At 42.9% G+C, this 72,089-nt stretch overlaps 1 protein-coding gene across 1 annotated transcript; it reads right to left on the reverse strand.

Moving 5' to 3' along the window:
* Window positions 1–17,866: 17,866 nt before the first annotated feature.
* Window positions 17,867–45,077, reverse strand: LOC126157886 (uncharacterized). Its single transcript, XM_049916408.1, has 3 exons — window positions 45,012–45,077; window positions 27,149–27,397; window positions 17,867–18,141 (listed from the first exon to the last, which is right to left on the reverse strand). The coding sequence occupies exons 1-3, from the start codon at window positions 45,067–45,069 to the stop codon at window positions 18,095–18,097; spliced, it is 354 nt and encodes a 117-aa protein (XP_049772365.1). The 5' UTR covers window positions 45,070–45,077; the 3' UTR covers window positions 17,867–18,094.
* Window positions 45,078–72,089: the final 27,012 nt, after the last annotated feature.

Consider the following 72,089-nt stretch of genomic DNA (forward strand, 5'->3'; position numbering starts at 1 on the left):
GTATGTCCTATAACAAGTCCACTGTGCTGAGATGACCCAGAGTGCAGCTCGTCATCATTCATACTCCTTACCCAGCACTGACAGCAAAGACTATAATGCGTGAAACAAAAGCATTACACTGAGTGAGAGCTGTCTGCGGAATGATATGCTTGTCCATCAAAACGAAACAGCTGAGTTGTGCTACGTCTCTGCATTAGCATTTGGTGGGCACATACGGACTGTAGCGTGCGTCGAAAGCTTTGCCCATAGCGCCAAGACTTAGATATCACTGAATGGCACGGCCTGTCCTGTACAGCTACATTTTTAACGTGCTCAGCAATGGTGCACAGGTTTGCCTTTGTAGACACACGTGCATCTATGTCAAATCCCCCTGTGATCAAGCCGAGGGAGAGGGAGAATTGTTTTAAACGGTCCCAAGTAGTTCCACTCCATACACCAGAGCAAAACTTGAGTTCGTGCCACACGCCAGAGGGCGAGATAACAATCAATTATGTTTCAGTCCCACGATGTCCTTTGAGAAAAGTTGAATCGTCCAGGGAATGACAGCATTGTCAAAAAAATGTCAACAAAGTCATCCCGTTGTTCATGACGCTACCAACTGTCGCTTTTCGTCCGTGAAATGTGTGGAATTAATTCCCCAGAGCAAGAGGTGGTTCCATTTACGCGCCTTTTGTTCCACGTTCTGAGGACTTTGTGTGTTCATTATGAGCTGCTGGTGACTGAAATGTTTTCCTTAGCCACTCATAATAAAACCGCGTGATTTAAATCTGGGAGTCGCGTTTCTCACGTTTATTGCAGAGATGTTGAAAGAAGGGATCAAATGTGGGAAAGAGGGGATGTGACGATTTACCCTCGTGTGACATATCTACGGTGGCGTTGAGCAGATTTATGGTGAAATTTGGTGCCAATGTGACATCATTAACACACTTCACATGAAGTTCTGAGCTCAGGCATTTCCTTCGCATGTGTCGACACCTTGCTGTTTGAAGTGTCACCGAGCCCGTGGGTGACGTCACGCCATGCTTTTGCACAGTAACAGAGCAAGGTTGTAGGCACCTTTAAGCAAAATTTCTAACTTATGCGTCAAAGTTAAGGAAATTCGAAAAGTGATCCTTTAACTTTGTTGCGCAGTATTGTTGCATCGAAAACTCGCTATCAGTAGTCCTTTTTAATTCTAAAATTCATGAAAACTATTTTATTAGATAGCGAAAATAGTAATTTCTAATATTTTTTTCATTAATTTCATGCTTCAGTTCCATATTTACCTATTATCTGTCCTATTCTGTACATGACACTACACACATAACTTTTTGTTTTTCGTCAACTAGCGTGTCATCTGCGACAAGAGTGACTGTTCTTAACGAAATTTACGTTCTACCTTAAATAATGCCTATTTTCTGTGATATGACGATTTAGCGAGCATTAATGCAGCGTAATTTACGTTAAATGTTGATCTCGATTTCGTAGATGACTGCTTTGAAGACTATCTTCCTGCATAGAAGCATTGCTAATCAATGCTGTGTAATTTTGTGGCGTCGTTACTGTTAGCCAGGCAATCACCTGTCTGCAAGCTATACCAGTTTGTTATACCAGGGCGATAGGGTTGAAACTGGGTTAGAATGTGCTTGTTTGCCGCATTCCCTTCAGCTGCTCATGTAGTCGACTGTCACTGATAAACACCACTGAATCCCTTGTGTAGGAATATACGAATATCTGAGTATATACACTCCTGGAAATTGAAATAAGAACACCGTGAATTCATTGTCCCAGGAAGGGGAAACTTTATTGACACATTCCTGGGGTCAGATACATCACATGATCACACTGACAGAACCACAGGCACATAGACACAGCCGGCCGCGGTGGTCTAGCGGTTATGGCGCTGCAGTCCGGAACCGCGGGACTGCTGCGGTCGCAGGTTCGAATCCTGCCTCGGGCATGGGTGTGTGTGGTGTCCTTAGGTTAGTTAGGTTTAAGTAGTTCTAAGTTCTAGGGGACTTATGACCTAAGATGTTGAGTCCCATAGTGCTCAGAGCCATTTGAACCATTTTGAACATAGACACAGGCAACAGAGCATGCACAATGTCGGCACTAGTACAGTGTATATCCACCTTTCGCAGCAATGCAGGCTGCTATTCTCCCATGGAGACGATCGTAGAGATGCTGGATGTAGTCCTGTGGAACGGCTTGCCATGCCATTTCCACCTGGCGCCTCAGTTGGACCAGCGTTCGTGCTGGACGTGCAGACCGCGTGAAACGACGCTTCATCGAGTCCCAAACATGCTCAATGGGGGACAGATCCGGAGATCTTGCTGGCCAGGGTAGTTGACTTACACCTTCTAGAGCACGTTGGGTGGCACGGGATACATGCGGACGTGCATTGTCCTGTTGGAACAGCAAGTTCCCTTGGCGGTCTAGGAATGGTAGAACGATGGGTTCGATGACGGTTTGGATGTACCGTGCACTATTCAGTGTCCCCTCGACGATCACCAGTGGTGTACGGCCAGTGTAGGAGATCGCTCCCCACACCATGATGCCGGGTGTTGGCCCTGTGTGCCTCGGTCGTATGCAGTCCTGATTGTGGCGCTCACCTGCACGGCGCCAAACACGCATACGACCATCATTGGCACCAAGGCAGAAGCGACTCTCATCGCTGAAGACGACACGTCTCCATTCGTCCCTCCATTCACGCCTGTCGCGACACCACTGGAGGCGGGCTGCACGATGTTGGGGCGTGAGCGGAAGACGGCCTAACGGTGTGCGGGACCGTAGCCCAGCTTCATGGAGACGGTTGCGAATGGTCCTCGCCGATACCCCAGGAGCAACAGCGTCCCTAATTTGCTGGGAAGTGGCGGTGCGGTCCCCTACGGCACTGCGTAGGATCCTACGGTCTTGGCGTGCATCCGTGCGTCGCTGCGGACCGGTCCCAGGTCGACGGGCACGTGCACCTTCCGCCGACCACTGGCGACAACATCGATGTGCTGTGGAGTCCTCACGCCCCACGTGTTGAGCAATTCGGCGGTACGTCCACCCGGCCTCCCGCATGCCCACTATACGCCCTCGCTCAAAGTCCGTCAACTGCACATACGGTTCACGTCCACGCTGTCGCGGCATGATACCAGTGTTAAAGACTGCGATGGAGCTCCGTATGCCACGGCAAACTGGCTGACACTGACGGTGGCGGTGCACAAATGCTGTGCAGCTAGCGCCATTCGACGGCCAACACCGCGGTTCCTGGTGTGTCCGCTGTGCCGTGCATGTGATCATTGCTTGTACAGCCCTCTCGCAGTGTCCGGAGCAAGTATGGTGGGTCTGACACACCGGTGTCAATGTGTTCTTTTTTCCATTTCCAGGAGTGTATAAACCAAATTATTGTTTCTCCTCAGAACTAGTCTGGGGATAAAAAAAATATAGCGCTTGCGCAAAGTGAATACACAGGTTCCATTCTGTGATCATCCGCTGCTCGCCAAAAGCACGAAATCCATGTTAAGTCTCCGTCTCGCATAAACTTCCAACTGGCAGCAGGACACGTTCAGCATATCTGAATGGTATCTACTTATTTACTATCACTACACCTTCATTGATTTCATCCTCGTCGATTATTTCATTTAATTTCAGCGCATACATTCTGCCTGACGAAAAAGGAAAATCACACGACACTGTCGGACGTCAGTGTAACTCCGTATGTAAAGAGGCCGTTCGCGGATATGTAAATGATTACAGTCGCAGCTTTCTGTGACAGGTACAACAGCTACCAGAGTGTTGAGCGTTGTTACCAGGCCCGGCAGGTGTATGAACAGCGTCAGGCGTTGTGTGATCACTGTGAAGGACACGGAGATAAACAGTAGTCGTCTGAGACTCCGTCATCAGCACCTGACTGACTGAAAAGGGCCTCATTGTGCCTCCATTTGGCAAGTTGGTCGAATCGTGCAGTGAGGCATACGGATGTCACCGTGGTCTGATGTAGGACTGCATAGTAACGTGAGGGATGCACAGTGCCGTCAAGGATGCGATGGACGACGTCTAACCATCACAACAGTGCCTCCCTGTATTGTGCACCAAGCACATCGTAAACCCTGCACGTCTGTGCCCTCTTTCCGAGAACAAGTGACTTCTTCCAATACAATGTGTTATCACTCACCATTGCTCGGAGAGTAGTAGCAGCTGGACTGTGGAAATGCCATCTCAAATGTAGCGTGCCGTTAACACCACAACGCAAACGGCTTCGTTTGAAGTTTTGCCGTGACCGGAAAGCATGGGATGCTGATGAATGCTATTGTGTTACGTTCAGCAAAGAATCTCATTATTATCATCGGGCTCCGCTCATCATAACGCAACCAAAACCATCATGTTCGACAGTGCTGGAGAATGGCAACGATGCAACTGTCGAACATGATCGTTTTGGTGGTCCAGTTGGTGGTGTGTGGGGAGGCATAATGTAGAACGGATGTAATGACCTTCAAATTTTCTAAAACTGTACACTCATCGGTCAACTTTGTGACACTATACTCCTTCCCCGTGTTTTTCAGACCTGCATTCAGTTCTGACTTAATGGATGACAATACGCGACCGCATCCAAGAGCGCAGATGGAGCTCTTGCAATGATGTCATATTCGGCGACTGGACTGGACCGGCCTGCCCGTTTCCTCGACTTAAAATTCCGTCTATTACATGTATGATGCGTTTGGGAGAGGTATCGCAGCACGTCCAAATTCCCCAAAGACGATCCAGCAGTTGGCGGAGAAAAGGAACAACCTCTCTTAAGAATTCCTTACCAACCTTGTGATCGTCATAGGAGCAAGTTGCACAGCATGAATTGCTATCAGTGGTAATCACACGTCCTCTTGACAACAATGTGTCGTCTCTTATAATGTTGAGAGGGCCATCATGAAGCACAGTGACTTCAGTGTAATTATTGCCACCGAGCGAGGTGGCGCAGTGGTAGCACACTAGACTCACATTCGGGAGGACGACGGTTCAATCCCGCGTCCTGCCATCCTGATTTAGGTTTTCCGTGATTTCCCTAAATCGCTCCAGGCAAATGCTGGGATGGTTCCTTTGAAAGGGCACGGCCGACTTCCTTCCCCATCCTTCCCTTATCCGATGAGACCGATTACCCATCCTTCCCCCAAACAACCCAACCCCCCAACCCAATTATTGCCTTTGAATAAAAGTGTCGCTTCTGTTCCTCTCATTGCGTATTTCTTTCAGTTACCTACTGTACTGTAGCAGAGCTGTCTACGTGTGGTCCAAGTTCAAGAGCTGTATTACTTGGCAGTGAATCATCAAGCAAATTTACTTTCGTCCTTAAGTTTCACACACCCGCATGATTGCAAAATAGACACTAATTTACAAAGAACTTGGTCATTATAAGCCCACTTATCAGTATCCTGGATGCATGCAGTATTTCGGTTTGCAAAGCCTTTACATCCTCTACTTACAAGGAAACCTCCCCATCGCACCCCCCTCAGATTTAGTTGTAAGTTGGCACAGTGGATAGGCCCTGAGAAACCGAACACAGATCAATCGAGAAAACAGGAAGAAGTTGTGTGGAACTATGAAAAAAATAAGCAAAATATACAAACTGAGTAGTCCATGCGTAAAATAGGCAACATCAAGGAGAGTGTGAGCTCAACAGCGCCGTGGTCCCCTGGTTAGCATGAGCATCTGCGGAACGAGAGGTCCTTGGTTCAAGTCTTCCCTCGAGTAAAAGTTAAATTTTTTTATTTTCCGACAATTATCAGAGATCAGGCAATCACACATAATTAACTTCGCTCTCCAGAATTCCAGGACATGCTCAGATTTGCTTGGACATATACAGGATTTGACGGTCTACACACGGAAAAATATGAAAACGTTAAAAACATATGTTTTGACAGCACAGGGAAAACTGTGCGACTGTGAAACTGTTGCATTCATTTGTTGCAGTTTGTGAGACAAACTCTTATGTTTTCATCACTTTTTTGGGAGTGATTATCACATCCACAAGAAAACTAAATCGGGCAAGGTAGAACAATCTTTTTACTCATTCGCCAAGTGTACAAGTTAGGTGGGTCGACAACATATTCCTGTCATGTGACGCACATGCCGTCACCAGTGTTGTATATCATATACCAGACGGATTTTAAACCTGTGGAGGAATCGGTTGACCTATGACCTTGCGATCAAATGTTTTCGGTTCCCATTGGAGAGGCACCTCCTTTCGTCTACTAATCGCACGGTTTTGTGGTGCGGTCGCATAAAACAGACACTAAACTTATTACAGTGAACAGAGACGTCAATGAACGAAGGGGCAGATCATAACTTTGCGAAAAGAAAAAAATTAAAATTTTCACTTGAGGGAAGACTTGAACCAAGGACCTCTCGTTCCCCAGCTGCTCACGCAAACCACAGGACCATGGCGCCCCTCAGCACATGTTCTTCTTGATGTTGACTATCTTGCGCATGGACTACTCAGTCTGTATATTTTGCTTATTTTTTTCATAGTTCCACACAACTTCTTCCTGTTTTCTCGATTGATCTGTGTTCAGTTTTTCAGGGCCTATCCACTGTGCTAACTTATAACTAAATCTGAGGGGGGTGCGATGGGGAGGTTCCCTTGTTAGACAACGAGGCAAACAAGTGCTGTAACTGGTCATCAATATCGTGGATACTGGACAGAGTTGACGTTTGAGCTGGTCCCTGTAATATTCTGTTGTGGATTGATCAGGGTATCTTGCAGGCCCTTAGATTACCTCAAAAAATGTAGACATTTCATAGAGACAGGTGCCATGGCTGGCAGGTGAAATGTGAGAGAACACACGTGGAGGGAAGATACCCGTGATGTACCGTTGCGCCACCAGACTTCTTTCTTCTTCTACTCCTCCTCCTCCTCCTTCATCGTCTTCTTCACTATTACTACATTACTATTACTACATTACTATTACTACATTACGTCATATCGATGGTTCCCCGCACAATGACGCCAGGAATACCACCACTGTGCTTCTTTAAAACATTGTAAGAAGGGACCTCTCCCCAGGTCGCCGCCATATTTTCCGACGGTGGTCTTCCAAGATAGTGCGACACTGCGCTTCATCAATGAACAAAGAGCGACGCCAATCATCACAAGTCCACGAACTACTCCAAATGCATCCGCTGGCACTTTATAAAATGCTTGAGACACAAATGCTGACTTACTTTATATTTCATTCCGACGGGTTTCGGTCATAAACCACGTTCATGGTCGTCGGAAAACTCATCTGCAGCCAAAATTTTTTGACTACCGTGAACATGGTTTATAACCGAAACCGGTCGAAATAAAACAAAGTCAGAATGTGTGTGTCATGCACTTCATAAACTGACAGCTGTCTTAAAAAGATATCCGCATCCGTTAGTGTTATGTTAAGGACAGCCGACAAATGGGATGGTAATTTCTTAGGCCAGTTGCTGCTATTCTACGACGAATGGTGCGGGAGACATAGAAAGTTGCAGTGAGTACATTCCTTGTTCTATAACGGCAAGCGCAGATGTGAAGGGCTTAGAATATCATTGGAGCACAATAGGGTGATCCTCCCTTGTGGTAGTCGGATATGGTCGACCACAAAATTGGCAACGAGTACGCTATCCCTAACGCGTTCTTACAATACTGCATTGGGCCATTGTCACATCTGAAAGCTCCAAAAATCTGGATAGTGCACAATTACACCAGCCATCCAAATCGAGACCCTTTCAAATTCAGTCAGTGGAGGACCAGTGGACATACGGTCCCAAAAGGTGCTCTTACATCAGCATTCCTAGAATTCTGACATCATCGCATTCGGTTAATTGCATCAAGGCCATGACGTCAACGCTCGCAGAATTCTGACATCATCGCATCACCAAGGCCATGACATCATCAGTCCTGGAATTGTGACATCATCATGTCACTGTACCATGAAGGCAGTTTCATCTTGGTCCCATTTGATTTTTGTAGGCTTCCAAAATCTGAAGAAAATCTTTGAGAACTACACTTTGCTAATGATGAAGCGGTTCAAGCAAAGGTGAGGTTATGGCTCCATCGACAAAGACATTCTACAGCGGTAGTATCAACCAACTGGTACCTCTTTGGAAGAAATGTGTTCATCACCAGTGTGACTATGTTGAGTAATAAATATGTAGAAGTGAGGAACAAAGACTTAAAATGTTAATAAAGTTTATTTCAAAAAGTTTTAAGAGTAAAGATATCGGTAAGATTCACTAATGAGACTGCTATCCTCAGTGAAAGTGAAGAATTACAGGATTTGCTGAATGGACTGAGCAGTCTAATGAGTCCAGTATATGGACTGAGAGTGAGAAAAACTAAAGTAATGACAAGTGGCACAAATGAGAACAAGAAAGTTATCAGGATTGGTGATCACGAAGTAGAAGTAGTTAAGGGATACTTCTGTTTAGGCAGCCAAATAACCCAGGACAGTCGGGGCAAAAAGGAATAAATAAACGGGCTAGCACTGGCAAAATGTGCATTTATGGCGAAGAGAAGTCTATTAGTATCAAATATAAGAATTTGAGGAAGAAATTTCTGAGAACTGCGTTGTATGGTAGTGAAACATGGACTGTGGGAAAGCAAAAAAAGAAGGAAATCAAAGCATTTGAGAGGCGGCGATACAGAAGACTGTTTAAAATCAGGTGGATTAATAACATAAGGACTGACTAGGTTCTCCAGAGAATGGGCGAAGAAAAGAATATGTGGAAAAAGTTGACAAGAAGAAGGGACAGGATTATAGAATATCTGTTAAGATAACATGGAATAACTTCAAAGGTACTAGGGGGAGCTATCAACGTTAAACTGTAGAGAAAAGCAGAGGTTGGAATACATCTAGGAAATAATTTAGGATGTATATTCCAAGTAATAATCTGAGAAAAAGAGGTTGGCACAAAAGAGGATTCCGTAGCAGAGCACATCAAAGTAGTCAGAAGACTGATGCCTCAAAAAACAGTTTTCGCTTTAAAAATTGGGAGGCATTACTTTTCTGCACGCCCTTCCTATCGTACACATACTCTAATATCAAAGTGTCTTATATCAAATATTTGAAAAGCAGTTGGGAGCCAAAGAACTGTGATGCTGACATGACATCAAGAACTGTGGGTGGAAACTCGTGTAGTTGGAATAACATAATTCATTTATTATTCATAACAAATACCCTCTGAGTATGTAGCACAGAGCCAATTGTTTGAAAGCAGTGGAGTCTGTTCGAACGATTGACCGAGAGTGCAGTGAGACTCGTGAAATCGAATTATAGTAGTTACACTTCAGCGTCGCGTCAGTGCGCAGGTCGTTCGGATACTTTGGAGCACAGCACCCGAATGACACACACACACACACACACACACACACACACACACACACACACACACACACACACACACACACACACACACACATCAATGTGACGTGTGACGTAATCAGGTCGTTCGGATACTTCTGACCACATTTCCATTAACAACAAGAAAAGTCATAACAAGCACGAGTTAAATAGCATCACGTGCAATTCACTTATGAGACAAGCAAGGGTGCAGGAGGCGAGAGTACAGGCGTTGTGGGGCCTTGGGTGGCAGTTGCCTTCACGTGCAGTGACGATGATATCGGAATTCGAGGAGTGATGATACTGGTGCGAGCCGCTTTTGAGCCCGTATGCTCACTGATCCTCTACTTCTCAGGTGCCGATAACACTGATACATACGACTACGTGACATCTCCGCGCCGTTCAGCGTTTCACAGTGATCAGTCAACATCTGACGCTGTTCATGCCCCTTATGCTCGTATATTCTATCAGGCCTGGTACCTGGTAACAACACTGAACGAGTCAGTGGACCGGTCTTCTGGTCACTGAGAACTGCGTCCTTAGTCATTTACACATCCACCGGTGTTGCGTACGAGTAGAAAGTTACTACAGCCGACCATTCCTTCTGGTTTTTTTTTTTTTTTTTTCAGGCAATATATGTTACGCTGAATCAATAGCTGAGTAATACGTGGTAGCTTTAAAGTGCGTAACAAATACAGGACAAATTCGTTGTACAGAGATGTATACCGCGTAAGTTACGGCATATTTCATGTTGTACTTGCAAATAATCATGAATGTTTCTGTGAAGGTAAAAAAGGAAAGATCTCTTCTAAATTTACGGGACTGAACGAAAACTTCGTATGTGACCCAAGCCACGAAAGAGCAGAAAACAAGCTTCCCAGTAGGAAAGAAATTCTTTAAGAGGCATCTAAAGATGGATTCGTAATAAATTCGAAACTGATAATGGTTTGTTTTAAACAAACTCCTTTAAATAAACTTTTTAAGCCATTCTTGTGGTTCGTTGCTGTTTAAATAGAAACTGCATAATTGTACTACGACCAATGTCTTCAGAAAGTCAACTTTTGACGAGAGCATTGACATAACTTACTATAAAAAATGTTTTTAATATAGGATTTAGAAAATTGTCCTGTGTTTTCACACAGTTCGTACATTACTTGCTTGGACAAAAATGAGGAAACACCACGAGAAATGCATGGTCCAAAATGCAGGCGCTGGCCAATCCTATTGGTCGTTCTGTTATATTTGACCGCGAACAGCACCTGTGCAATGTCCTCAATACGTAGCAAATGCCATTTGTGGTCAGAATATGTAGCTTTCAGCGTATTATGTCGGAGCTAAATGAACGTGTTGGTGCCGAAACTTCCCCTTTGTATGTAAAGAATGACAGTGCTGGAAAAACTCTTACGTTATTTCATTTTCAAACAGCTGAGCACAACCAACGTACTCAGACAGTTTTCTCTTTACTTATTCTGATCATCACTAAACTGACAATATTTTAGCGCAAAGCAATCTGACTTTCAATAATCCCTACAAAAGAATGGCCCTGACTCACAATAACTTATACCTTTCATGAATCACTTACCTCATAAAATCATCGTGACTAACTACTGCAAAACAGCGAGCGCCAATACTGCCAGCTAAATAAAAGTTTCTGACTACTGAAGGCACTAACTACTGAGAAGCATAGTTAGCAAATGAAAGATTGATAGAGAACAAACAATATACACTCCTGGAAATTGAAATAAGAACACCGTGAATTCATTGTCCCAGAAAGGGGAAACTTTATTGCCACATTCCTGGGGTCAGATACATCACATGATCACACTGACAGAACCACAGGCACATAGACACAGGCAACAGAGCATGCACAATGTCGGCACTAGTACAGTGTATATCCACCTTTCGCAGCAATGCAGGCTGCTATTCTCCCATGGAGACGATCGTAGAGATGCTGGATGTAGTCCTGTGGAACGGCTTGCCATGCCATTTCCACCTGGCGCCTCAGTTGGACCAGCGTTCGTACTGGACGTGCAGACCGCGTGAGACGACGCTTCATCCAGTCCCAAACATGTTCAATGGGGGACAGATCCGGAGATCTTACTGGCCAGGGTAGTTGACTTACACCTTCTAGAGCACGTTGGGTGGCACGGGATACATGCGGACGTGCATTGTCCTGTTGGAACAGCAAGTTCCCTTGCCGGTCTAGGAATGGTAGAACGATGGGTTCGATGACGGTTTGGATGTACCGTGCACTATTCAGTGTCCCCTCGACGATCACCAGTGGTGTACGGCCAGTGTAGGAGATCGATCCCCACACCATGATGCCGGGTGTTGGCCCTGTGTGCCTCGGTCGTATGCAGTCCTGATTGTGGCGCTCACCTGCACGGCGCCAAACACGCATACGACCATCATTGGCACCAAGGCAGAAGCGACTCTCATCGCTGAAGACGACACGTCTCCATTCGTCCCTCCATTCACGCCTGTCGCGACACCACTGGAGGCGGGCTGCACGATGGGGCGTGAGCGGAAGACGGCCTAACGGTGTGCGGGACCGTAGCCCAGCTTCATGGAGACGGTTGCGAATGGTCCTCGCCGATACCCCGGGAGCAACAGTGTCCCTAATTTGCTGGGAAGTGGCGGTGCGGTCCCCTACGGCACTGCGTAGGATCCTACGGTCTTGGCGTGCATCCGTGCGTCGCTGCGGTCCGGTCCCAGGTCGACGGGCACGTGCACCTTCTGCCGACCACTGGCGACAACATCGATGTACTGTGGAGACCTCACGCCCCACGTGTTGAGCAATTCGGCGGTACGTCCACCCGGCCTCCCGCATGCCCACTATACGCCCTCGCTCAAAGTCCGCCAACTGCACATACGGTTCACGTCCACGCTGTCGCGGCATGCTACCAGTGTTAAAAACTGCGATGGAGCTCCGTATGCCACGGCAAACTGGCTGACACTGACGGCGGCGGTGCACAAATGCTGCTCAGCTAGCGCCATTCGACGGCCAACACCGCGGTTCCTGGTGTGTCCGCTGTGCCGTGCGTGTGATCATTGCTTGTACAGCCTTCTCGCAGTGTCCGGAGCAAGTATGGTGGGTCTGACACACCGGTGTCAATGTGTTCTTTTTTCCATTTCCAGGAGTGTATTTCCCTTAATAGCGTTCAAAAGTCATATAGATATATAATTTGTGACCTCCAATTAAACAAATTTCCTTTTTCTGATGGACACGTCCAGATCGTCCGGTCATAGTAACCTCTCAAAATTCTGACATCTCTCCCCCCACACCCACCACTGCTGGCGGTTCACCTCCAGCTGCCCAACACTACGCGCTGTTCACATCCAACTGCCCGACGCAACACTAACCAGTCCAACCAGTCACTGACTGCACACAGCGCAGTCAGCGGTTTTCATACAGAGCGCTACGTGGCGTTACCAACATAAAAACCTGTTCCAGAGGAAACGTCTCGGCCTCCAAGGTCTGGGCATTTACAGAGGGTAGCTTTGCTGGTAGTTGGGAGCTCCAACGCTAGGCGCGTAATAAGCCCCTTAGGAACATGGCTGCCAAGGAGGGGAAGGAAGCCAGTGTGCACTCCGTGTGCGTTCCGGGGGAGAGTCATTCCGGATATGGAAAGGGTGCTTCCGGCTACCATGAAGAGTACAGGGTGCAGCCAGCTGCAGGTGGTGGCTCGTGTCTGTACCAATGACGTGTGTCGCATTGGATCGGAGCAGGTTCTGTCTGGTTTCGGGCGGTTAGCGGAAATGGTAAAGACTGCCAGTATTGCTTCCGAGATTAAGGCGGAGCTCACCATCTGCAGCACCGTCGATAGAACCGACTGTGGTCCTTTGGTGCAGAGCCGAGTGGAGGGTCGGAATCAGAGGCTCAGTTGGTTCTGTAACCGTGTAGGCTGCAGATTCCTTGATTTGCGCCATCGGGTGGTGGGTTTCCGGGTTCCGTCTCATAGGCCAGGAGTCCACTACACACAGGAGGCGGCTACACGGGTAGCGGGGGCTGTGTGGAAGGGACTGGGCGGTTTTTTTAGGTTACAGGGTCTCAGGGAATCCCAGAAGGGGCGTCCGTCTAAAAGTGGGCAGGTAAAACACAGTAAGGTAGTTTTAGAAACGATTGGTATTGTAGATTGTCATAGCCGTGTTGGGAAAGAACCAGAGCTCCAAGCCCTAATAGAAAGCACTGAAGCTCAAATAGTTGTAGGTACAGAGAGCTGGCTAAAGCCGGAAATAAGTTCAGCCGAAATTTTTTCAAACGTTGCGACAAAATAACAGAACGAGGGCTACAAACGTCGCTGCTGAACTGAACGTCTCATTCGCGAATCCTGTCAGCACCAAAACACGAAAGGAGCTCCACAAGTGGAGAATTGCAGGGCGAGCTAGAATTCCAAAATCACTCATCAGTAATTGCTGTAGCAATAAAACCTAGACTAGAACTTTGGAACAAAGTTGGCCGGACGTGTCTTGTTTCACAGTGTATGCAACTTCTGGCCGACTTTACATCTAAAGAGTGAAACATGGCAACGACTATTTTGGTAGCCCTATCGTGATATTCCATGGGCCCCCAGGCTACTCGGGAAGATCGCGTTAGTGCCAATGGTCGTGTGACCATTTTGGCTGATCATGTCCATCCTATGGTACAATGCTTACTCCTCGTAGGTGATGGTGTGTTCAAGACTAAAGGGGCCCCTGTCCATACATCTCGCGTCGTCCTGGACTGGCTTTGTGAGCACGAGGCTGAATTGTCGCTTCTCCCTTGGCCATCAGCTAGACTTCAGTTATTCAATCGAGAGAAGGGTGTGCGATCATTATTCATCCCCATCATCGTTACTTGAACTTGCGACTATTTTGCAGAACTAATGGAATAAGATTCCCTCTGAAAGCATACAGGGCTTTATCCATTCCGAGACGAAAGGAAGCCGTTTATGACAACGGGTTACCTACATCGTATTAAACAAGGTGACGTGTTGTGTTTTGCTATTTCCATATTTTGTCCAACTCGCACATGGTGGAACGGTTGTAAATACAGCGATTACACATTTTTTGATAGAACGGTCACTTTCTGCGTCAGAGAAGGAGACGTTACGGAATAGTGTTTTCACTGAGAAGTAAACTGAATGGTAGTATTTGTATCTACGTGTAAAACCTATTCCGAGATAAAATTAGAAAAATTATAATTTTCTAATCAATCCATCCAGTGAATTGTCATATTATCCAGGTAGCCCTGTACAAGTGTTGGTGAAAATCTGTATTGGTATTCTTTTAAAAATTGTGTAACTAAGTACTTTTCCACCGACATGTTTTAGTGCCACATTACAAAAACTAACATCTGGTATTCGATCTCAGGTTAGTTCAAGAAATCTCTTCTCACTTCTTTCAACTGTCATTTATATGAAAACGCCATATTTCATTGCAATTTAGCATCCACATTAAAGTGGAAATTTCACTACAATTGGATACAGTCTACGAAGGTCCGAGGAAAATTTGGTTAACGCACCTGCAATACGAACACGTGGTGTTCAAACCAAATGTTGGAAATTAAGACAGCTTTAATTTTTACTAGAAAGTATAGTAAAGTAAAAATTCCATCCAGAACAAAATAAGTGAGCAATAACATGTGCTGTTATGTGTTTGTAGAAACCTTGAGCACAGCTATAATCATCTCAGTCTCTATCTATCGAATATATTATGTTTCGCAGTAAAATAAACCCACTGATTATGGTGCCACCCTTACACGTAGAGGAAATATCGAACAAGAACAAAAATGAACATGACTATCAATGTTCAGAATCCATTCTTACAGCTGAATGCAATACTGTAATCTTCACATGGTTACCTAAGATTAGGCCCTTAGCGTGAATTTTGCACTTTATCTTAGGTACGTATTTACAACACCAAGTCCCGTCATCCATGATGTTTCCCCAAAAGAAACAAAGTCCGCAGTCTGCATTTCAATCAAATTGCTCCAGGTGCCCCGCATCGCTGTTTTTAGTTTGGGACTCAAGCTTTACGTAACGTTTTGGACACTATTCTCTTCCGAACATTCTAAAGAAAGTCTTTAAACGATGTTGCTCCATCGAGATCTGAGAGACAACAACGTTGACACACCTCGGCCGTAGGTCCACTCTAACACTGCTTAATAACCGATTTGTCAAATGCATATCTGTTTACACTTGTTAGGTAAAGCTGCCAACGTAGTTACCGCACTCGAGTAGTTTATACGCCAGGAAGGCGTCTCGCAGCTTTTTCCGACTGTGTGTACATGACTCTTAAGGGCCTAATCAAAAAGCAAAGCTTCAGAATAGGTGGTATCAGAAACCAACGTCCAAGCCCGCTGCGACTTATCGTTGACTACATCGGCATGATAGTGGAAGTCATCTTACTCAAGCAAAGTGTGCCTATTTTCCCCTCGTGCGTATGCCATATATTTTGACATTGCTCAAGAAGAAAGTGCTGAAGCGATCCCGGATTGTGATGCTGCAAAAAATCGAAGGCAGTTCCCTACCATCGAATTTTTGCTTGTGGTATCTACTGCCTCCTTACACCTTAAAGAAACTTGTTACTAAAATAGAAATAAGCAATATTTCTAAGAATGGTCAAACATTTTAAAATCTGCTTCAACTTTTTTCTTGCTGTATGCGCTGTTTTCTGTGATCGTAGCTATATTACTCACTGCACAATACGCGCTGTTAAAACGTCTATCATACAGTAATCTGTTCCGATGTCTTTTCTATATTCGGTGAGTATTTCGGAAAGTATAGTTTTTATACAGTAAGGTTGTGCGTGTGCTTTTAGTTGTGTTCGGTTTTTGTTTGTATCCTGATTCTGCAGTTCTTCATGAAGAAAACTTCTGTAGGCCAATGCTGTGGTCTGTCCGTCTATTTGTTCGGAAAATTTTCGCAATATATTTTAAACTAACTTCCAGATGAACTAATGACTTGATATTTTAAACATAGCTAAGAACTGTATGAGAACGCAATATTAACTCAATTTGTCTTCCGTGTGGTGAAGGATACTTTGTGTAAGACTGCCATCTCGCAGTTTGCAGGAAAACAGATTGCTGTTAAGCCTACTTGAGCTCTAATCTTTCGAATTTCTGGCTTCATGGTCTGGCGAGATATACACAGAAGGGAATGGTATTTTGCTCGAGTAACGCGAAGAGAAACTGAGCATTTCATGTATGAATAGTCACCTGCTTACTATTATATATTCATGCCGTCACGTTTTTCGTCTTAAATATTTCAAGTACATTTATAGCTTTCAAAAATTCAGAATCAAAGTTTACGAGGTATCTCTACGGGGATCGGTATCTTTTTGGGGCTAGGAGAAATATTTTAGTCCAATTTGAAACATTGGAAATTCCACTTTCATTTGAATAGTTATTTTTCCACTACGATCTTTTGTGTGTAACCTTCCTCCTCAATGGTTAATTTCCGAAGGAGGCCACCGTTGCAGTGTTTAACAATTTTTACATCAGTTTCAATGTTTATTGGCGTATGATCAACGCTTTTCTGAAAACAATGAGCGCAGACTATAATTTCTCAGTTGCCTTTAAAGGTTCAAATGGCTCTATGGGACTGAACATCTGAGGTCATCAGTCCCCTAGAACTTAGAACGACTTAAACCTAACTAACCTAGGGACACCACACACATCCATGCTCAAGGCAGGATTCGAACCTGCGACCGTAGCGGTCACGCGGTTCCAGACTGAAGCGCCTAGAACCGCCCCGCCACACCGCCCGGCTGCCTTGAAAGGCACGTAAAGTCTCCGAGAAGTGATTGCATGTACTCACTGTTTTCAAACGTGTGTGGGCATTGACCATACGTAAATAAACACAGAAACTGACGTAAAAATTGTTAAACACAGCAACGGTGGCTCTCTTCGGAAGTTGATCATTGACGAGGACTGTTATATCGAAACAAATTCGTTCATGTACACAAAAATGGGCTATACTACAGCCGTTTTAAAATGCAATGGGACCAAACTGTTGAGGTCATCAGTCCCTAGGCTTACATACTACTTAATCTAACTTGCGCAGAGGCTACACCACGGCGATTTCATTAACAATAATTCTGCATCCAAGTGAAATTGCTTTCTCTGAAGAACTAATTCTTAATTCTAAAATCGATTTGGTTGTGTCCTATCACAATACTATTTATTGTAATCATATTCGTGCCTTATGTAATTAGTAATCCTTAGTTTATTCGATTTATAAATATTACGAAACGTCTCGCTTATATTAGCATAGCGATGTTGCTTAGTACTTAATTTAGCTCCTTTACTACTTAATTTTGTCTGTAAATATGGATTTTACAATCTAGTTACATCACCTATAACATTCTTTGTTGTATGGAGATGCTTTCCGATTAAATTAGTTTCGTTAGGACACTTATTCCACGAAATAAATTCTGTTTCCGAAATCTGTTTGTACAGTTAAAGCTAAAAATAAATTTAAAGCAGGCTAAGAACTATAGAATAAATAAGCAAAATGTATTTCAAAATATTTATTCTCCTTTAGCACAGGAGTGTTGCAATGCCTTAGGTCATCTTTAACACCAATTACATCATAAAAACAAATGCTCTGATGTGATAAATACGTGCGTCAGTTACACCAAAAAACGTAAAATTCCCAGAGAAACAATTTTACAACAAACACATGCTGATTAGACGTAGTAGCGACGGTACTGTTGCACAACTGAAGATTGACGCTGCATGTATTTGTTTACCGGACGCTCCCACCACGTGACTTCTGGTCGGACTGCAGCTAGCCAGCAAGTGGCGAGCACCTTCCTTTGAAGCTCACTTCTACATCTGAAATACAAAAGCCGAAGAAGTTAATTCATGCAGAAGAAAAATAAAATGTTTTTCATATTTTCTCAGCGTTTAATACACGGCAAGAGCTGACAAGTGCGAGAATTATCGCACAATCAGCTTAACAGCTCATGCATCGAAGCTGCTTACAAGAATAATATACAGAAGAATGGAAAAGAAAGTTGAGAATGCGCTAGGTGACGATCAGTTTGGCTTTAGGAAAAGTAAAGGGACGAGAGAGGCAATTCTGACGTTATGGCTAATAATGGAAGCAAGGCTACAGAAAAATCAACACTTTCATAGGATTTGTCGACCTGGAAAAAGCGTTCGACAATATAAAATGGTGCAAGCTGTTCGAGATTCTGAAAAAAGTAGGGGTAAGCTATAGGGAGAGACGGGTCATATACAATATGTACAACAACCAAGAGGGAATTATAAGAGTGGACGATCAAGAACGAAGTGCTCGTATTAAGAAGGATGTAAGACAAGGCTGTAGCCTTTCACCCCTACTCTTCAATCTGTACATCGAGGAAGCAATGATGGAAATAAAAGAAAGGTTCAGGAGTGGAATTAATATACAAGGTGAAAGAATATCAAAGATACGATTCGCTGATGACATTGCTATCCTGAGTGAAAGTGAAGAATTAAATGATCTGCTGAACGGAATGAACAGTCTAATGAGTACACGGTATGGTTTGAGAGTAAATCGGAGAAAGACGAAGGTAATGAGAAGTAGTAGAAATGAGAACAGCGAGAAACTTAACATCAGGATTGATGGTCACGAAGTCAATGAAGTTAAGGAATTCTGCTACCTAGGCAGTAAAATAACCAACGACGGACGGAGCAACGAGGACATCAAAAGCAGACTCGCTATGGCAAAAAAGGCATTTCTGGCCAAGAGAAGTCTACTAATATCAAATACCGGCCTTAATTTGAGGAAGAAATTTCTGAGGATGTACGTCTGGAGTACAGCATTGTATGGTAGTGAAACATGGACTGTGGGAAAACCGGAACAGAAGAGAATCTAAGCATTTGAGATGTGGTGCTATAGACGAATGTTGAAAATTAGGTGGACTGATAAGGTAAGGAATGAGGAGAGGAAAGGAATATGTGGAAAACACTGATAAGGAGAAGGGACAGGATGATAGGACATCTGCTAAGACATGAGGGAATGACTTCCATGGTACTAGAGGGAGCTGTAGAGGGCAAAAACTGTAGAGGAAGACAGAGATTGGAATACGTCAAGCAAATAATTGAGGACGTAGGTTGCAAGTGCTACTCTGAGATGAAGAGGTTAGCACAGGAAAGGAATTCGTGGCGGGCCGCATCAAACCAGTCAGACTGATGACCAAAAAAAATACAGGGCAGTCTTACGTGATTTATGCAGTAGCAGAAATATCTACGTTTACACCTAGTTTAGAAAAACAATTTGAAATATAGGAAACAGTACCTAGATAGTACTACTATAAATGAAAACGAACTTTTTTACATCTTGAAATCGTCATTATGTCCTTAAAAAGGTGGCGACGTTTTCATTCTTTAATATGCTCCATGTAAAATAACATAAAAAGTGACAGGTCAGGTTATTCAAGGGAACAAAGCCATTAAGAGTAAATACTATCCTAAGTTTACGAGGAATGCCGTCAATAATTTTGACCTTCCATGCAATATTGTAAGGTGGCGTTATTTTACAGCTTACAAACAGCGTTTACGTCCAATACGACGTGAGCCCCTTCAATTATAGAAAAGACAGGTTTGTGCTCGTTCATTAAAAACATGCATGTGATTGACATCGTCTAGTACACTTAATTTAGTGTATAATATCTACATGCTGGGTGACTGGGGAACAAGCAGAGCTGTGAAACTCGTGGTAGAACGGAAGGACACAGGAAGCTCACACATTCCTTCGGACAATAGGATGGCACAGATGTTTCCGGCGCTAATCCCGGAACCCGTGCGTGAGCTCTACCACCTGCAAAAAGGTAACACGTGGCCGGAATGCAGGGGTGAAAAAACGGCCTGGTCAGTCAGCAACATGGCAGGAGGTATTCGCTTACTTTCCTACGGACATGGGAAGAACTTCCAGAAACTTCGATCTGGATTCTAAACTGCGATTGGTCAGCGTTCAGAAACGTGCGCCTTCCTGAAAGACGATTCGCCAGCCAAAATTGAAGGGTGGCGGGTGGGGGGGGGGGGGGGGGAAGAAGACTGAGCAGCGAAAAGGGGAGAGAAATAAAAAGGGAGTCGTTGTGAGGTCGAGGAGTAGGACAGTCCTCTGAGGTCCACGGCAGTCGACTGACGTCTTCGGCTGTAATTTTGGTGAAGTTCAATTTTGCTATTATCTCGTTGAGGCGAGAAGTTCTGCGGTTATAGCTTCTGATCATTACGGTGATCTTGCTTATGCACCGGCGTGTAGGAAATTTTATTTGCATTGGTGAATCAAGTGTTCCACTCCGGTCTGCTCTGAGGTTTCACTTTGCTCATTGAGATCTTAATTCCTTCTTGCTACTTAGTACACGGGGATGTCAGATATTCCATTCCTAATCACAGATGGCGAGTACATTATAGGGCAGAGCCAGACAGTCTAAGGGGTCAGTATTAATACAGGGAGAACCTGAGAATTGTAATCATTTAAATTGTTTTTATGATGAATAAATGTGTTAAAATCACGGCATTTATCGTTTATTAGATAGCATTTTCCTGTACCAATAAACCTTGTCTCTCGTGAACATTTGATAACTTATTCGTTAAAAGGGGACTGGATTTTGTCGGCTTATCCTGACATTCTATAGTTTCCACAGGATAAGACTAGGAAACGGGTAGGTTATCGCATGACAGTTTACATAATAAACGAGAATAACTTAATCCTACTGGGGGACGTACAAGTGTCAGGGCGACTTCACTAGCGTTAAAATATCCATTGCGCAAATTATCACTTCTACGTACTGATGGCAAGTCTTGGCCATCAATAGCCAGTAGAAGTAGTGGAGGTACGTTAGAATATTAGCGGAATTATTGAGTACACTACTATTTAACGGCATGATCCTGTTCGAGTATGTTCCCCTGCGCATGCACATACCTGTACGTTTCAAACTATTTTTCTGAAATGCCAATAGCATAGAAATAAATAAAACAGACCGTAGAAATGACACTCAACAAACAAGGAAAGTCTCAGTCATATTTCCAGGAGGAGTCAAAGTAGAATGTTTCCCCATTTCAAACACCTAGGTAGCATGATCTCTAACGAAAACACCATTAAGCAGGAAGTACTCAGCAAGACACAAAAAGCATCCATTTGTTACAGTCAAATCAGGAAACTTCTCCGGGACGATAAAATGCCACGAAAAGCAAAAGCGATCATGTACCACATCTATTTCGTACCAGTGTTTACATGTTGTCGTTGTCGTCGTCGTCGTCTTCAGTCTTTAGACTGGTTTGATGCAGCTCTCCATGCTACTCTATCCTGTGCAAGCTTCATCTCCCAGTACCTACGGCAACCCACATCCTTCTGTATCTGTTAAATGTATTCATCTCTTGGCCTTCCTCTACGATTTTTACCCTCCACGCTGCCCTCCAATATTAAATTTGTGATCCCTTGATGCCTCAGAACATGTTCTACCAACCGATCCCTTCTTCTAATCAAGTTGTGCCACAAACTCCTCCCCAATTCTATTCAATACCTCATTAGTTATATGATCTACCCATCTAATCTTCAGCATTCTTCTGTAGCACCACATTTCGAAAGCTTCTATTCTCTTCTTGTTCAAACTAATTATCGTTCATGTTTCACATTCATACATGGCAACACTCCATACAAATACTTTCAGAAACGGCTTCCTGACTCAAATCTATACTCGATGTTAAATTTCTCTTCTTCAGAAACGTTTTCCTTGCCATTGCCAGTCTAAATTTTATATCCTCCCTACTTCGACCATCATCAGTTATTTTGCTCCCCAAATAGCAAAACTCTTACTACATTCAGTGTCTCATTTCCTAATCTAATTCCCTCAGCATCACCCGACTTAAATCGACTACATTCCATTATCCTCGTTTTGCTTTTGTTGATGTTCATTTTATATCCTCCTTTCAAGACACTGTCCATTCCGTTCAACTGCTCTTCCAGTTTACATAAGGTTTAGAAACATGTACCCTACTAAACAAAGACCTCAGCAGAATTCATGCAACACAAATGAGATTTGTCAGAACCATAACTCAAACAACCAGAAAGGACAAAATCAGGAATGAAGTGAACAAAAAAGTTGCTGGTATTGAGCTTCCTATTTCCAGTGTCAAAGAAACGCTTGCTTCAGTGGTATGGGCAAGCAATGAGAATGAACAGCAAAAGCCCCGCCAAGAAGTATTTCAACCTGAACAGCGTGGTAAGAACCAAGAAAACAGTGGAGAGAGACTAAGAACAGATGTGGAGGAGAAAGGACACAAATGGGAAGATGTCGTGGAACAGAAGATGTATGAAGACAGAAGGAGATGGCGAGCGCTTGTACAACACACCCAACAAACTGGAGTTTGAAAACGATGATTAATACATAGTGTCCTATCTCCTTTCTCCCGGCATAGTGTAGCAAGTCGACGTGGCATACACTTAACACATGGTGACAGTTATTGAACTATATGAAATAAAATCGTCATAGCTCCTGAATGGTTTGCGACAGGACGTTCAAACTGTACTGTTGACTGCAAGGGGTGATAGGAATTACTATGCGCTGTACGCTTTGGTTTTGCGACGAATCCCACTTTCATTTGGATGGGTTCGTCAATAACCAAAATCCGACTGAGGATCTGCATTTCGCGATCGAGAAATCTCTTCACCCTAAACGGGTGACTGGTGTGCAATATCCGCTCACGGAATAATCGGTGCGATATTCCTTGATGGCACAGCGAGCACCGAACGGTAAGTGAAGATTTTGGAAGATGATTTCATCCCCATTATCAAAAGAGACTCCTATTTCGACAAGCTGTGGTTCATGAAAGACAGCAATCAACCCCCATCGAATCAGGAGAGTGTGATGTTCTGGAGAACTTTAGGGACCGCTTCCTGGCTCTGGGGCACCCAGAACCCACTGGCATGAGCCTCAGTTGGCCGCCATATTCTCCGAATCTGAACACATGCAACTGCTTTTTGTGGGGCTATATTAAGAAGGTGTACAACAATAACCTCAAAACCATTGCTGAGCTGAAAACAGCCAATCTGGTGATCATCGACAGCATCGATATTCAGCGAATTCAACGGGTCATGCAGAATTTAGCTATTCGTCTGTGTCACATCATCGCCAATGATGGCAGGCATATCTAACATGTTGTAAGAGGTCCATGGCTAAGGAATTTGTTGCTAGCGCACTCGAGCAGATGTAATTTCGATGGATTGCTCACGCGCTGCCTGCTGTAAGAGAATCTATAAGAGAATCTCAGACCAGCAATGTTGGCTGCAGTAAGAGCAGTGTGTGGCGGTACTAGTAGTAAGTAGTAGTAGAAGTAGAAGAAGTAGCAGCAGCAGCAGCAGCAGCAGCAGCAGCAACGAAGAGTATGGTGTGTCGAGTTGGCTGGGCCGGTCGTGGGGTGCGATGGCAGTGCCTGAGCGATGTTATATAAGGTAAAATCAGACTCGCGCATATGTACTATTGTTATATCAAGCCTCATGTAAAATGTTAAAAATCTCTAAATAATAATAATCTTTCTAATAAAAAATTAACTTTTGACAATCATTCATCTCAATTTTAAAAAATTTACTAATTTCTCCAACCCATGGTCATCCCGATTGTGAAGAAAAATCAGTTGTTTCTTTTTATACATGCTAAATCTATCGGCCAGCATTGCACTGGGCTGAGCCAGAAAAATTTCTTATAGGAGCAGATATATATGCGTTATCCAGAGACCTTATTGAGGTAAGAGTTTTCAATTTAATGAGTGATCTTTCAGAGCCATGACGCAGCACTGCTGACGTCCAAAATTTACCAGTTTAAATTCACAGTCAATTATTGAAAGGTTATAAGTGAGTCTCACTTTTATTGAGAGGTTAGTCACATTTTATTATTTGTAGGTTACGGAATTTATCTGTTGGTAGGTTATACTGAAAGTAAATGATATAACTATTTTTTACTGTTGGGAGGTATTTTTAACTGTGTTACGCTGAATGTGAATGAATGCTATAGTTATTTTTTTTACTGTTGGGAGGTTACAATGTCATTACCTATATCGGAATATCTGTAGTCTTTTATATGTTGAATAAAGGGTAGTAGTTTGTAATTTATTTTTATCCTACACTTCAATAATTGTCACCCCGTATACCATTTGAAGTACCATGCAGAAATACTGAGCAATGCCGCCTCTGTAGCCCTTCATAATTGCTAAAGTGTCGCCGGTGCAGGATTTTGTGCACGGAAGGGCCCCTCTATTATGTCCTATAACTGTTCGATGGGATTCATGTCTATCGATCTGAGTGGCCATGTCATTCGCTCAAACTGTCCACGATGTTCTTCAAACCGACTGGGAACAGTTATGGCTCAGTGATATGACGCATTGTCATCCATAAAATTTCATAGTCGTTTCTGAACTTTACGCCCGAGAACGGCTGCAAATGGTCTCCAAATAGCCGAACATGACCATTTTCAGCCAATGGTCGGTTTACTTTGATCAGAGACCCCAGTCCATTCCATGTAAACACAGCCCACACCATTATGGACCCATCACCAGCTTGCACGGTGCCTTGTTGAACACCTGGGCCCATGGCTTCGTGGGGTCTGCGCCACACACTAGCCTTACCATCAGAGCTCCTACCAGCTGAAATCTGGCTGAGTCCAGGCCACAGTTTTCCAGTCAAGGACCCAACCAATATGGCCACGAGCCCAGGAGAGGCTGTGCAGGCAATGTGCTGTTAGCAAAGGCACTCGCGTCTGTCTCTCGTAATAGCCCATTAACACCAAATTTCGCCGCCCTGTCCCAACGGACACTTTCGTCGTACGTTCAACTTTGATTTCTGCCGTTATTTCACAGTTTTGCTTGTGTGTGTCTGCACGGATAACTGCGCAAACGCCGCTGCCCTCGGTCGTTAAGTGAATGTCGTCAGCCACTTGTTTGTGCTGACAGGTAATGTCTAAAATTTAGTATTCTCAGCACACTTGTCACTGTGGACCTCTGAATATTTAAATTCCTAACGATTCCCCAAATCGAAAGTCCCATAGTTCTAGATCCAATCATTATTCCACATTCAGAGTGTTAATTCCCGTCGCATGGCGACAGTCACGTCGGAAACCTTTGCACACGAATCACCTGAGCACAAATGACAGCTCCTCCAATACACTGCCTTATTATAGCCTGTGTACTTGATACTACCGCCATCTGTGTACATGCAACTCTGTATCCCATGACGTTTGTCACATCAGTATAAATATGTTGGGATTACGTGGGAATAAAAGGCACCGTCTACGAGATTCTATCCAGTGACCTCGGGTTTACTCTAGTCTGTGAACTCTTAATACGAGCGACTCTACAAGGAATATAAACACGCCTTAGTTGTTCAAACTTTATTATCTCGAAAACAAGATCCGCACCTTCCCGTTTACATATGCCGAAGTTCTAGTCGTGCCCTATCCGCCTCACCCCTACCATCACCTACCTTGGCCTCAGCATTGTCCATCACCTCACCTGGATCCCTCATCTCCACTCCATCCGATCCAAAGCCCACAACCATCTCAGACTCCAAACTACTCTCTGGCCGGACATGGGGGCTGCACACCTACAAATCCTTAATCCGTCCCATCCTCTCTTATGCCAGTCCCACCTGGGTATATGCCTTCGCCCCCCCCCCCCCAAATTCTACATGTCCCTCCAGATCCTTGAACGTCATGCACTCCGCCTCGCCTTCCATATACTCCTCCCGTCCCCCACGCAGATCCTCTGACCTCATTCCTTTCCCCCCCCATCTGCTCCTATTCCTCAAACATATCCGATACTCTACACCTCCCGCCGCCTTGATCCCCTCACCTCCTGTTGCTCCTCTCCTCTCCTCTCCCATCCCCGCCCCCTGCCACGTGTTCACTGTTGTGTCCCCCCTACCCTCCATCTCTACACTCTTCATCTCCTTTCCCAAGGTGGCTTCCATCAACTCCCCCTCCCAGATGATGCCATCTCCCTACATTTATCCCTCCTATCAGCCCTGATCCTTACCCTCCCCCTTTCCTCCGTCCTTTCCCCCCTTCCATCCTGTGTTTCTCCCAGCCTAACCTCTCCCTACCTCCCTTCTCTCCTCCTCCCCCCCCCCATGAGTCCTTTTGTCTTCCCGTCCACTGCCTTCCCCACTCCCTGTCATTTCTGCCCAGCACCCCCCACCCCTCTTATGGGCCCTCATCCTCCATTGGCTCCTTGCCCCCCTCCCCCTTTCGCTTTTCCTCACCTTCCCCCCCCCCACCTTTTTTACTTTCCTGTCATCTGACCAGTTTCCCCCTCCTGCTCTCGGCTGTGGTATGTCTTATTTTAGTGCAGTGTTCCAGTGACTGTTCAGCGTTGTTTCGTCTTTTCCCGTGTTGCGAACAGAAACCCTGCTGTCGCTGGGTGTGAATTTTATGTCTTTTGCGAACAGAAACCAGACTGTCGCCGTGTTTTTTACTTGTCTATTTTACCTGTCTGCTTCATATGTATTTTATTAGCATCATCCCTTTGTTCTCTGTTTTAAGTTCCACGATTTTTTCGCCATGTTACCCTTTGCCTCCGATTTTGTCGTCCGTTTCTTTATTATGTATTTTTTAAAACAAAGTCTGTAGGCTCAAGAGCGGCATACTAAGCTGCTGCCAGCCCGCCCCCTTCGGGAGAGAATCTAAATTCAATAAAGAAAAAAAAAAGTCGTGCCCTAGGCTGTCAGGAGGAAAAATTGCTGAGCAAAGTTCGTACAGTCCCTTGTCAGTCCCTGCTACCACGAGAATTTTGAAGATTGTACTTAGTGCCAATTAAGTAAAACTATAGGAGTGAGCAAGGGAAGTGAGGATGAGCTGCTCACCGCGTCCACAGCGCTGCGCGCAGAGCAGCAGCTGGAGGCTGTTGTAGGTCTGGTTGTCTGTGCCGCAGACGGGGTCGTACTGCAACGTGGCAGGACAGCGGCAGCCGCCCACCGCGGCCGCCTCGTCCGTGCTGGGCAGCGGGGGCGGCGGGGGAGGCTGCGACGAGGGCTCCGACGTCGACTCTTGAGGCCGGTTCGCGAACACACCCAGCAGCAGCGGTCGCGCCGCCGCCTCAGCATGCAGGGTGGCTGCGGATAGATTACTCTGCTCACTACCACTATTTACAACCAATACTGAGAATACTCCCTGTCTCTCACTTTTAGAAATTCACCAGCCAGCTGCAGGAGGGGCAGCCGGGCTCTAACGAGCTCAGTTCCATCCTGACGAAACTCCAAATTTGAACTTAATATTCGCCTTCTACAAGCTTTCGGAAGAGTCCGCCGCCACCTGGTAATGGCCGAGGTGCATTCAAAAGTAAACTACGTTATGTAGCTGCAAACTCGAGGAAATTCTTTGCTTACATCAGCGTGAGACACTGTTCCAAAAGGCACCAATTTCAAATTCAGCCTATTGTGCAAAGTGGAGAACAGCATGTTATGAACTAACCACACAGCCATTCCATTCCTCGTTGTCGCCTAGGAATCTTAAATTTCTTAAATATTTGAAATGTTCAGAATGCAACCGTATGGACAACTAAATTTGAAATATGAATGTAAAATGACTCATTTCCATATCATTACGTTTTATCGTGAAAAATGATCTGTGGGCCAGCCAGCCGGCCGACTTTAAAATTTCTTAAAATTTCCTGTCGATCTACTACGTCCATCTCAATCAGAGTTGCTAAAACTGGATATTTCGCGCAATGGGCACCCGTACAGTACGCTGGCAGCGAACATCCTGAGTACCAGGTGCACCGGTATGAAATGAGCGTTAAGATACAAATGTGTCGATAGGGAACATTTGTTGTTAACGAGCCTTATTTTCTTTTGTTTGGTTGGTATGACATCTGTCAAAGATATTTAGTATACATCAAGTCGTGGAACAAACATGTTTTCATCCTGTTAATGTTTAATTTTGTACCAGAAAGTGATGATTTGCGGAAAGCATTAACTTTTGTTTTCATTTGAAAAAAGTGCTGCAGAGTCGCATCGAATGCTTGTCGAGGCATATGGTGATCATGCTCTATCAGTAGCAACATGCAAAAGATGGTTTCAACGGTTCAGAAATAATGATTTTGATCTAAGAAATGAAGAACGTGGAAGACCACCAAAAAAGTTCGATGACGCCGAATTGCAAGCAATATTGGATGAAGATGATACTTTGAGTCGGAAGCAAATGGCAGCAATGCTGAATGTTGCACAATGAACAGTTTCTGACAGTTTGAAAGCTATGTGAAAGAGTGTGGAAAATGGGTGCCACATGAACTGAATGAAAGATGAAAAACCGAAAAACCATTTGTCAAATTTTCCTTCAAAGACATGAAAGAAAATCAACTTTGCATGGAATTGTTACTGGCGATGAAAAATGGATTTATTATAAGAATCCTAAACGGGAAAAACCATGGATTAATCCGGGACAACCATCAACATCGTATGCAAAACCAGATCGATTCGGCAAGAAGACAATGCTCTGTGTTTGGTGCGATCAGAAAAGTGTGGTGTATCATGAGCTTCTAAAACCGGGTGAAACTGAATACTAATCGCTACAGACAACAAATTATGAATTTGAACTATGCATTGACCGAAAAAAGATCAGAATGGGCCAGAAGACATGGCAAAGTAATTTTTTACACAACAATGCACCTGAACGCAAAGCAAAACTGGCTCAGGATACAATCAAAACACTTGGCTGGGAGCTGCTACCCCACCCGCCGTATTCACCAGACTTGGCCCCTTCCGACTACCATTTGTTTTTATCAATGGGACACCCAATGGCTGAGGAACACTTCGATTCCTACGAAGAAGTCTAACATTGCGTGTCTGATTTGTTTGCTTCAAAAGAGGAACATTTCTTTTGGTGTGGTTTCCACAAATTGCCAGAAAGGTGGTCAAAAAGTATAGAAAGCAATGGTCAGTACTTTGAATAAAATGTTTTTACTTTTCAATTCAAAATTAGTGTTTCATTTTCACAAAAAACGCTAATTTCATACCGGTACTCCTGGTACTTGCTTGTCATCAGTCTTGCCGCTGTCACAGCTGGTACTACGAATGCGGAATCAGCTGGAAAGATACGTTCTAGTGCAAATAGCGTCCGCCAAGAATCCCAGGCAAAAAGGGCATACCTGGCCATGAGAAGTATCACACATAGGCCTTTATTTAAGGAAGAAATTTCTGAGGATGTACGTCTGGAGCACAGCATTGTATGTAGTTAAACTGACTGTGTGGAAACCGAAACAGGATAGAATCTAAGCATTTGAGATGTGGTGCTGCAAACTAATGTTTAAAATCAGATGGACTGATAAGGTAAGGAATGAAGAGGTTCTGCGCAGAAGCGGAAATTAAAGGGATGTGTGGAAAACACTGAAGAGGAGATGGTAGAGTATGCTAGGACATCTGTTAAGGCATCAGGGAGTAACCTCCATGGTGCTAGAGGGAACTGTAGAAGGTAAAAACTGTAGAGGAAGAGAGATTGGAGTATTAAAATTTCTGTCCAGCAAATAACTGAGGACGTAGGTTACAAATGCTATTCAGATGAAGAGATCGGCGCAGGAGAAGAATTCGTGGCGGGCCACATCAAACCAGGCAGTCAGAAGACTGATGACAAAAAATAAGGGTTGAAGCGGAAATACTCCACGATGTCCCACAACAAATCTCGCATTTGTTCCCCAGAAACTATTCGAGAAAAAATATATTGCATTACTTATTAATGCCCCTCGTAATGTACATAATTGAAAAGTAACAATGTCTGGTATTTACATGTAACAAATACATTGCTCATAATATAACAGTATTAGTTTTCACCAGTCACCAATGAATCCCCATCGCGTCCTGCTGTGACAACTTTCAAGTCCTGCCCAGTTAATCTGGGAAAGCTCTTTCGCTTCGTCGAGCTAACCTGTGACCTAAGCTTGCTGGCAAGCTGCCAGCGTTTACGTCAGCCCTGCCCGGCTGCATTTGACCACGTCTGCTGTTAACAGATCTCGTCAGAAACTAGAGTATGGTCCGTTTTATCTGAATGAGAAGTCTTAGAAAATTTTCAGTTTCTGTGGCTGTTTATCAAATTCAAATGTCTACACAGGTGAATGTGTAGTATAGTATTCCTTGTATTCAATAAAAATTTTATCTACAGGACTTATTAAGCAACTAGGGCGTTTTGATACAGGAAACAAGATTACTAAACAGCAATACAAGCTCTCAAAAACGGTCACCTTGTTAAACAACTAGTTAACGGTTGGAATAAAGCTACTCGCAGCAATTAGTCGTCTTTTTTTGTATTTGTGATTGAAGTTAGCTGGAGAAGGTATCAAATATTTGGTAAATATCGTGTAGTGGATAAAATGACATATCATACAGACCTTTTAACATAAATACAGAGCCGTACGTACGGCATGAAACTCGTTTCCTTCTTACTTGACGTTGCTTAGAAGTACGCACTAAACTGAATTCTACTTCTCCATATCATCAAAACACTGAAATTTCATCGGGAAGTTCACTTCAAATATTAAGAAATATTTTGTTATTTACTGAATTGCTTTCAAACTCTTTCTATTAAAGTTGAATTTAAATCTTTTTCTTGTTAAGGAACCATCTGCCTTACTAAATGGCTAGATCTCCATTATGACTCTGCAATTCACAGTTAAGTTCTTGGCAACTTTCAGTTACTTTACCGTTTCACTCTCCGACAGTGCGCTGGAGAAACCAACAGCCGCGCGGGATTAGCCGAGTTCTCTTGGGCGCTGCAGTCATGGACGATGCTGCTGGTCCTACCTCGGGCATGGGAGTGTGTGTGTGTCCTTAGGATAATTTAGCGTAAGTAGTGTGTAAGCTTTGGGACTGATGACAAAGTTAAGTCTCAAAAGATTCCACACACATTTGAAGAAACGAACACAAAGCTTTCCGTGCGAGCTCCGATTTCCTCTTATTCTATTATGACGATCATTTCTCCCTATGTTGGGGGCTCCGACAAAATATGTTCACCGTGGGTAGAAAGTTGATTGAAATTTCATGAGAAGATCCTGCCGCAACGAAAACTTTGTTCTAATTATTGGGACCCCAATTCGCGTATCATCCGTGGCACTCACCTGTTTCACGATAATACGGAACGCTTTGCTCTTTTTTGAACTTTTACGATGTACTCCGTCAACCCGATAAGGTCTGGATCTCACACCGCACAGCAATACTACCGAAGATGGCGGAAAGACGTAGTCTAAGCAGTCTTTAGTAGACCTATTGCTTTTTCTACATTTTCTGTCGATCGCAGGCTTTGGTCTGCTTTCTTCACAACATTGTCTATGTGATAGTTCCAGTTTAGCCGGCCAGGTGACCGAGCGGTTCTAGGCGCTACAGTCGAACCGCGCGATCGCAACGGTCGCAGGTTCGAATCCTGCCTCGGACATGGATGTGTGTGATGTCCTTAGGTTAGTTAGGTTTAAGTAGTTCTAAGTTCTAGGGAACTGATGACCACAGCAGTTAAGTTCCATAGTGCTCAGAGCCATTTGAACCAAAGTTCCAGTTTCAATTATTCGTAATTGCAATAGTTAAGTACACATTCAGGCAAAAAACGACGCACCACAATGGAATTATCCAAATGGGATAGAACTCTGTAGATGTGACGTACGAAACAGAAATTGTTACAATTTCAGAAAAATTAGATGAGTTATTTAAGAGAGAACGCTTCACTGAGTCAATAACTCACTGGTCCAACTATGGCCTTTAGGGAAGCAGTTATTCGGCTTGGCATAGATTGATAGAGTCGTTTAATATTCCCCTGGGAGATAGAGCAAAATTCTGTCCAATTAGCGCCTTAGATCGTCAAAAACCTGAGATGGTTGGAGAACTCCGTCGACAATGCTCCAAACGTTTGGAGTTGATAAACATAGTGTTCTTACTGACCAAACTAGGGTTTGAAAACACGAAACAAGTAGAAGAAACTCTCGTCGTTTGCGGGCGGGAGTTCTCTTGCTTACTGTAATGCCAGAAGTCTTGCCATGAAGGGCAGCAGAACGGAATGTAGAATATCACCGATGTAGCGCTGTGCTGTATGAGTACCGCGCATGAGAATCATAGCGGTCCTGCTATGAAAGAAATGGGACGCCGTAACATCTGAAGGTTGTCGGGTCGTATCCCACCACTGTCCAGAACATCGCCTGATACGTCTCCAGCCTGCAATCTCATTGACTGGAGTAGGACCAGCGTAGATGTGTGTGGAGTTGCCTCAGACAGCAGTTGGGTATTAGCTGGACAATCGCCCGCCATAATGATTGTTTAGGGTGCCATTTCATTTCATAGTAGGAACCCTTTGGTTATCTGCGGCACCCTTATAGCACAGTGGTACGTCGATATTCTACGCTCCGTTTTGTTGCCCTTCATGGCAAGTGGACCCTAACAAAAATGTTACCAGCACCTACGTCGGATACTGCATTCACGTGTCTATCGCCCGTGTGAGTCGCTTGTGGTTCCTGGCGAATTGAATTCTCGTTACCTGTCAGGCATAGATCACAACAAATGCCTGCGTCTACAATTCGGTAGGTCCACATTCGTTGCAGTTTGCCAATTTCGATGCAACACTGGACGAAGCTGCGCGGTCCGTTACGGCCATACGAGAAAGATGTAAATAATCCTTCGCCGTAGTGACGTCTCACTAGTATCCGCTAGTCTACCAGTATAACTTTATCCGTTCCATGCATGCATCACTGTACGATCTGAACGATATTACTAAACCGTTTGCCAGATATGATTATTCTTCATTTCAGACTCGGTGCTCCTTTTAAACTCTAATTTAACCGATTTCACTTTTCAACTTCGTCTGCTGGCTTCTCACATTGTGAGTTTGTGGTGACGATCTTTCCAGATACACACAAGAGGGCTCTGGTGGGCCTCGGCAGTCCCTAAATGTCTCCAGTCTGGATTCACTAATGATATTCTTTCTAGATATTTTAGCTTCCACAAATACGAGTCTGACTCTGCCATCTTCCCATATTGCCATTTGGTGACAACCGCATTTCATTTCATAGTCTTTAACCGCTCAATAACATCAACAAAAGCAAAACGAGGATAATGGAATGTAGTCGAATTAAGTCGGGTGATGCTGAGGGAATTAGATTAGGAAATGAGACACTTAAAGTAGTAAAGGAGTTTTGCTATTTGGGGAGCAAAATAACTGATGATGGTCGAAGTAGAGAGGATATAAAATGTAGACTGGCAATGGCAAGGAAAGCGTTTCTGAAGAAGAGAAATTTGTTAACATCGAGTATAGATTTAAGTGTCAGGAAGTCATTTCTGAAAGTATTTGTATGGAGTGTAGCCATGTATGGAAGTGAAACATGGACGATAAATAGTTTGGACAAGAAGAGAATCGAAGCTTCCGAAATGGGTGCTACAGAGTAATGCTAAAGATTAGACGGGTAGATCACCTAACTAATGAGGTATTGAATAGAATCGGGGAGAAGAGTTTGTGGCACAACTTAACTAGAAGAAGGGATCGGTTGATAGGACATGTTCTGAGGCATCAAAGCATCACCAATTTAGTACTGGAGGGCAGCGTGGAGGGTAAAAATCGTAGAGGGACCAAGAGACGAATACACTAAGCAGATTCAGAAGTATGTAGGCTGCAGTAACTACTGGGCGATGATGAAGCTTGCACAAGATAGAGTAGCATGGAGAAATGCATCAAACCAGTCTCAGGACTGAAGAACAAAACAACAACAACAACAACAACAACAACTCAATAATTAATGAAGCCATAGTGCATCACAATATAGTCCTAATTGTTGCTACTAATTTTCCGCTATTATTTTAACGTTAAGCGATGGCAGACTACAGGTACTCTGCATTTCAAAATGTTACGCTCTGGGGAAATACCAGGTGTATCTCTTAACAGCCGTCAGGTGCATTTTGCTCGAAGTTTTGTGGAAAATTTGTAATATCTTGTTATGTGTAGATCAGTTCATACCACTATTGTATCATACGACATCTGACAACGAGGAAAAAAACAGAACGAACAATTTTTTTTTAAAGTGGACTTATGTGCGTATTGGATAAAGCTGTCCACGCGGTGTTCAGTTTATCGATGTGTGTTAACAGAGAAGGCGAAACAAAAAATAGCCAGTGCTGTAGCAGCTACTGACGAGAAGAACACGTCAAGTACTGTACCCCGATTTCCCAGAACCTTCGCACAGTGGAAGAGGAGTTCAAAATATGAAAGATGCCTTTTAATGCGCGTTAAACTCAGTCCAACTGGTGGCACAGTGGCTTGCATCACGCCCCCACTTACGTGTCCCATTTTCGAATCCCTATTATTGTTTTTATTTTTGTTTTGTCTTTTACCTATTCGTTTCCTTAGAAGGCTACAACATCTTATTAAGTTATGGGATACAAGGGCATTATATTAATTTTAGAATTACAAATGGGTTTCTCAATAACTATCAAGCATTTATTATGAGACGTTATTTCCAGGGGTTACAGTCTTTTTAATTTTCCGTTCATTTATGCTCTCATTCATTTAGCACACTATTAGACGAGTAAGGACAACGTTATTTCAATATACGTTAAAAAACATTCGTTCAATATTGACATGGGTAGATAAATGGAAATATGGCTCTGTGCACTATGGGACTTAACTTCTGAGGTCATCAGTCCCCTAGAACTTAGAACTACTTCAACCTAACTAACCTAAGGACATCACACACATCCATGCCCGAGGCAGGATTCGAACCTGCGAACGTAGCGGTCGCGCGGTTCCAGACAAGCGCCTAGAACCGCTCGACCACACCGGCCGGCTAAATGGAAACATAATATGGTTTCTAACATGAGAGCTAAAAGTGTGAAGCTGCAACGCTAGCCACTTTGCTATCACTTCAGTTTAATTACGTACTCGCTAAAAGGGAAGAAGTATCTCAAACATTTGTGAACGTTTTCTCAGAAATGGTCGAGTGTCTACGGATAAGCCGAGAGATGTTCGTTTATTTTGACCTTTCCAGTGAGCGAAGTTTCTGGTATATCGGGCTAGGACACTTGCTGTGTTCTCTTTAATATCGCCACCGCATGACAGTAGGAGACAACACGGTGCCTGTCAGCACAACAGACCCCGTAAGGTCGGTTAACGCTTGTCGGAGCAAAGTCCTTGCCCAACTTTCACTTCTCACTTCTTGCGCCAGCCCACGCCATGCAGTCTGCTACGACCGCGCAGCAGCGCTACTTAGTCGCTGCTGGCTGGAGTATTGGCCGTCCGTGTTTAGTACCGTTAACTTTCTTCTACAATTTAGACGTAGCGTAATGAACAAAAAGAAGTTTATTCCCGATTGCACTCAAGTTTTACGTTTAGTTGGATAATTAATTGAGGGGTTAATAGGTTTTTAGTGGTACATTTTCCTTTCTCTGTTTCTTTTAGTATTAGGTTTTTGTAGTTTTAGGGTCTGTTGCTTTGTAGACTTCGCAGCACAGAACACGGATGAACAAGAGGACCGCACCCACTCCGCCACTAGTTTAGTACAAATTTATGACATACACTGATCAGCCAGAACATTATGACCACCTACCTACTGTCTACATAAGCCCGTTCAGGCGAACTGCTAGTCAAACACACGCATAGTGCAGGTAGCATCTGTGAGCGGGCTGTCTGTCTAGAATGGGGAAGACGCTCGGTCTGAGTTTAACCGAGGGCATATTGTAATTGCCCGGAGGCTAGGCAAGAGCATTTCGGAAACTGCGCGACTCTTCGTGTGTTCGAGGAGTGCTGTGGTGTCTTCAACAGGTGGTGAAACCACGTCCAGACGCCGTGGGGTTGGGCGGCCACCCTTCATTACAGATGTCTGAGGTCGTAGGCTGGCCAGACTGCTGAAACAGGACAGGTGGCATACTATGACATAACTAAGATTAGACTTGAATGCTTGACAGAATACAAGTGTGAACACAGTGCACGAAACACACTTAACGATTGGCCTGCGCAGCCGGTGACCTATGACTCCCGGTAACACCACGACATCGGCAACTATGACTGAAATGGCCACGTGACCATCGGCACCCGACGTTGGCGCACTGGCAGAACCTTGCTTAGTCTGATGAACCCCAATACCTTTTTCAGCAGGCCTATGGGAGGACACGAATCTGTCATCGTCCAGGAGAACCTGCAGTGACGAACGGAGAAACGCTGGTCACGGCTGCATTAGGCTTGGAAACATTCGCTTGGGCATCCATGGTCCAGTAAGGCTGGTGCAAGGTACCACGACAGCCAGGGAGTATCTCGCACTGGTTGCAGACCACGTACGCCCCTCATGACGATCATGTTTCCCGACAGCAGTGGCACTTTTCATCAAGATAATGCGCCAAGGCCAGCAATGAGCAGGAGTGGTTGGAGGAACACAGTGGTGAGTTCCAGTTTATGTGCTGGGGCCCCAACTCGCCAGATCTGAGCCCGATCGAACACATCTGGGATGTGATTGAACGTGGCGTCAGAGCTCATCGCCTCTTCCCCATGTGCGCAAGTGTAGTGCCAATTCCCTCCAGTGACGTACCACAGTCGCTGCCGCACCGGAAAGAACTGGATGGTAATCTGAGACAGTGGGATCGAGTCCCTCAATAGAAACTTAAAATTTAACATTACTTACACTCCAAACTAACCGAAATAATGCTCAATGCCTCTTATATCTTAATATTTTCATAGAAGGGATTAAGAGGGATGACAAAGGAAAGTTTAGGATTGCACATAAATTTCTAAGAAAGATTTGTAACTACAGCGTACACGAGGACTTTCCAAAAGGGGAGGGGGGAGCGTAACTAATGCGTACAGAATTTCGTACACCGTTAGTTTCACTTTGACTTCGAGCAGCCCTTGGCAGTTGCCATAATAAATTTGTCGTTTAAGTACTATACAGAGATAAGTATCTATCTCTATGAATTAGAGTCGATGGATTAATTTCGCCCTTTTATATGGAACAAACTAAATTCCTTAGAAACCTATGCATCTTCCATTCATTTGTCTAGTTTCAAGTGAGAACGCCATGTTTCTCTTTAACCTAATCATGAATAATCTTGATATTGAGTTAAAATGACTTATTCGTCATTGACTATGTACCTTAAATATCAATAATTGTCTGGACAGTTGTATGTTTCAGCAACATAACTCCGCCGGGAAGCGGGAGTTCGGTGAGGTTATGATTATGCGCAATCAGCGTGCATATCATATGCTTTTTTGCATCCTCATATAACTTGCAATCTAAGTTGTCTTATTTGAAGTCTTGGTATTTTTGCTATTCAGTGCGACATATTTCATGGTGTTGTGCTACATTTTATCACGGTCAGTCATCACTTATCGCTTTCCTACAGCTATCTCTGCCCTTGGTTTCATCATAACGGTAAAAACAACAGCAACGCGCGCAGAATCAGCTAAGCCTAGAGTCTGTTTAAATCTTAACCCAGAACTAAAGAAAACCATTTTCACTCACGCTGAAGCCATTATGATTATACCTCACATCAGAACAAATGGTATTCTGAGGTACAATGCAATCTATTATTCCATCTTTATTGTGACTAATTTTTTGGGAAGTATCACACCGCACCCGAACAATAGGTCCCCGATGCAGGTAATACTGGCCCATCAGCCGTTGGGGACGACGCTGGCTAGCTTCGGCTACCGAGCTTATTCACTTGTTAGCTCTCGACTGAGCAACGTGAATTTTTTCGAGAATCTTGTGACAACACAGTGAGACTATTCTTTCTGCAGAGGAAGATCTGAACAGCCCCATAATCGTAAAAATAAGGCGTTTATGAAATTCACAAGACGGCGAAAAATTTATTGACTCCGCTGTTTGTACGGAAAATATCAGCCCGCGGCGTGTAAACCATCAACTGTTAAATAACTCCTGTAATTTTATGTGTAAAGACTGAGTCTTAATCCCTTTTCGGAAATGTGCAATTCCCAAATTTTCCTTTGTCTCTTTCGTGACTTTTCCGAACATATTAATACGTTTTGTTGTGCATTATTTCGGTTTATTTGCAGTATAAAAAAGGTAAAAATTTAAAATGAAAGCTTAGGGTCTCTACTCCACGACCCTCGGATTGTCAGTCTATACTCTTTCCACTGCGCCATCCGCTGTCTGGAACTACGCCAACAATTGGCTCTTATGTCGCCCAAACCTCGCCAAAAACTTAATTTTTCTAAACGCTTGGCGATCAAGAGCTCCTGCTCCTGCCACATTCACTGGCCGAAATCTGTAGGCGAGTCCTCTTGTAAGGACAAACTTTAGATAGAAGAAAGTATATAGGATTACCAGAAATTAGATTAAGGATAAGCTTCAATCGACGCTACCTTGGAAGCAAATTATGATGATCAAAGAAGAGACGACTTTGAAAGGCTAGCACATGCTAATACTGTATTCCTGACCAAGGGAATTGATTGATTGAGAGGGGTTATGGGACCAAACTGCCAGATCATCAGTCCCACGATTCCGAAGTGGGTCACAGAAGAAAGAAGGTATACTAAAAGTGGACGGATCCAGTCAGAGGAGTCAAATTATAAAATAATGATCATTAAACACACACAGTAAAGGCATAAAAGATGAGACCAAATCTAAAAACTGAAAAAGGGGAGAGGGCGTGCATGGGGTCACAGACCGAGAAGGCTGTAAGTAGTCCCAACCACAACCAAATTGCCCCTGCTCCAAGACTAAAGTAGAACCTTATACCTGGAAATAATAACCACTTTCACCGAGGAAACTGAGGACCAGTTCAACCATCCGTAGACAGTCTGCTAATATTAAATTTAAGGAATCGGAAAGACTATACTTATCACGAAGGGCCGAAAGAAGGTGACATTCCACCAATGTGAGAGATATCGTCGGTCTGCTCCACGACCACATTGTGGGGGTGGGTCGTTACGTAGGACCTGACCAAGGGAAGTCTGCTGGTATTAAACAGTGACCATCTGAGAAAAATTCCTGAGAATGTAAGTTAAAGCGTTGTATTGTAGTGAATCATGTGCTCTGGGAACACCGGAAAAGAAATGACTAAGAATTTGAGGTGCCACAGAAAGATGTTCCAAATTAGGTGGACTGACAAGATGATTCAGTTTGTTCTCCACAGAATCGGTGAAGAAAGGAACATATGGAAAACATTGAAATGAAGGGACAGGACACGGGTTTAAGGTATCAGGGGATAACGTTCTTGTTACTACAGATAGCTTTAGAGGGTAAAATTATAAAAGGAGAGAAAATACAGCCAACAAATAATTGAGGACGTAAAGTGCAATCACAACTCAAATTAAGAGCTTAGTGCATGAGAGTGTCCTCTCCTATACTAAGCTACCTGTCTATATGTATGTATGCACAAAAATGAATTGTCTGTGCTAGTTTGTGGCCGAGCGGTTCTAGGCTCTTCAGTCCGGAACTTCTCTGCTGCTACGGTTGCAGGTTCGAATCCTGCCTCGGGCATGGATGTGTGTGATGTCCTTAGGTTTAAGTAGTTCTAACTCTAGGGAACTGATGACCTCAGATGTTAAGTCCCATAGTGCCTAGAGGCATCTGATCTAGTTAAGCTTTACAGAGAGACTAAGTGTGAAAAATGAAAGAAAAAAGAATAAAAATTGCCCTATAAACACATCAAACACATCTGACAGAGGGCTACAGGATCTGTAAAGGAAAACCGGTCACAAAGAATGAACAAAGTATCTGCGTGGAACAGCTTTCATGGTCAAAATCTGACAGAATCCACAACGAATTTCGCGTCCCCATCAGACCGAGTATCTCTCCTCTCTGTTAGATCTGCAAACAAGGACTATACCATCATAAACGCACATGCACCTACCAACAACGACAACAGAAGAAATCTAACAATTTTGGAACACACTAGAAAATAAGACATCAAAAAACACAAAGCACAAAGTAAAACTACTCGGAGACTTCAGTGGACAGATTGGCAGAGAAGAGAAATACTAGGTAATAGTAGGAAATTTTCCTGCACACAAACGCACCAATAAGAATTGAGATGGGCTCAACTTCTGCAGCCAGTTTGACTTAATGTCAACCTTTCTCAAGAAATTGACGAGGAGAGAGAAGACCTGATGGTCTAATAGACATTTAGGCTCTAATCTGGATCATTTGGTAATAACCAAACAAACCCATAGAGAAAACATGAATATAAGTGTCAAGAGATGAATAGCACAACTTTTTAACAGAAATCAAAGCCAGTTTCAATCAAAGGCCAAACGTCAAAATTAAAAAGGCCATACAATTAACAAAATGTCAGTACAGGAACGAATTCGTCAAAAATCTTCACGCATAGAAGATAAGAAACTGGGATAAAACCAGAAGAATGATAGAAATGATGAAAGAACTAGAACGAAGAAGAAAACATGGGTGTTTGAATAATATGTGACGAAGCGATAGAGCGTAGACTAACTGCGTGGAAAAAATGAAACACCGGCAGAAAGAAACTGGAATACATTTACAGAGATCAAAACAGTAGTCAAAAATTATTCGAATAGAAAACGGAAATATGATGAAACGGTTAGAGGAAATAGAGGAGTTTCATACAGGACTAAAACACGAAGAAAGTTTCCAACGAAGAAATAACAGGTTACAAGTCAACGAGCCTACATTTCAAAGATTCAACAGGCAAACTGATTACCAACGACATCGACAACTAGGAGCTACTAGCTAATTAGTTCAAAAATTTTCTAAACTGCGAGGAGCCAACACAAAGACTAATTTTTAGACAACCTCAAGAAGAAAACCCACATTCAGAACATCATCACTGCATCAAACTGAACGATACATCGGCCAGCTAAAAAACAGAGCGTCAGGTGAAGACGGCATATTAGCTAAGATGTCGAAGCTGAGAGGGAAGAGGGCAGCTGAAACTATTTATGAGGCTATTAAAGATTACAGAAAGAGAACTATCGGACGATTCGAAACAAAGCATAATCCATCCGCTACACGAGGAGGGTGACAAGACAGAGACAAACAATTACCGAGGCATATGTCTACTTCCAGTCACCTAAAAAATTATATCCAAAGCTCCACTGAATAATATAGATCAAGCAGAACACACAATTTTCGAGTACCAAGTAGAGTTCGGAAAAGAAAAGATCGTACCCAGAACAAATTTTTAACTTTAAAACTACGTCTGAAATTCTATAGTAAATTGTGGTTTCCATCACTTTCATCACTATGCACTGCTGCATTTCCATTCGCCGAATGCAACTGTCTTAGTCACGTTCTGCGTCACCACTTTCAAATGCAAACAAACAGCATTATAACCTGTTCAACATTTTTGACGTTCTTATGCGTTTTAGCCCAGTCTGTTACAAGTACTTTTAAGCAGCTTCATGAGTGTCCTCCCACAGATTAGGGATATTTCTTGCTGATACTTATATTTAATGGTGTGACAGATCAGTTCCACTGGATTTAAATATGAACAATATGGAGCTAATCTTAGAACAGCAAATCACGTTCAGTAATGAAGCCTGTCTCCATTCTGTTAAGCTCTATTACAGCGCCATCTATCACAAAGCGACGAAAGTGGTCCAACTAAAACATTCATATTTCTTTACGTACTACACGAATGTGTAATAAAAATGGGGGTTCCAATTTAAGAAACGCAGCCGATATCCGTTTGACCTATGGCAGCGCCATCTAGCGGGCCGTCCATAGCGCCATCTGGTTTCCCCCTTCAAGCTAGACGAGTTTCGTTCTTTGTAGTTTTTTCGTTTGATGCTTATGTCTTGAGATATTTGGCCCGGTCACTATCAATGGCCCACCCTGTAGACACTCCAAGGCCCCACAATCCCGTAAGCTTTCTACAGTGAACAGCTGTCAGTTGTAAAGGCGGCCACTGTCTTACTAAACTCATGAGCCTTTGGTTATAACATCTGTGTCAATGTTTCATTTGAGTATGTAACCACGAGACAGCAATTAATTTATGAACAAACGTCAACCAGTCACTGTTTACCGATTCTTTTTTACGTTTGACAAGAAATTTGCCATTCTTCAGCTTCCAACATTATCGTAACTTTTTTCAGAATCAAAATACAGCTTATAACAAAGCGAACGTGGGTTTTAATAAGTCTTTCACTGCTCCAAATTTTTTAAATTTGAATTAATTTATTTTAGAGCCTCATATCCACCAGTACTATGAGACAGCAGCTACTGTCAAAAAATAAAGTTAGTGACGTAACCCTTCTAAAATTTAAGTGCTATGACAGTTCATTATATTAAACATCTGCACACACGCATGTATCTGTGTAAGATACTATTTGTTCCTTTTCCGAATTTATTCGTGCAATTAAACGCTATTTTTCTTCACGTACACTAGGATGTGTAGGCAGTTCAGTTATGACTAATACTGTTTGTATGCATGAAACACACAGGACAACTGCTAGGTCAATCGCATTTTCTTTACTACCATTTTCGGTCTATCAGACAGTTTTGATGAACTAAAGCATCATTTGTATACACATATTCACATTATAATAAATATGTTTATCATTTCAGTCTGTGTCAGAACTTCTTTGGAATCCCATCAGAACAAAAGCCCCGCATTATATATTCTTAATGGGCTATCAGTGTGTATACATTATTTCACAAAAAAGCAAATCTTACCCTCTGCTCAGAAAATAGCAGCACAGAGACCGAGAGGCCGCAATATCGGGGAATAAAATCAGGAAGCTTCGGTTGAAACGTTTAAATATCTAATGGTAATATTATGAAGTGATATGAAATGGAACATACGGAATTAAAGTAGGTAAGGCAAATTGAATCCTTAAGATGTGCTGAGAGGTTTCTGGGAGAGTGAGTATACTTTTAAACTACGTACAACAGTTTGTGAAGACATACTAGCACAGTCCATTGTTTGGAGCCTCGGTATAGCCCGTATCAAATTTAAAAGGAATTCTAACGGAATTTAAATGAGAGTCTTTGGGAGCATAGCTATGTTCTTGCGAAGTCCTGTTGCGTAAATTTAGAGAATCGATATTCAAGCAGGATCGTGTTAAAGTTGTGCTGTCTCCGCCTTGTATCGTGCATAGAGATTATAAGAACAAGAAAAAATTTTCTCCCGTACAGAGGCACTCTATACGCCACTGAAGGATTATTACTGGTTAATAACAGTACGAAATACTCCAGACATGGCATTTTGGCTTACGCAGTACATGAACGTTTAAATATAGAGTTAATGTTACGCCAAGTATGTCCATGCGAAGGAAAGACACCAAAAACAAATATTTCAAAGCTGGTTGAGAGTCAACGTTTGTCATTTTGGCATCTGCGCAAAACCCAGCCAAGAGCTTTACTATGATCTCATTCTAGTGGTCTGTAGTTGCCTTCCTCCGTTGTTGAAATTGACTCAGCCAGTTGCTGAAACCTTTCCATTCGTAATCTGGCAATTTACCACTGAACCACCAACTCAATAGAACTTAATTTAGAAATATTACATCAGTGTACAGTCTCGTCCTCAAGATTCCTACCTCAGTATCGACAATAGGCAACTAAGTCTTAAAAAGGTTTCGCTGATTTTGAAATAGTAGATTTTGTAGTTTCATTATCTTCTGCAAGATGATTCAAGAAAATGCTTGCGTTTCCGAACGCAGATTACGAAAATGACTCCGTTCATTAAGCGCTTTATATCTGTTCCTGAACATGGCCTCTCGATTGCGACACAGACGCATTAAGGGACTGATCCAGACAGCGTCGTGAATGTTGTTAAATTTCAAGATCTCCACTAATTCCCTGCGAGCATTCCAGCTATGGTAAACAAAAATTAAAAATCCTATGTCTTAAAACAATGTCTAGGAGGCATCAGCCAGTTTTTATAACAAGTGCCATTAGATCGCAGTTATCTTAATTTTTATGTTCCAGTGTTTGACATTTCGTATGCCATTGTTACGCTACTTCGTCCCAGGTTTTACTCCGTAAAACGCTTTCCTCTAGTAGCAACATAATATTCCAATCGTCATACCAACATACTTGGCATAAAAGCCATGCCAGATATTTCCGATGAAATAAATTATTTTTATACATTCAAACTTATAACTGATGCAGAAAATGGCCACTCCAACAAAATTATTACTTTTCTGTTCGTTATTTTTTATCCTGCCGATATTACTCAAAAAGTCATTTACATTGCATCACACATCAATTACAATACACGTTACTTAACCTAGCCGTAATTTAACATGCCTTATGCTTTCACATATTTACATAAAGTCATGGCTAACTTGGAAATAATTCACGTTTCTTTGTTTTGCCGAGAGAACAGCAGTTGGTTATCTAAGTAAGTAATGAAAGAAGGGAAAAAGGGACAGAAAAAGTAAATAAAAAGAACAAGGAAGGGAAAGTACTTTAAGCAGAAACGAGGATTTAATTCAATGTTGAACGAAGAGAAATGTCCTTTAATTTTTGGGAAAAATTACTGGGGCTACAAAAGTGAAGTCCTTCAATTTTTTCTTAATGGTACCAGATTTTGCGTGCAATACGGGGTGACTTGTACGAGAAGCGGACAGCAGCAATGGGGAAGCACGACAACATTTTTGTTTTGTGAATAGGTACAGCAAGGGAAGTAAGACGATCTAAACGCGTGTAAGATATTACTGTACACGGAAGTACGGCTTAAGTAAATTTACAGCAAACCACAATCATTGGCTTACTACAAGACGAAATTTAATCAAGAATGAAGGAGACACGTCGCACAGAAATCTTAATGCAGTAATACTTACCTAGTAGTAAAACCATGCTCGTCATCAGACACATCTCCGCGAGTCGGTTCGACTGCATTGTGAGGAGGAAGCTCGAACAGTGCTTCGCAGTGTGAGTCGCCGCGGAATAAATACACATGTGGACAACACGCCGGTTGCGTCCAACGGGAACTGGGAAGAACAGTGACGTCATAGGTCCATTCCGTGGCGTGAGGCACGGCGTTCACCTTCCCTGTGTCTGCTTTCCCTCGTCATCGGTCTTGCGCGGGGAATCAGAGTGCATGCGTCACAGGCAGCATTGCTGTTTCGGTTTCGTTCCTGAGGGAGACCGTTTACAAGGAAGAATTTTTGTTTTCGTTGTGCCAGCCATCTATTGGCAATAAAGAGGATTGTATTTTATTTTATCCAGTAGAAATGCTTGCCGAAAACCTGCGACTGTAAAAAAAAAAGGGTTTGTATATAAAAATAACTTTCGCTGCTACTACGGCACACGATTTACTTTTATGAGTCCCTACAAGATGCGTTTCGGAAAATTATTCCCATTTTCAAGTGCGTTTTTCGGGTATTATGAAATGTATGTGCAATGTTTACGATATTCTCTCTCAGCTGAAAATGGTTCAAATGGCTCTAAGCACTATGGGACTTAACATCTGAGGTCATCAGTCCCCTAGACTTAGAACTACTTAAACCTAACTAACCTAATGACATCACACACATCCATGCCCGAGGCAGGATTCGAACCTGCGACCGTAGCAGCAGCGCGGTTCCGGACTGAAGCGCCTAGAACCGCTCGGTCACAGCAGCCGGCTGTCTCAGCTGAACAAGTTAACTGTTTTAATTATTTAGGAAACCAAATACGTTGTCAGCACAATATAGATATAGACAACAAGCTTCATCAGTTTCATTGTATATGTAGCTCTATGCATAGAATCTTAAAGAACAGAGTTAGAAGGGAAATAAAAATAAAGTTTCATAAAACTATGGCTGTGACGCACTCTGCTGTGTGGAAGTGAAACCTAGATTCTCACAAAGAAGGGTGAGAGTAAAATATAAACAACTGAAATGAGATTTCTATGAACGGTAGAAGGTTGTACACGTCAATACCGGATTAGGAATGAACAAATTAGAGAACTGGCCGTTGAAGGAGTAAACAACACAACAGAGAAATATAGAAACAGGTGGAAAGGGCAAGTGAGCAGAATGAAAGGAGAAAGACTGATGTGACAGCTGCAGAGATACAGTCCGAGAGGGAAAAGAAACCGCGGTAGGCCCCAAATGAGATGGGCCGAACAATAACCTTTGAAAACGGAACAAGCAGATAGCTTACTCCCTGTAAGAGAAGATGATGATGACGTTTTCGATCTGTGAGGTGCTGAATTACTCTGTTGCCTTTGCTGTAATACATAATTAAACACAGTTTTCTGATTAATGATGGATCATAAAATATATGTAATAGCGGATTTGAAAAAAAATACTTCCAGTTTTCTTGTAGGACACTACTTACGCAGAAACCCACACATATTAAACATCGCTGACATGATTTACAATGCACACTGTACATTGAAAACAGCAAACGCACAATAACAAACAGCCGCAAAGATATTTTGTCTTACCTGTATATTACAAGGGAAAACGTTTGAGAGTTCAGTGGAATCTGTTATTGTATAGTATTTTTATAAATCCATGAATTTTATAAGAATTTTACCTAAGACGTTCTTGTTAGCGAATAATTCGTTTCCTGGGAATAAAATTTTTGTTAATGAAACGATGTTGGTCGATCTTAATAATTTTTGCAACAGGTTACGGAACAAGGCCATGTTGTTGTGGTCTTCAGTCCTGAGACTGGTTTGATGCAGCTCTCCATGCTACTCTATCTTGTGCAAGCTTCTTCATCTCCCAGTACCTACTGCAACCTACATCCTTCTAAATCTGCTTAGTGTATTCATCTCTTGGTCTCCCCCAACGATTTTTACCCTCCACGCTGCCCTCCAGTACTAAATTGGTGATCCCTTGATGCCTCAGAACATGTCCTACCAACCGATCCCTTCTTCTGGTCAAGTTGTGCCACAAACTTCTCTTCTCCCCAATCCTATTCAATACTTCCTCATTAGTTATGTGATCTACCCATCTAATCTTCAGCATTCTTCTGTAGCACCACATTTCGAAAGCTTCTATTCTCTTCTTGTCCAAACTATTTACCGTCCATGTTTCACTTCCATACATGGCTACACTCCATACAAACACTTTCAGAAATGACTTCCTGACACTTAAATCTATACTCGATGTTAACAAATTTCTCTTCTTCAGAAAAGCTTTCCTTGCCATTGCCAGTCTACATTTTCTATCCTCTCTACTTCGACCATCATCAGTTATTTTGCTCCCCAAATAGCAAAACTCCTTTACTACTTTAAGTGTCTCATTTCCTAATCTAATACCCTCAACATCACCCGACTTAATTCGACTACATTCCATTATCCTCGTTTTGCCTTTGTTGATGTTCATCTTATATCCTCCCTTCAAGACACCATCCATTCCGTTCAACTGCTCTTCCAAGTCCTTTGCTGTCTCTGACAGAATTACAATGTCATCGACGAACCTCAAAGTTCTTATTTCTTCTCCATGGATTTTAATACCTACTCCGAATTTTTCTTTTGTTTCCTTTACTGCTTGCTCAATATGCAGATTGAATAACATCGGGGAGAGCCTACAACCCTGTCTTACTCCCTTCCCAACCACTGCTTCCCTTTCATGTCCCTGGACTCTTATAACTGCCATCTGGTTTCTGTACAAATTGTATATAGCCTTTCGCTCCCTGTATTTTACCCGTGTCACCTTTAGAATTTGAAAGAGAGTATTCCAATCAACATTGTCAAAAGCTTTCTCTAAGTCTACAAATGCTAGAAACGTAGGTTTGCCTTTCCTTAATCTTTCTTCTAAGGCCATATACAATTAAATAAAACATAGTTTTAGAAGAAGATTGGGTCATTCCAGTATATGATATTCTATTTTGTTGAAAAAACTCGTACGATAGCGGGAATCTTCAGTAACAACTTTTTTTGTCATCAGTCTTCTGGCTGGCTCACTTCAGCCCGTCACGAATTCTTCTTCTGTCTCAAACTATTCTTATCAGAGTATCCCTTGCACCCTACATCCTCAATTATTTGTTGCGTTTATTCCAACCTCTGTCTTCCCTTACAATTCTTATCCTCTGCCCTTCTTCTTGTCAGTGTTTTCCAAGTGTTCGTTCCTTTGCCGATTCTGAACAGAACCTCCTTATCCTATCAACCCACATGTTTTTCAACACTCTTCTGTTGCACCACATATCAAACCATTCGATTCTCTTCCGTTCCAGTTTCCCCACGGTCTATGATTCACTGTCATGCAATGCTGTGCTCCAGACATACATTACCAGAATTTTCCTCTTCAAATTAAGGCCTATGTTTCACACTAACAGACTTCACCTTGCCATGAATGCTCTCTTTGTCTGTGCTCGTCTGTGTTTTATGACCTCCTTGCCTTTTCCGTCATGGGTTATTTTGCTTCCAAGGAAGCAGAATTCCTAAAATTCATCTACTTCGTGATTCCCAGTTTTTATGTTAAGTTTCTCGCTATTCTCATCTCCGCTAAATTTCCTTGCCTTTTTCTTTTTCTGGTTTACTCACACTCCATATACTTTATCCATTAGACCGTCCATTCCATCCAGGAGATCCTGTAGTTCTTCTTCACTTTCACTTGAGAGTGGCAATATTTTCAGCGAATCTTATCATTGATATTCTTTCAGCCTGAATTTTAATCCCGGCCTTCCAATCTCATTGTTCTCTCTTGGTTCTGGTACAAATTTTATATTAACCGTCTTTCTCCAGAGCTTACTCCTATTTTTCTAAGTATTTCGAATATCTAGCACAATTTTACGTAGTCGAACGCTTTTTCTAACTCGATGAATGCTAAGAGCGTGTCTTGGTTTTTGTTCAGTCTTGCATGGACTATCAAGCGCAACGTCAAGAGCACCTCTCTGGTGCCTTTACCTTCCCTAAAGCCAAACTGATCCTCACCTAACAAGTCATTAATTTGTTTTTTTCTGTTCTTCTGTGTATTATCCTTGTCGGCAGCTTGACTGCATGAGCTGTTAAGCCGATTGCGCGACAGTGCTCACACTTCCCTGTCCTTGCTATCTTCGGAATTGTGTGGATCATGCTTTTCCGGTAGTCTGATAGTACGTCGCCAGTCTCGTACATCTTGCTCACCAACTTGAACAGTCGTTCGGTTGTCACTTCACCCAATGATTTTAGCAGTTCCGATGGAATGTTATTTCATTTATTTAATCCCATGTGTTTCGAGTCTCCTTTGTATTCTGACTCTAATACCGGATCCCCTATTTCTTTCATGTCAACTCCTGTTTCTTCTTCTGGCACGTTATCAGAGAAATCCCCATCCTCATAGAGACCTACAAAGTATTCTCTCTACGTGAAGAAAGGTCTCTTCTGTGTTTAACAGTGGAATTTCCATTGCGCTCTTAATGTTACAATCCTTATTTTTAATTTAATCGAAGGATGTTTTGACTTGTCTATACGCTGGATGCATCCTCCTCCCAATCATTTCTTTTTCGATTTCTTCAAGTCCTTCCTGAAATCATTTCGTCTTATTTAATATTAATTATAAAGCGAATAATGATAACTTGAAGGGGCCGACGATTGGGCAAAATGAAAATCGCACGTCTCTATAGTGCTTCGTTCATAAGAACTCGAAGACGTTATTAAAGGTACCTGCGAACGTGTGGTATGACATAAATATCAATATACGACACGGGACTTTTAGAAACAAACATACGAATATTAAATTTAAGTATTCGTATGTTTGCTTCTAAAAGTCCAGTGTCGTATGTTGATATTTATGACATACCCTACACATTATTTAAGTAATGACAAATGTAATGTGGTGGCTTAAACCACTTTAATCCTTATCCGCGAAGATGGTCTAAGACTGAAACCGACTGATATTTGGGTTTAAAATAGAAACAGCTGATGGTCAAACATGCATTTTATACATTACTTGACGGCTGCTGATAGACACCTTCCAAAAACGTTTGTTTTCTGTTTTCCTTGTTGCGTGAGCGACGCAGAGACGTGACGAAAGCTAACTGCTTTCTTCGAACGACACGGGAATTTCATCGGATTTAAACTTACCGGTTCGACGGTCATCCAAAGCAAGAAGAACCATGAATCCGTCCCAAATGTCCTGTGCAATTTATTACTAATAATGAAACAAAAAAATGAATCTGAAAAATTGTAATGTCGCTGTTAATGTTCTTACCAGCTGTGTTCTGTCCGCGATACAGAACACCAATATGCACTTATATTTGTACTTAAAGTTTGTCAGTACGTAGCACTACGATATAGTCTTTGGTGTTAACAAATCAAATTCACTTAATGTTGAAGATAAAAAACAATGCTTAAGTTTTGCATATTTCTTGATCGATACACGAAAAAGTTTGTTTCCATGATAGACCTTTTATGAAAATTTAATCAACTGAATCCATACAACGAATGAAGTACTTATATTGTGAGCAGTACAAAAAAACTGAGTATATCAAGGATATTTTTGGCTTCTAAATAGATCAACGAAACATTTTCGCATTTAAACTGACCAATATTGGAATGTGAATGAAAGCCGTTTAGTTCATTTACTGAAAATAGCTTCGAAGTACGTTAAAGCGGTAAATGTTAAAGTTCATATTTGAATAACAGAGTAAATTCCAGTGGTCCAGTGAATACAAAAATTTTTAAGAAGCAGTCATCATACTTTGTCGCCCCTATTCTACCTCAAGAGTGGCGAACCCGCATACCGAAAAACATCAATAAACGGTGAACATATAGCAAAAATTTGTAACATGTTCTCATTTATAATGAAGTATCATTCGCTTCGTGCAGACGACAGTCAAATCGTCACAGACTTTTACGACCATGTCTGGAGTTAGTGTATTTACTGCTGTTGGACTGCGTGCGGCATTAAAGTTCACTCAAAGTTGTCGGAAGGAACGTCACGTAGATGGAGACCTTCAAAACACTTTGCACCAGTCGCACCTCGTGTACTGTGATTCAGGCAATCTTGAAGGCTAGTGCTACAATGCAAGATCCGTAAGCCAAATACACGGTAAGAGATGCAGTCCCGCGTTCTCGAGAAAAGCTAGTTGTAATTGAATTGCAAGTGTTGAAAAAATGAACCCAAAACGACTTTTTCCTCTGTTATCGACATCTCGCCTCGAAGCACAGCGAACAACGAACGCTCGAACGAGGCAGCCGCACAGGGAAGGCCCCTCCACTAACCTCTTCAATGTGCAACTTTCACCTGGCGTCAAAATGAAATTTTAGTTTCGAAGTAAGTTAAAATTCACCACAAGTTTTTATCTTCAAGCATATAGAAGAAAATTCTTGTGTAATCAGATGAATCTTTTTGAATCACTATGTAGAATTCAGAGCTTTGGTATTAACGCTATCTCAGTCATCATTCCAAATAAATCGATGAGGCGATCTTAAACAAAGACGATAAACTGCTGACGTTTTTGTTGGTGTAACCGATGTAGCAGAAGAAGAATTTAGTTTGGATACTGGTAACAAATATGTAAGTACTCCATATCTGGGAAGAAGTCCGTGAGCCTAGGATTAGTCAACTCCGAGTCTGGAACAGAGCCCAACCAAAGTGCCAGCATATGATGTGAAGCTGTGCATTCGTTCACTGCTCGTGTGGGAGATGCAAGCTGTGTATTCGTTCACTGCTCGTGTGCGAGGTGCAAGCTATGCGTTCATTCACTGCTCAGGTGTGAGGTGCAACTGTGAGTTCGTTCACTGCTCGTGTGCGAGGTGCAAGCTATGCGTTCGTTCACTGCTCATGTGCAAGGTGCAACTGTGCGTTTGTTCACTGCTCACGTGCGAGGTGCAAGCTGTGTGTTCATTCACTGCTCATGTGCGAGGTTCAAGCTGTGCGTTCATTCCCTGCTCGTGTGTGAGGTGCAAGCTGTGCATTTGTTCACTGCTCATGTGTGAGATGCAACTGTGTGTTCGTTCACTACTTGTGTGCGAGGTGGCCGTACCCCGTCTCATATTACATGTTTTACGACTCATGTGGTTCTTCACGGCCTCTCTGCCAAACACGACTCCCTGTGGTAGGAGCACACCTGGCATGAGCTGCTGTTTCACGATACGCCTCAGACATTCACTTCGGCCTTTGGTATCTCTGAGTCTCTAAGGTGTCATTTCTAGCATTTAGTGCTGACGTAACACAGGCACTGAACGCCGTCCAACATCCTCTGAAGACTAGCGTACCCCAGTATTGGAAATTATTTACGTGTCTGACTCTGTGTGAAATGCTACGCTACCTTGAAAACATTTTAATGGAATCTGGTATGGCCCTGTAGGTTTCAGATATGGTGCCGTGTATAATTGGTTCAAATGGTTCAAATGGCTCTGAGCACTATGGGACTCAACTTCTGAGGTCATCAGTCCCCTAGAACTTAGAACTACTTAAACCTAACTAACCTAAGGACATCACACACATCCATGCCTGAGGCAAGATTCGAACCTGCGACCGTAGCGGTCTCGCGGTTCCAGACTGAAGCGCCTAGAACCGCACGGCCACTCCGGCCGGACCCGTATATAATTGAGACTTTTGTAGGAGATCGTTATGATTTCATTTTTGTAATTCGAGAAAGAGCTGATCACTTTATAAAAGAATTTTGTGATGAAATAGACATGCTACTTTTACCTTTGCGTAACTGAAATCTTATGTAAAGCTTTTCTTGAATCTGTAGAAATTACAAAAAAAGGAGAAATATTCACTGACAGATATTTTACATCTTCCAGTTCGAATACAAAAATTTTGTGTCGATTCGAAAATACTACAAATTTTAATTTGCTTCTGGAGAAAGCTTAGATAAATATTTTTATGAATTTCTAGTGATTATACAACCATTGTCTGAAACACCGGTGCAATGTCACGCTAGAATACCGTTCCAGAATGTAGCTTTGATCTTAACAAACGTTTTTAAGAATTTAATATCTCCACAGAATGATTTCATTCTGCGAATTCACTCTCTAACTCTGATATCTTGAATGAATGCGATGTTTTCGTTGTCCTAAGGCTATTTCAAGCTATGCTGCTAACTTAGCAATATTTTCTCAGACTTGTCGGTTTTAGTATAGTCTACGCAATTGATAATTTTCAAAAAATTTTGATGCTTTCAATGTAAACAAAATATTTCATTTTCAACCGTCCTGGTTATCTTATTTCTCCTGGGGATGCTTCTACTTCAGTATCGATGAATCCTTTTCCTTGTGACATCATTACACTACTGAGACATTTAGTTCTCCTATCTTGTAACTCTGCTATAACGGCAGGAGCTTTAAATACGTCAGATGTATCTATATTTTTCCATGGTTTCTCCAGTTTCCACGTACACAGTCCTTCACAGCTCAAACACTTTTCTGTAGCATCACGAGGAATTCTGCATTTTTTGTTTATTCCATTTTTATTTTTCATCTGCGACCAATTTCACATATTTGTGTAACTTATAGATTCGTAATTTAGTTATTCTGCAGACATATTGGCTGTCTGAGATCTTCGACTAACATATTCATTTTACTTGACTTCAAAACTCTAATTTGAATTCAGTCCTTTAGATTTTTTCTGTTCTGAAGACAGCTCACAGATACTTAAATGTCGACTCATTCAAATTTCAGTTTGACTTAAGGTATCTTTATCTTTGCAAGCACTGGTCTGAACAAAATATTTTTCTTTGTAGACCTTTAATTACAGATCTGTTCCTCTGATGTTTCTTTTTACAGTTATTTCATCAAGGAACCTAAGAGCATTTTTTTTTATTTTTATCCTCATTTTTGAAAATTTTCATTAAACGGTGAACATATAGCAATAATTTGTAACGTGCTCGAATGGTTTTTTCTACTACTGCCATTGAGAGAACTAATGATAGATAGACTCTGTCTGAACCAGAGTGGTTACTAGAGCCATCTGTAATGAAGTTTCATTATTTTGATTAATATTTTCCATGTTTGCTTTGGTTAGAGTTATACGGTTTTTGAGATTATGAATTATCTTACAGTCTCCAAAATTAGTACAACATGGTGAAATAGTGTCATCAAAGACCACAAATTCTAACAGTTCTTCTTAAACAGACTTCTTAGTGCAAACATTTGATCCACAGCAGACCTGTTACTTTGGAATTTGGCTTGGGCATCATCGAGTAATCTCAGGTTTAGGTTGAGAGTCTTAATAATAGTATATTATTTGAGATATTGTCTGCTGCATTTGCAAATGTGGATTCTGACAATTTAATGATAAGTTATGAAATGCAGACTACACATGAAGAAATTTCCAAATGATGCGATCTGATTAAGTTCAAACAAGAAGGAGCTGTAGAGTGCTTCAATGATTCGATTACGCAATGACTAACTGAAACAGAGGAAAGGAATACAATAGATGAATAAGCAGCATAAACAGATGAAATATTTTTTATGACTTAATTCTACCAATTTTACTCTCTGACATATCATTTTTAATCAAGACACAAAGAAAGTAATGATCCCTTAGCTGCCAGTGACGTTTGGTTGAAATCAATGGGTAAAGTTGAAAACTTCTGCCTGACCGGGATTCGAATCCAGCTCTCGAGCTTACTAGGCAGATGCGCATACCACTGAGTCATCCGGACTCAGTGGTCATCACAGCTACCAGGATTATCCTAGCGCATCTTCTATCAGACCAAAATTCTCAACTTATCCACACACTACCGACGTAGTGCCCCTTGTCCATTATCCGCATTACTCTCAGCGTTTCGCCAGTTCCCGTAAGAGTTCGAGCATGGTGTGGATTCGCACTGAAATGTCTATAGGCTGTCCTCGTCTTAATTACAGGTGTGGTGTTTGTTCTTTCAGACATGTTGGGAAGAACACCATTGTGATCCTACAGTCACAATGAATCAAGACACAAAGGAATTAATGACGTTAGCTGTCAGTGGGCACTGACTGAAGTCAGTGGGGAAAGTAGAATATTTGTGTTGGACTGGGTTTCAAACCCGTGTCTCCTGCTTAATAATCAGATGGCCTGAGCACTGCATCATTAGGACAAAATGGTTATCACAACTGAAAGGACTATCCCAGCACGCCTCCCACCAGACCAAAATTCTCAACTTATCCAAACTCTACTGATGTAGCACCCCTTGCATGGGGCTGTGGTTAGCGCTTTTGTTTAGTAAACAGGTGACCTGGTTTCGTACCTCGGTCAAATTTTCAGCTTTTCCCATTGATTTAAATCAATGTCCACTGGTAGCTAATGGCATTAATTCCTTTGTGTCTTGATCCATAGCGGCCGCAGGATGACAATGGTGTCTGTTCTTCCAGACATGTCCAAAAGAACAGACACCACATATATAATAGAGCTAAGAATGGCCAATGATCACTTCAGTGCAGATGCACACCATGCTCAAATTCTTACAGGAATTGGCGAAACGCCGCAGGTAATGAGGATAGTGGGCTAAGGGCACTACATCAGTAGTATGTGGATGTTGAGAATTTGGGTCTAACTGGAGGCGTGCTAGTGTAGTCTATGCAGTTACAATGACCACTGAGTCCAGATGGTGCAATGGCCAGAGCATCTCCCAATAAGGAGGAAACCTGGGTTTGAATCCCAGTACGGCACAAATTTTCAACTTTCCCATTGATTTAAATCAATACCAACCGGCAGCTAATGTCACTAATACCTTTGTGCCTTGATGCATTGTGACTGCAGGAATAAAATGGTGTCGGTTCCTTTGGACATTCGGAAGAACAGACATCACATACAGGGTGTTCCCGTAAGAGCGTGCAAAAATTTAACAGGATATAGAGAATGCTCCACTGAACAAGTTGAGGTAGGGAACCTGAGGTCGGAGAAGCCAGCTGAAGGGGATATGGAAGTAAACTTGTGTACCGCTTCGTCTAGCATTACTGTTTTCCAGCTTATTTACAAGTACCATGCCTACAAGTTTACGCGTACTGCGCTGTTTATTTACATGTAAGTTCTTTACTTTCTGCAAGGGAACGAGGAGAACCTCATTTCTAGGATATCATTATCCAGGTTTTGTTTACTTTATTGGTCCATAAGGTGGTTCTGTTGTATCGTGTTTACATTGTCCCATGACAGAACTGAACCGTGAATTTACTGTCAAAACCTTTTCTTAAGAATTTACCTTTTTTACTAGCGATTCATCAAGAACATTGACACATTTAATCACACTATATGAGAGTGGAAGTAGTTGCCAGTGGGTAACTGATGAAAACAAATTAAATTTCTTTCAACAAATGGAAATTTTATTCCTAAAAGCCCTTTTTTTAAAACAGATTTAAAATTATAATCAGAAAGTACCCTCAAAATATCAAGTTACAATTTTATTTAAAGGCAGAAAGAACAATATTGACAGTATGAGCTTTCGGGCTGAGAACCTTCCCGCTCCCTTTTGACACGACCCTAGTCACCACCGCTCACAACAACCTCTGAAAGACTACACTGGTGCAAATCTGCAACACACCAGATTACCTTAAACTAAAAATTTTAACAACTCACACAAGCACCTAAACTATGCACCCCGTAGGTGGGATGGAAATGGTACAAAACACTAACATTAAAAAAATTAACTTGCCACCGAAGGTGCAACTTGATTTTTAAAAAAAACTTACGGTGGCAGGGTGGCAACTTTATATGCTAAAATGACCATTTAAATAAAAATCCATGAAATGCAGTCTTACATAAAATTTATAAACTTGCTCTACATTACACATATACTGCCTCTCAAGTCTAGGCAAGATAAAAACATATTTCGGTAATTCGGCCGTTACACTTCAAGCAATAAATTCGTTAACACCGAATCTGACAAACATGACATAGGCAGCTATTAAGGTACGGCAGATCGACAGACAGACACTAACGGCCTAACAAATGCAGACGGGAGACAGACGAGCAAGCTGGGGACGAGAGACTGACCAAGAAAACAAGTCGAATTTAACAAGTAAATGAAACATCTCACGAATCACCTAATTAACTGAGATGTCTGGCGAATACCTGGCGCAGCATCCCCAAAACGCTCTTCCGAACCGTCCGCTGCCAGCTGCTTCAACGGACGCAGGAAGGCGCGCTGATCTCCCGTCATTCCTGGTCGGCACCAACCGACCGACTGCCCACTGGTCCGTCCACGACTGCTGCTCCGTCGCGACTGCACTTGCTGGTGCGTCTCCCACTCACTTCCAGACCCACGGCGGCGGAAATACTGGCTCTGACCAAACCATGCAGAGGAAACACGCCCACTGGCAAAACGACATCCCTGCACCCGGAAAGGACCGAGCCAAGCTCCACCAGATGGTGACTGAAGTGGCCCAGAAGCGCTCGGAGAACCAGTTACACCACGGCGTCGCAGCTCGCAACGGCCATACTGATGTCGTTGGTTGACTCCTCTTGCTCTCGTGTCGACCGCGAAGTCACTATCCCTTTCTATACGGTGCTGCCCACTGGACTCACGTGGAGACCTCACATGCGCCGACGCTCAAGACGGACAAGTCATCTCGCGTCTCAGTGCGCGACCGACCAACCGATCCATCCAACCGGCTTTAAAGGTTGATCCGAACGACAGGCATACTGGCACTAGGAACGACAGACAGACACTAAGTCCATCACAAATGCGGACGAGAGACAGACCCAGACTGCACCAGACTGCCCGACTGACTCCGACTGAAATAGACTAATTCACGGCGAGCTGATAGCTCCCCTTAAATGCACGTGAACAGGCAACCTTTCCCCTTTCCCACCACTGGAGACACCAAAGCTGCGATTGCCACAGACGCGCCACCGCCAGAAACGGGGGGCGACTGCTTCACACTACGCGCTGCGGCGCGGTCTTCAAAACAGCAATTTTTACCACGGCTCAAGAACGTTCTAAGAATCAACGACAGACCCATTCATTACTCGGTGCTATTCAGAGACGTACCATACGATGGACCAGTACCGGTACAGTTTCGCAGAACTCGCAGACATGCATCTTGTGTATGGGGAAGGTACACTGCAACACTGTCGCTGCTGAAAGGCTGTACAGTGAACAATTTTCTAACAGGCATCATCCGTTACGACGAATGTTTATTTCTCTCGATCGACGAATGCGAGAGACTGATTCACTGGTAAGAAGGAAGAGGGACCTGGCAACACGAGGACCATTTGCAACCCGATTTTGAAGAGGAGGTGCTGGAACGTGTAGCAGTGGACTCCACTACAAGTACTCGTCGGGTTGCTCGTGAAATAGGCGCTGCACATACCAGCGTGTGGCAAATACTCCACAAACAATATTACACCCATATCGCTGTCCATGCAATGCTTGTGACTGACTTCGCACGAAGGATCGCACTGTGTCAGTGGTTGCTCCAACAATGGGTTGTGTAATGGGACGTGAAATTGAAGCGTCCCCCATCCACCAGTGTCAGCCCAGTTTGCAGGTGAATATAAGTTTAATTTACTGTTTTGTTTATGTATTTTTGTAATATTTGTAATAGCTGTGAATTATCTAAAGTTTTGTATTTATTTTTTATGTTTCATGTACGGAGAGGGCGGCGCAACGAACGGAGACAGCATCTTCGCTGCCGGGACCAGAGAGAAAATTGCTGGCCACTATACGTCGCGGGTCAACAGCCAAAGAGCAACAGAAGATCCTGAAACCGAGTTGTTGCGTCGTGCTTCTAAAAATTAAATAATTGAGAATTTGTAATGTTTCTACAACAATGACGTCATAGAAAGTTTAATCATGTTGTAAATGTTCAGTTCTGTCTTGTCAAGGCTCAGGTTCACGTCTATATTGTAGTGGTTAATTAAAAAAAAAATAATGGGAGAAGAGAGACCGTGAAAAAGGGAAAGAATGAAAGAAATGCAAATCGGACTTTGTATAACAGAAAAGGTATCGGACTTCGTTATTCGGAAAGGCTATTGTTGGGGTGGTCCTTGTGGCGTTTTTGAGCAAAAGTTAAACCAATTTCCACTACAAAAAGTATTGAAAAGAAACAGAGAATAACAGAATGTGGCTGACAGGGGGAAATGGCGTAGACGAGAGATCATCCTTTACCAGATTAACTTATCTTCTTTCGGGCGGCGTCCACGTCTTCAAAAATCTCCTTCATTTCAGCGTGAGAAAATATGCTCCGAAATCTTGCAATAGCCCAGGGATCACTAATTTATACCAATGAAAATCATCTTGATACTGTATGCAATTTAATTCACTTTGCTACTTCCATCCACCGACTTTCTTAATAACTTCCACAATGTCTACACATTACAATCAGATCAAGATTAGCCATTAAGTTTTTACATCAGCATCCGATCACGTCTGCCTTAAGCTACGGCTAACAAGAGACAAATGAAAACGGATAGAAAACAAAAAAGGTTACAATTTTGGTATTTTCTCTGCCGTCGAGCGCTCATACCGCTGCGACGGGATATTTTTATCTGAGGGAACGAGTGTAGCGCGGCGAAATTTAAAGCCCCGCTACAATATGTAGGAAGATAATAAACTAGTGGATGCTACAAAAGTTTAAATACGTGTTCCGAGAATTTATTTATGAAGAATTATGTTAAGTAATTCATTTGACAAGATTATTAATTTTTGACGGCGTTCATCGCGAGTTTGAGTCTTGAAAGTTTATTCGATGTGGCTCTAATATCTATTAAAGCAGATAACCTGCATTAATATAATTTCTGAGGAGAAATAAATGACATCTAAATTGAAAAAGTTTACGCAAACCAATTGGACGGAGTGACGTAATTCTGCGCATACGACTCAAATGATGATGTTTTAATTACAGTTTCGTTCAAGAACCATTTAGAGACAATTTAAAAAGAACTTAAATAATTTTGAAGTGTGTTGTAACTGACGTAGGTGACGAAGTCTGCACATGGTCATATATCAAAAGAAAACCATTTATACAAAACTTACGTCGTTACACTACAGTTGATCAATCAGATTGTCTCCAGATCGTTGTGTTTACTGACGAGGCCTCATCTGATAGTGATGGTATTTCGAACAGCAGGAATAGCCTTGCATGTTTGAAGAAAACCCTCACAATGTAGTAGAGTCATACCATAAGTACATTTTGTTGTGAATATCTGGGCCGTCATTCTAGGCGACAGTCTCACTGGGCCATATCTTCTACTTGGCCATCTGAATGGCCACTTCCACTTGAGGTTCGTGCAAAGAGCTCTATCTGAGTTGTTGGAGAACGTATCCTTGGCTGTTCTTGAGAAAATGTGGATACTAAATGACGGTAAACCGCCTCACTTCAGTGTGGATGTCGGCAACCATCTTTCCTGGTCGCTGGGCTGGAAGGGGAGGTCCTATTCCATGACCTGTGAGGCCACCTGATCTGAATCCCCTTGAGTTTATCCTATGGGGATATCAAACGTCATTTGTATAGGAGCCCCCAGTGGATACGGAGATGGAATTAGCTGCCAGAACTGTAGCTGCTTGTGACTTGATTCGAAACACAAATGGAAATGAGTGTTTGGTGTCATTGGCCGGCAGGCCCCTTACGGGGCAGGTCCAGCCGCCTTGGTGCAGGTCTTATTACATTCGACGCCACATTGAGCGACCTGCACGCCGGATGGGGATGAAATGATGACGAAGACAATACCCAGTCCCTGAGCGGAGACAATCCTCAACCCAGCCGGGAATCGAACCGGGGCCCCTTAGGACGGCAGTCCATGATGCTGACCATTCAGCTATCGGGGCGGACATTCGAAACACCCCACGGATATCTGTCAGGATGCGCCAGAATCTAGTTCGCCGATGCATGCTTGCTTTGAGGCCAACGCCCATTAGTTTCAGCACATTTTGTAAAATACTGTACAAATGGTATGTTCATTGTGTCAATGACGGTATTTGCAGTTTACTGTAACCAACGTAAATTAAAAAAAAGTACACAGCAATATGATTTTATTCCTATTATCTCCTTAAGCTGGCTTCTCCAATCCTAGGTTTCCTACGTCAAACTGTTCAGTGGAGCGTTCTCTATGTCCTGTTAAAGTTTTGCACGTTCTTACAGAAACACCCTATATAACACTTCCACTCTCGTTCATCCTCAAGGCGACTGAAAATATACATACACATAATCATTATCTACGCCATAGCTACAGTAGCACAGTTCCCTGTTTTATCTGCTTTAAAATAAGTGTAATCAACTTCCAAATCTCAATAATTCATAGTAAAGGGCGCAGAGTGTCATACAGGGTGTAAGGTATATACATGGTGATTCAAAAAGAATACCACAACTTTAAAAATGTGTATTTAATGAAAGAAACATAATATAACCTTCTGTTATACATCATTACAAAGAGTATTTAAAAAGGTTTTGTTTCACTCAAAAACAAGTTCAGAGATGTTCAATATGGCCCCCTCCAGACACTCGAGCAATATCAACCCGATACTCCAACTCGTTCCACACTCTCTGTAGCATATCAGGCGTAACAGTTTGGATAGCTGCTGTTATTTCTCATTTCAAATCATCAATGGTGGCTGGGAGAGGTGGCCGAAACACCATATCCTTAACATACCCCCATAAGAAAAAATCGCAGGGGGTAAGATCAGGGCTTCTTGGAGGCCAGTGATGAAGTGCTCTGTCACGGGCTGCCTGGCGGCCGATCCATCGCCTCGGGTAGTTGACGTTCAGGTAGTTACGGACAGATAAGTGCCAATGTGGTGGCGCTCCATCCTGCTGAAATATGAATTGTTGTGCTTCTTGTTCGAGCTGAGGGAGCAGCCAATTCTCTAACATCTCCAGATACTGTAGTCCAGTTACAGTAGCACCTTCGAAGAAAAAGGGACCAAAAACTTTATTGGCTGAAATGGCACAGAAAACGTTCACCTTAGGCGAGTCACGTTCATACTGAGTTGTTTCCCGCGGATTCTCAGTGCCCCATATACAGACATTGTGACGGTTGACTTTCCCGTTAGTGTGGAAAGTTGCTTCATCACTAAACACAAGCTTTCTGTTGAGCGGTCGCCATCTTAGCATCAACTGACGCTGACGCCTAGTCAACAGAGTCTCAAGCGAACAAATGTATAACTAAATGAAACTTTATAGCTCCCTTAATTCGCCGACAGATAGTGCTTAGCTCTGCCTTTTGTCGTTGCAGAGTTTTAAATTCCTAAAGTTGTGGTACTCTTTTTGAATCACCCTGTATAATGAGGTGACAAAAGTCATGGGATAGTGATAGGCACATTTACAAATGGCGACAGTATCGCGTACACAAGGTATAAGAGGGCAATGCACTGGCGGAGCTCTCATTTGTATTCAGGTAATTCGTGTGAAACGTTTCTGATGTGATTGTGGCCGCACGAGGGGAATTAACAGAGTCTGAACGCAGAATGGTAGCTGGAGATAGACAGATAGGACATTCCATTTCGGAAATCGTTAGGGAATCCAATATTACGAGATCCACAATGTCACGGGTGCCCCGAGAATGTCAGATTTCAGGCACTTGGTCTCACTATGGAGAATGCAGTGGCCGACGGTCTTCTCTACATGACCGAGAGCAGCGGCGTTTGCATAGAGTTACCAGTGCTAACAGACAAGCAACACCGCGTGGAATAACTGCAGAAATCAATGTGGGACGTAGGACGAACGTATCTGTCAGGACAGTGCGGCGAAATTTGGTGTTAATTGACTATGGCAGCAAACGACCAACACGAGTGCCTTTGCTGATAACATGACGTCGCCTGCAACGACTCTCCTGGGCTCGTGAGCGTAGCGGTTGGACCATAGACGACAGCAAAAACCGTGGCCTGGTCTTACAGTTGGTAAGACCTGATGATAGGGTTGGAGTGTGGCGCAGATTGCACGAAGCCATGGACATAACTTGTCAACAAGACACTGTGCAAGTTGGTGGTCCCTCCATAATGTTATTGGCTGTGTTTACATGGAATAGATTGGGTCCTCTGATCCAACTGAACCAATCATTGACTGGAAATGGTTAGTTTCAGCTGTTTGGGGACCATTTGCAGCCACTCATGGACTCCATGTTCCCAAACAGTGATGGAATTTTTATGGGTGACACCGAGCTAAAATTGTTCGCAATTCGTTTCAAAAATATTCTGGACAGTTCGAGCGAATGATTTGGCCACATACGTCACCCGACAGGAATTCCATCGAACGTTTACTGGAAATAATTGAGCGGTCAGTTCATGTACAAGATCCTACACCAGTAAAACTTTCGCAATTATGGACAGCTGAAGAGGCAATATGCCTCAATATTTCTTCAGGAGACTTCCAGTGACTTGTTGAGTCCATATCACTTGGAGCAGCTGCACTATGCTGGAAAGAAGGAGGTCTGACACGATATTAGGAGGTATTCCACGGCTTTTGTCATTTTTGTAAGTGCAGATATTTTGATTTGTGGTACTTTCGTATGTACAAATGTCAATGTGTTATTTGTTTTCCCTCTGCATCATACAGTATTATTCCAAACATGTCACTAGGACCCGATGTTTTCTGCACAATCATGACTGCATCTCTGCGTGGACTATGCCTGTAAGTGTCCACTCTTCAACAGCTGACCTGCTACCCAGGGGAAAAAGCATTATTTGCTTGCTTGGTCATAATTACTCAACCTAAAAACATACGACTTGTAATATCTATAATTATTATCTCCAAATACTGATGTAACATTGTTCGCTGTGCCGTCCTTAGTCCCCGAAAGAACTGTCTGCACTTACACCCGTCACACCCCGCACGTAAGTCTTTCCTGCGGCTGAAAAAAAAAAATCTCAAGATGTTTGTACGTTCAACAGATTGATCGCAGTTGTCCTGCAACTACTCTCACATGGCCAAGCAATCAGATAAAATATCTTTAAATTATTAAGCCTCTTCTGCAGTTTTCGACATTTTTTCAAAACACTAACCGCCTCTTACTGATTTAGTAACGTGACTATTTTTCCCGAACTGTCCCGTAACTGATGTAATAACCGAAATAAAAAGACAAATCAAATCAGAATAAATTAATCCCCGACGATAAATGAAATATGAATCGTTATCTGTGACTGCCAGTATTTAACTACACTACTGGCCATTAAAATTGTTGCACCACGAAGATGACGTGCTACAGACGCGAAATTTAACCGACAGGAAGAAGATGCTGTGATATGCAAATGATTAGCTTTTCAGAGCATTCACACAAGGTTGCCGCCGGTGGCGACACCTACAACGTGCTGACATGAGGAAAGTTTCCAACCGATTTCTCATACACAAACAGCAGTTAACCGGCGTTGCCTGGTGAAACGCTGTAGTGATGCCTCGTGTATGGAGGAGAAATGCGTACCATCACTTTTCCGACTTTGATAAAGTTCGTATTTTGGCCTATCGCGATTGCGGTTTATCGTATCGCGACATTGCTGCTCACGTTGGTCGAGATTCAATGACTGAGCAGAATATGGAATCGGTGGGTTCAGGAGGGTAATACGGAACGCCGTGCTGGATCCCAATGGCCTCGTATCATTAGCAGTCGAGACGAAAGGCATCTTATCCGCATGGCTGTAACGGATCGTGCAGCTACGTCTCGATCCCTGAGTCAACAGATGGGGACGTTTGTAAGACAACAGACATCTGCACGAACAGTTCGACGACGTTTGCAGCAGCATGGACTATCACCTCGGAGACCATGGCTGCGGTTACCCTTGACGCTGCATCACAGGCAGGAGCGCCTGTGATGGTGTACTCAACGACGAACCTGGGTGCACGAATGGCAAAACGTCATTCTTTCGGATGAATCCAGGTTCTGTTTACAGCATCATGATGGTCGCATCCGTGTTTGGCGACATCGCGGTGAACGCACATTGTAAGCGTGTATTCGTCATCGCCATACTGGCGTATCACCCGGCGTGATGGTATGGGGTGACGTCTCGGTCACCTCTTGTTCGCATTGACAGCACTTTGAACAGTGGACGTTACATTTCAGATGTGTTACGACCCGTGGCTCTACCCTTCATTCGATCCCTGCGAAACCCTATATTTCAGCAGGATAATGCACGACCGCATGTTGCAGGTCCTGTACGGGCCTTTCTGGATACAAAAAATGTTCGACTGCTGCCCTGGCCAGCACATTCTCCAGATCTCTCACCAATTGAAAACGTCTGGTCAATGGTGGCTGAGCAACTGGCTCGTCACAATACGCCAGTCACTACTCTTGATGAACTGTGGTATCGTGTTGAAGCTGCGTGGGTAGCTGTAGCTGTACACGCCATCAAAGTTCTGTCTGACTCAATGCCCAGGCGTATCAAGGCCGTTATTACGGCCAGAGGTGGTTGTTCTGGGTACTGATTTCTCATGATCTATGCATCCAAACTGCGTGAAAACGTAATCGCATGTCATTTCTAGTATAATATCTTTGTCCAATGAATAACCGTTTATCATCTGCATTTCTTCATGGTGTAGCAATTTTAATGGCCAGTAGTGTACATAGAATATTATTACCTGTACTGAAAGGCATGCACACGTAGATAAGAAATCTCTATGAAAGCATTTTGCACTTGGTTGTAGAGGAGATGACACACCTTAGTCGTAAGACGGCAAGGGAAACAGCCCCAACAGGATCCACTGAAGGTCTGCTAGGCCACTAGCATGCATGTGAGGGATCTTTCCGCGTGGTCAGACGAGACAGTGCTTTCAGGAAAGCCGCCTTGACGCAAGACGCACCAAACGTCACAATGCAAGTTGTTTCTCTAGGCTGTATGGGGGCAACACAGATCGTTTTAGCGAGCTTGCTGTGGTCTGGGGATGTGTGCCGTTTTGGCAGAGTCCTGGAAAAACTGATTTTGTAAACAGTCCTGCAGGAATACAGAATTCGCTTAAATGCATAGGCCCTAAAGATAACATCTGAGATAGTTGAAGGGGAATAGCAAAGTTCAGGGGGTTTTGAAGACTGTGAGACACCGCCACTGTGCTCGAGTCCCGCAAGACAAAATGTTTAATAAACTGTAAAATCAGATACCATTGGTTAACCTAAATAATTTAGAAGTGAAAGGAAGAAACAAGGTTGTGCTTACATAGGTCCACACTTATTGGCAAGCACACGAATGTAGACACAGAGAGGGAGAGCTAAACACAGTTTTATGCAACCATCTGAAATGAGAGTAAGGGAGGAAAACCAATGTCTTTTAAGACAGCTTCTCATTGGTCAGCACTTATAATGTTTATCTTTCAGCCAGAAAACCAAGTCTTCCTTGTCGGAAGCAGGCTGCAGAAAGTTACTCTTCAGCCAGACGCCATCTAGTGCAGACGTCTTCAACAAGGTGCCACCTTGGCCAGACTTCACTTCGGCAGCAAGAGGTTCTCACCTGGTGGAGCTGGACTTACACACAAGCTGTTGGTACGGAGCCAATGAATTATTCTCCACCCACTTTCGCCACCAATTACAGGTTATGAATGTAGTGAGTTCCAGCTGCTACAGCGAGTTAAATTATAGGGAAAGTTAAATCAAGTCTTCCCGAGCAGGAAGGCGAGTCGGTCCCTGGCCTGAATCCGCCCGGCGGATTAGTGTCGAGGTCCGGTGTGCCAGCGAGCCTGTGGATGGTTGTTAAGGCGATTTTCCATCTACCTCGGCGAATGCGGCCTGGTTCCCCTTATTCTACCTCAGTTGCACTATATCGGCGATTGCTGTGCAAACACTGTCTCCACGAACCCTCGGTTCGGTGTGGGGCGGCGGTGGAATAGGTGGACTGCTGTGGTCTGTTGTGGGATTGTGAACTACTCAGGGCTACAGCGATGTGCAGCGCCTGTAATTCGTTGATATGTTGACGGACTGCAATTACTCTCTAATGGAGCCACGAAACCTCGGCAGATTCCAGCGTGTGACACTCCTGTTCGCCGGTCATACCATGGACCAATTTGACTCACTTATACGACAGTGGGCACATGGAGATCAAACGTCAAGGCGGTAGACATGAAAAGACCCCTCCGCACAGCGAGCTGTCCAAGATGACTGAGGTGTAAATTGTTAGTACAGTTAAGTCCTCACCACAGGCTCTCCAGTCAAGACTAAGTGACCCAAGTGCAACCCGCTCATAACAAGAGTCAAGACCAGAATCCTCTCCAGACCAGAGTCTGAATCAGAAGGCCCAATTTCTCCTCTCCTCCCTTTTCATGAAACCTCAGTAAACTCCACAAAACCACTCACACAACTGCCTCCAAAAGGGTTTCGTACAACACTCCACGAGCTCCATCTCTCCATTCTAACTGATCTGCTTTACCCGTCGGCCAATCCTAACCAAAGTTAACAATATTTATCTCTTTTCTGGATAAGCAGCCAATCCCTGACTCATAAATTCCCATGCAGAGAGGAGAAGATGTTGTGCTCCCCACTCGATTCTCCCATGGCCACTTTAGGTAGCATGTTTTGAGTCTTCGTTTAGCTCTAAAGCGAATAATACAATTATCACAGAGATCATACATTACAGTGTGTCCAACCAGCGCCCTCTGCCAAAATGAGAGAAGTGCTGTTGCGCCCCAACATAGACCATTTCAGAGCCCCCACAAATGCTGCGTTCCCTTCTAAAATTCTTTTGAAGGCCTGAGACTTCCCAAAAACTCAGCAAGCAGAGGGACAACACCGCCTGATGGCTCCCTCGATAGTGTCCGGTCCACGGTGAACGTGGAAACTCGCGAATTTTTATGACCATCATCTACGTTCACAAAGGACGTTTACAACGCTGTCGAAACTCCTTGGCTGGGAAACGTAAATTTCTCTCTCGCCTCTGCTCCTGCCATGGCTAGAGGCGCCTAACAGGTAGGTCCAGGTAAGCAGTTCTCCGCCTCTTCAGCGGAAAGCATTGTCTGTACATTGGTGCGAGAAATTCTTGGGACCAGCACTCTGTCTCTGATAAGTGCTTCGAGATGTTCCTTTCCCTAACAGCTGCACGTAGCTTCCCAGTCCCAGACGTCCACTGCAAGATTTACTGTTAAATGACCAAACTGCTTGCTCGTTCTCAAATCAAGAAAATAGTATTCGAAAGAGAGCCACTATAAAAAATCCCACATGCATTAACAGCCGGCCGCTGTGGTCGAGCGGTTCTAGGCACTTCAGTCTGGAACCACGCGACTGCTACGGTCGCAGGTTCGAATCCTGTTTCGGGTATGGATGTGTGTGATGTCCTTAGGTTAGTTAGGTTTAAGCAGCTATAAGTTCTAGGGGACTGATGACCTCAGATGTTAAGTCCCATAGCGCTCAGAGCCATTTGAACCATGCATTAACAAAGTACATGCTCCCATCAGTGCCTGCTCGTATTGATAACTTCCTGTTGACTCATAAAAATGATGTCTTGGGTGTAAAATCAACATTAAAGAGTAGCCTTGAATATGAAAAAAAAAGTGAGAGAGTGACTTTTCCTCCTTTCACGAATTTAGATTTGCCTCTATAACAGTAACATTTATTCCACATTGCTGTTACTGCGTAAAAGCAGAGCAAGGGCAAACACTTGTATTATTAAAGCTTCAGGTTCATTTTAAAACGTAAACCAACAGCATTACACGATAGTCTACATCTACATCTACATCTACATACATACTTCGCAATCCACCATACGGCGCGTGGCGGAGGGTACCTCGTACCACAATTAGCATCTTCTCTCCCTGTTCCACTCCCAAACAGAACGAGGGAAAAATGACTGCCTATATGCCTCTGTACGAGCCCTAATCTCTCTTATGTTATCTTTGTGGTCTTTCCGCGAAATGTAAGTTGGCGGCAGTAAAATTGTACTGCAGTCAGCCTCAAATGCTGGTTCTCTAAATTTCCTCAGTAGCGATTCACGGAAAGAACGCCTCATTTCCTCTAGAGACTCCCACCCGAGTTCCTGAAGCATTTCCGTAACACTCGCGTGATGATCAAACCTACCAGTAACAAATTCTGCAGCCCGCCACTGAATTGCTTCTATGTCCTCCCTCAATCCGACATGATAGGGATCTCAATCGCGCGAGCAGTACTCAAGACCAAGCGGTCTCCTTTACAGATGAACCACATCTTCCCAAAATTCTACCAATGAACAGAAGATGACTATCCGCCTTGCCCACAACTGCCATTACATGCTTGTCCCACTTCATATCGCTCTGCAATGTTACGCCCAAATATTTAATCGACGTGACTGTGTCAAGCGCCACACTACTAATGGAGTATTCAAACATTACGGGATTCTTTTTCCTATTCATCTGCATTAATTTACATTTATCTATATTTAGAGTTAGCTGCCATTCTTTACACCAATCACAAATCCTGTCCAAGTCATCTGGTATCCTCCTACAGTCACTCAACGACGACACCTTCCCGTACACCACAGCATCATCAGCAAACAGCAGCATATTGCTATCCACCCTATCCAAAAGATCATTTATGTAGACAGAAAAAACAGCGGACCTACCACACTTCCCTGGGGCACTCCAGATGATACCCTCACCTCCGATGAACACTCACAATCGAGGACAACGTACTGGGTTCTATTACTTAAGAAGTCTTCGAGCCACTCACATACTTGGGAACCAATCCCATATGCTCGTACCTTGGTTAGGAGTCTGCAGTGGGGCACCGAGTCAAACGCTTTCCGGAAGTCAAGGAATATGGCATCCGTCTGATACCCTTCATCCATGGTTTGCAAGATATCATTTGAAAAAAGGGCGAGTTGCGTTTCGCAGGAGCGATGCTTTCTAAAGCCGTGCTGATGCATGACAGCAACTTCTTTGTCTCAAGGAAATTCATTATATTCGAACTGAGAATATGTACGAGAATCCTGCAACAAAGCGATGTTAAGGATATTGGTCTGTAATTTAGAGGATCCGTCCTTCTACCCTTCTAGTCACATAACAATCCCAGTTTGATATTGACATGTGCAGAACACAACATTTTCTCCATAGATATTCATACTCTACAGTTCTGCCTGTGAAACTGCATGGATAAGAACTGGCAGAAAAGTAAACACCATTTCTGTATATATGATCCAAGTATTGGCGAATCCAAAAAAAAAGCATAAACCTTTTTGTAAATCATATAGCTGATACAGCTGTTTTTGTACAAATGCCATTAAGCTATCACCTGGATTTTTCTGTTGCTGCCAATATCCTGAGAACGATTAGTATCTAGTTGTCCACAAGATAAGGTAGTGTTTGTTGGTTTTGAGACATGTTAGATATTTTAAAATTGGCGACTGTCACAGGACATGCCTTTGGAATGTTTACATAGTATTTATAATATGATATTTGAAATTTAAATTACTATTAAGATGGAATTAAATTACGAAAACCGTGTGAATTTACGCTAAAACGTGTGAAATTGCACTTCCATGAAAAATTACAACACCGCATACATTAATTTATGATCATACAAATAGATCTGCAAAGAAAATAACCAAACGAAATAGAACCAAACTCAACCGATGGGGGAAATTCTTAAACGCAAGTGGAATAATTTTACTACGAATCTTTTGAATACAAAGTCATTTTTTGCAAAATTTTCATAGCACGAGGATGACCAGTGGTGAGCGGAATTAGTTTTAGATGCTCCAAGTGTAATATAGTATACGTAGTTAGAACACTTTTCAGCAACAGCTTAATGCAGTCACAAATACGAGCTGCAAAAAAATCACCACAATCTGTAGCAGCAGGAAAATTAATTGCATGAAATTTATTCACAGTTGCGAATATGGACAACCATCAGCTGTGTAATGGAATGAGGACAATCAAAATTTGTGCCGGAGCAGGACTCGAACCAAGATTTCCTGCTTATCGCGAGCAGTCTCCGTTTCCTTTTTTTGAATCGAAACTGGAGCTCGGGACCTTTGCCTTCCGCGGAAAAGTGCTCTACAAATTTTTTTTCAGGCAAGTGCTCTAGCGCCTTTTTTTTAGTTTAAACAGCAACAATACAAAACAAAAAGCATCCTTTTTGTTGGAATTACAAAATGAGATTAACAATTTCCTTATATATATATATTTACAGTTATCGTGTTCAGCTTTTATATATATATATATATATATATATATATATATATATATATATATATATATATATATATATATATATAAGCTGAACACGATAACTGTAAACCACTCTGACGTAAAATTAACATTGTAATAAGTGGTATCTTTGGAAAGTCAAACATACACCAGAAACTGAAAAACACAATAAAATTATGTTAAAAAGAAACATTTCTCAAACTATGCTTCAGATTTCAATGAATATCTTTCACAAAGCAAATCCTGGTTCACATATAACATTTAAGTAAAGTTAAATTTCGGTAACAACAACTCCAATGCCATACCACAAATAATATTTCTGTATTTCTTGAAAGGTGTTAAACTGAACACTATTCTAGCATAAAATAAAGAAACACACAGCGCAATGAAGAACATGCGTTTTATATTCGCTTTTGTACACGTGAGCTAAGAATGAAACGTATGAATACGTAGTTTTGTATGAAGCCTCTTTTTCGGACGCTTTCTAAACCAATAATATCTAAGTCTCTGAACAATTCTTACTCTCACTCTATTTATGGTGTCGTACGGAAAATAGCCGAAAGCACTTGGGCCATAGATTGACCGCAATATCGGGATCTCATTCTACTCCACTGGCGGCGTTTGTCCAAGCTCCTCCGGTTTGTTCCTGGAGAGCGAACCTATCAGGGGGATTCTTGGAGAGGTGACTCTCTTTTTGCTCCCTAGGGAAAAGTGGGACACGCTTCGCGACGAGTGTCTGCGGTTTCGCATACGTCTGCACGTTCCAGATAAGAACGGTTAGCTATTCTGAGCAATTCGTTCTATTCAGCCAGGTTCAATACTATTTGACGGTCTAAAGCTAAATGTGACGTATGTGGAACAGCCGAGTATCATCCTCAGTGGCAAGGAAAGGCAGCAGAATCCATATCACGCCAGAAAGATGTCTATTGCTTTTCTCCATCTTCACCGCTAGCACATGTAAGCATTACTTCCACACAGACTGTCAGACTATTTTTCGTAAATTGTAGCCTTAAGACAGTACAAAGAAATAAACACGAAAGAAGGA

This window comes from Schistocerca cancellata, chromosome 1, assembly GCF_023864275.1.
Source record: "Schistocerca cancellata isolate TAMUIC-IGC-003103 chromosome 1, iqSchCanc2.1, whole genome shotgun sequence".
Lineage (NCBI taxonomy): Eukaryota > Metazoa > Arthropoda > Insecta > Orthoptera > Acrididae > Schistocerca > Schistocerca cancellata.

Excerpts from the sequence above, each read along its gene's own strand:
- LOC126157886 (XM_049916408.1), bottom strand. The coding sequence starts at position 45,069 with ATGCAGTCGAACCGACTCGCGGAGATGTGTCTGATGACGAGCATGGTT. Across the intron at positions 27,398-45,011 it reads GAGCATGGTTTTACTACTAG|CCACCCTGCATGCTGAGGCG; the intron begins GTAAGTATTACT and ends ATCTATCCGCAG. Across the intron at positions 18,142-27,148 it reads CGCGCAGCGCTGTGGACGCG|ATGTAGAAGTGAGCTTCAAA; the intron begins GTGAGCAGCTCA and ends TTTGTATTTCAG.